The sequence below is a fragment of the Lepus europaeus genome, chromosome X (assembly GCF_033115175.1).
Source record: "Lepus europaeus isolate LE1 chromosome X, mLepTim1.pri, whole genome shotgun sequence".
NCBI lineage: Eukaryota > Metazoa > Chordata > Mammalia > Lagomorpha > Leporidae > Lepus > Lepus europaeus.
Window position 1 is genome coordinate 35591148 of NC_084850.1, and position 72089 is coordinate 35663236.

Consider the following 72089-nt stretch of genomic DNA (forward strand, 5'->3'; position numbering starts at 1 on the left):
ATCCAATTTCTTTTTTCCCTGTTTTCTGTTTTACAAGTTTTATTTCTATAAGAAATATGTATTTCACATATATAAATTAAGGATCATAGTGGCTCATCCTGCACAACTCCCCCTCCTGCCCATCCTCCAACCATTATTCCTCCTTTCTTTCTTATTCTTTAATTTAATTTTTAAATTTTATTTAAGTTAAAATTTCATATATTTCATATATACAGATTTAGGAACATAGAGACACTTCTCCCCTACCCTCCCTCCTGCCCAAATCCCAACCTCTTCTTCCCCTCCCTCTCGCATTCTCACTCTTAATTTTTACAAAAACCTATTTTCAGTATACATAATGATTGTATAGTTCACTCTAAGTAAAAGAGTACAACAAATAATATGAAGAGAAAAAAACACTGTCCCTCAATGGAAGAGACAAGGGCTGTAAAAAAATCAAGTCTTAAAATGTCTATTTCAATCCAATACATTACATTTCAGGTACTCTGTTACCTTGGAAGAGGGAAATCATATGATACTCGTTTTTTTAGAACTGGCTTATTTCACTAAGTATATTCGTTTCCAGTTGCATCCATCTTATTGCAAAAGAAAGAATTTCATTTTTGTCTTACAACTGAGTAGTACTCCAGTGTATATATATCATAATTTCTTTATTCAGTAAACAGTTGATGAACATCTGGGTTGATTCCTTATCTTAGTTATTGTGAATTGTGCTGCAATGAACACAGGGATATAGATAACACTTTCATATGTGATTTCTTTTGGTTTGGGTAAATTCCCAGGAATGGGATGGCTGGATCATATGGTAGGTCTATATTCAGATTTCTGAGGTATTTCCACACTGTGTTCCACAGTGGCTGCACCAGTTTACATTCCCACAAACAGCAGACCAGGGTACCTTTTCCTCATATCCTCGCCAGCATTTATCATTTGGTGATTTCTGATAAGAGCCATTTTAACTGGAGTAAGGTGAACGTCATTGTGGTTTTTGAGTTGCATTTCCCTGATACCTAGTGATCCTGAGCATACCAGGAATAAATCCCACTTGGTCTGGGTGGATGATCTTTCTGATGTGTTGTTGCATTCTATTGGCCAGAATTTTATTGAGTATTTTTGCATCTATGTTCATCAGGGATGTTGGTCTGTAATTCTCTTTCAATGTTGCATCTTTTTCCGGCTTAGGAATTAAGGTGATGCTGGCTTCATAGAAAGAATTTGGGAGGATTCCCTCTTTTTCGATTGTTCTGAATAGTTTGAGAAGAATTGGAGTTAATTCTTCTTTAAATGTCTGGTAGAATTCTGCAGTGAATCCATCTGGTCCTGGGCTTTTCTTTGTTTGGAGGGCCTTTATTACTGTTTCAATTTCTCTCTCTGTTATGGGTCTGTTTAGATTTTCTATGTCTTCCTGGCTCAATTTAGGTAGATTGTATGTGTCCAGGAATCTGTCCATTTCTGACAGATTTCCCTGTTTGCTGGCATACAAGTCCTTGTAGTAATTTCTGATGATTCTTTTTATTTCTGTGGTGCCTGTTGTTATGTTTCCATTTTCATCTCTGATCCTATTGATTTGCGTTTTTTCTCTTCTTTTTTTAGTTAGTTGGTCCAATGGGGTGTCAATTTTGTTTATTTTTTCAAAAAACCAGCTCCTCATTTGACTGACTTTTTGTAATTTTTTTTGGATTCAATCCTGTTGATTTCTTCTTTGATTTTAATTATTTCTCTTCTCCTACTGGGTTTGGGTCTGGTTTGCTGCTGATTTTCTAGATCCTTGAGATGACTTGAAAGCTCATCTATTTGGTGCCTTTCCAATTTCTTGATGTAGGCACCTATTGATATAAACTTTCCTCTTAACACTGCTTTTGTTGTATCCCATAGGTTTTGGTATGTTGTGCTGTTATCCTCATTTACTTCCAGAAAATTTTTGATTTCTCTTTTAATTTTTTCTGTGACCCATTGTTCATTCAGGAGCATGTTGTTCAGTCTCCATGTGTTTGCACGTGCTCTAGGGATTCCTGAGTTGCTAATTTCCAGCTTCATTCCTTTGTGGTCTGAGAAGCTGCATGGTATGATTCTAATTCTTTTGAATTTGCTGGGACCTGCTCTATGGCCTAGTATGTGGTCAATCCTAGAGAAGGTTCCATGTACTGCAGAGAAGAATGTAAATGCTTTCTGTGTAGGATGAAAAGTTCTGTAGATATCTGTTAGATCCATTTGGGCTATAGTGTCATTTAAATATTCTGTCTCCTTGTTGATCTTCTGTCCTGTTGATCTGTCTATCTCTGAGAGTGGAGTATTGAAGTCGCCCAGGACTATTGTATTGGGGTCTAAGTCTCCCTTTAATTTCCTTAACAAGTCTTTTAAATAAACTGGTGCCCTGTAATTAGGTGCATATACATTGATAATCGTTATATCTTCCTATTGAATGGATCCCTTAATCATTATATAGTGCCCTTCTTTGTCTCTCCTAACAGTTTTTGTGGTAAAGTTTATGTTGTCCGATATTAGGATGGCTACGCCTGCTCTTTTTTCATTTCTTTTGGCATGGTATATCTTTTTCCAGCCTTTCACTTTCAGTCTGTATGCATCATTGTTGGAAAGATGTGTTTCTTGTAATCAGTAAAAAGATGGGTTTTGTTCCTTAACCCAATCAGCCAATTGGTGTCTTTTAACTGGACAGTTCAGGCCATTAACGTTCAATGTGACTATTGATAAGTAGTAACTTTTTCCTGCCATTTGCCACAGATATTTTCTAATATATGCTTTGATTTTCCTGTGATCTTTTGCTGTGAGGTTTCCTTCCTTTACCTTCTTTCATACTGATGACCATGTTTCTGTGTTTCTGTGTGTAACACATCTTTAAGCATCTTTTGCAGGGCAGGAAGAGTGGCAACAAATTCTTTCAATTTCTGTTTGCTGTGAAAGGTCTTTATTTCACCTTCATTCACAAATGAGAGCTTTGCAGGATATAATATTCTGGCCTGCAGTTTTTCTCTCTTAGTACCTGGACTATATCTCGCCATTTCCTCCTAGCTTGTAGGGTTTCTGATGAGAAGTCTGCTGTGAGTCTAATTGGAGATCCTCTGAGAGTAATCTGACGTTTCTCTCTTGCACATTTTAGGATCTTTTCTTTATGTTTCACTGTGGTGAGTTTAATTACAATGTGTCGTGGTGAGGATCTCTTTGGGTCACGTTTACTAGAGGTTCTATGAGCTCCCTGTACTAGGATGCCTCTGTCCTTCTCCAAACCTGGGAAATTTTCTGCTAGTGTCTCACTAAAAAGGCCTTCTAATCCTTTCTCCCTCTCCATGCCTTCAGGAACTCCTAGAACCCAAATGTTAGGTTTTTTAATAGTATCCTGTAGATTCCCGACAATATTTTTTAGATTTCTAATTTCCTCTTCTTTTCTTTGGTTTGCCTGTTTCCTTTCCTGTTCTCTGTCTTCTAAGTCCGATATTCTCTCTTCTGCTTCACCCATTCTGTTTTTAAGGCTCTCTAATGTGTTTGTCATTTGATCTATTGAGTTCTTCATTTCATTATGATTTCTCGTCACTATCACAGTTTCTTGTTCTACTAGTTGTTTCATTTCATTTTGATTCCTCCTTAATATTTCATTTTCACGAGAGAGATTTTCTATCTTGTCCATTAAGGATTTCTGTAGTTCAAGAATTTGTTTTTGAGAACTTCTTAATGTTCTTATCAATTTTTTGAGATCCGCTTCTTGCATTTCTTCTATCTCATCATCTTCATAATGTTGAATTGGGGTCTCTTGTTCATTTGGGGGCATCATAGTGTCTTCCTTGTTCTTGTTACCACGGTTTCTGTGTTTGTTTGGCATATTGTAGTTTTTCTTTGATTTCTTCACTGTGGTGTTTTTTCTTATTATACTATGACTCTAGATTAAGTGAACTGTCTGTTTTTGATGGATCCTTAGAGGCTGTGATGGGTGAGGCCATAGAGCTCTGGTTCTTCAGGGTTAAGGGTGTGCCTAGGGTGACTCACCCATATTGTTCTCTCACTCGCTCTCTCTCTCTCTCTCTCTCTTTTTCTTTTTTTGACTCAATTGGGAAGTAATTCCATACAGTTGCGTGGAATTGAGGGTAGTTGATGTATGAAATCTGGCCCCTGTGGGTATTCGTCTGCCTACCCCTGGGACCACACAAAGAGTTTTTGCAGCCCTTAGTGTGGCCTCAAATTTCTCCACCGTCTCTCACCAGATTGCCAAGGTTACCGAGTTTGCATACTCGGTGAGTTCTCTCGCCCGCCCCCCCTCAGATTTTCACAGTCTCAGTTCGTTAGCTCCACACTTTCACCAGGTCCTTACCTCTTGTTATTTTTCCCCACCAGAGTCAGGGTTTTTTGCTTGGCTAATGGCGGGTGCCACTTTACATATGTAAAATGGCTCCTGCTCTTTGTCTTGCTCAGCTTTGTGAGGTGAGTGGAGAGAGAGGCTAATGTCCATGCCAGTTCCCCTTATTTATTCATTGTTTTCTCTCCTCTAGTCAGCCTGGTGAACATTCCCCAGTGGGGCTTCAGGCCTCATTCCCTCTAGGTTCTTTCCACCTTTCCCCGCCAATGTCTCGGGTTACTGATGTTTTTGTCTCACCTCCCCTGCCAGCACTGGCGTGCAGACTCTGCGGCTCGGCTTCTGCGGCTCGGCTTCCACGTGGTGGGTGACCTTGCTCTCCCTGTAGGTCCTCCATGTCACATCCACTAGATCTGGAAGAGTTTCCTCTGCAGTTATTTCCTGAGCCTTTTCCTGAGGCTACAGTAACTCCACTTTTATTAAAGTATCTTTTCCTGGACTATTGGTGTGCGCCCTCACTATTCTGCCATCTTGGCTCTGCCCTGAGCTCTATCATTTCTCAATAGATCTTTTTTTATAAAGGTCAAGGGCATGGTGTTGTGCCATAGCAGATTAAGCCACTACCTGCCATGCTAGCATCCCATATGTCCCAGCTGCTCCACTTCTGATCCAGCTCCGTGCCAAAGTTCCTGAAAAAGGTAGGAGAAGATGGTCCATGTGCTTGTGTCTCTGCCACCCATATAAGAGACCCAAAAGAAGCTCCTGGCTCCTACTTACAGCCTGGCCCAGCACTGGCTGTTGCAGCAATTTGGGGGATGAACCAGTGGATGGAAGATCTCTCTCTCTCTCTCTCTCTCTCTCTCTCTCTCTTTCAAAGAAATAAATAAATCTTTTTTAAAAATGTTTTAAGGGGTTAAGCCACTATGGAAGTCTGTCTGGAGATTCCTCAGAAACCTGAACATAACCCTACCATACAACCCAGCCATCCCACTCCTTGGAATTTACCCAAAGGAAATTAATTTGGCAAATAAAAAAGCCATCTGCACATTAATGTTTATTGCAGCTCAATTCACAATAGCTAAGACCTGGAACCAACCCAAATGCCCATCAACAGTAGACTGGATAAAGAAATTATGGGACATGTACTCCATAGAATACTATACAGCAGTAAGAAACAACGAAACCCGGTCATTTGCAACAAGATGGAGCAATCTGGAAATCATCATGCTGAGTGAATTAAGCCAGTCCCAAAGAGACAAATATCATTTGTTTTCCCTGATCAGTGACAACTGAGCGCCAAAGGGGAAACCTGTTAATTGAAATGGACACTATAAGCAACAATGAACTGATCAGCTCCTGTCCTGACTTTAGATGTACAATGTAATACTTTATCCTTTTTAGTATTTGTGGTTGTTGTTGTTGTTCTAGTACTAGTGGTTGAACTCTGTAATTAACACACAATTATTCTTAGGTGTTTAAATTTTAACTGAAAAGTGATCCCTGTTAAATCTAAGAGTGGAAAAAGAGAGGGAGGAGATGAACAATTTGGAACATGCTCAATCGGACTGGCCGCAAATGGTGGAGTTAGAAATATGCCAGGGGATTCCAACACAATCCCATCAAGATGGCATGTACCAATGCCATCGCACTAGTCCAAGTGATCAATTTCAGCTCACAATTGATAGCTCTGATAGGTCTAAGAGTCAAAGAGATCACACAAACAAGACAAATATCTGCTAATACTAACTGATAGAATCAAAAAGGGAGAGAAAGATCCAACATGGGAAGTGGGATACACAGCAGACTCATAGGATGGCAGATGTCCTAAACAACACTCTGGCCTCAGAATCAGCCCTCAAGGCATTCAGATCTGGCGGAAGAGCCCATGAGAGTATAGCAGGCATGGAAAGCCAAGATATCATGGAAAAAAAAAAAGACCTAAATGAATGATCTCTGTGAGTGAGATCCCAGTGGAAAGAACGGGGCCATCAAAGAAGGAGGTACCCTTCTCCGAAGGGAGGAGAGAACTTCCACTTTGACTATGACCCTATCGGAATAAGATCAAAGTCAGCGAACTCTAAAGGCTTCCATAGCCCTGGCAACTCATGACTAGAGCCTAGGGAGATTACTGACGCCATGAACAGGAGTGTCAAATTGTTAAGTCAGCAACAGGAGTCACTGTGTACTTACACCCCATGTGGGATCTGTCCCTAATGTGTCGTCTAAAGCCAAGTGATGCTATGACTGGTACTGAAACAGTATTTTTATACTTTGCATTTCTGTGTGGGCGCAGACTGATGAGGTCTTTGCTAATTATATACTGAAGTGATCTTCTGTATATAAAGAGAATTGGAAATGAAAAAAAAAAACAACCTGGTGTTAAAATGGAAATGGCATAGAAAATTAATTAATTTGAAAAAAAAATTATGTAGGATCTCTGTCTTTAATGTGCTGTACATTGCTATTTAATGCTATAATTAGTAATCCAATGGTAGTTTTTTCACTTTATGTTACTATATGGGCAAAATGTTGAAATCTTTACCTAATATATACTAAACTGATCTTCTGTATACAAAGAGAATTGTAAATGATTCTTTACATGAATGGAAGGGGAAAGGGAGCGGGAAAGGGGAGGGTTGCAGGCGGGAGGGAAGTTATGGGAGGGGGGGAAGCCATTGTAACCCATAAGCTATACTTTGGAAATTTATATTCATTAAATAAAAGTTTAATAAAAAAAATGTTTTAAGGGGCCAGCACTGGGTACCAGTTTGAGTCCTGGCTGTTCCGCTTCCAATCCAGCTCTCTGCTGTAGCCTGGAAAAGTGGTGGAAGATGGCCTAAGTCCTTGGGCCCCTGCAACCATGTGGGAAACCTGGAGGAAGCTCCTGGCTCCTGGCTTCCAATCAGCCCAGCTCTGGCTCTTGTGGCCATTTGGGGAGTGGACCAGCAAATGGAAGATACCTCTCTCTATCTGCTTCTTCGTAACTAACCTTTTGAATAAATAAATAAATCTTTAAAAAATGTGTTACTATCCAACATGGGAAGCAGGATACACAGCAGACTCATAGAATGGCAGATGTCCTAAACAGCACTCAGGCCTAAGAATCAGCCCTTAAGGCATTCAGATCTGGCTAAAAAATGCCCATGAGAGTATTTTAGGCATGGAAATCCAAGACAGTCTGGCAAAAAAAAAAAAAAGACGTAAATGAAAGATCTCTGTGAGTGAGATCCCAGTAGAAAGAACAGGCCATCAAAGAAGGAGGTACCTTTCTCTGAAGGGAGGAAAGAACTTCCACTTTGACTATGACCTTGTCTAAATAAGATAAGAGTTGGCCAACTCAAGAGGCTTCCATAGCCTTGGCAACTCATGACTAGAGCCTATGGAGATTACTGTCGCTATAAACAAGAGTGTCATTTTGTTAAGTCAACAACAGGAGTCACTGTGCACTTACTCCCCATGTTGGATCACTGTCGTTAATGTGTTGTACAATGTCAATTAAAGCTATAACTAGTACTCAAACAGTATGTTTCACTTTGTGTTTCTGTGTGGGTGCAAACTGTTGAAATCTTTACTTAATATATACTAAATTGATCTTCTGTGTATAAAGAGAATTGAAAATGAATCTTGATGTGAATGGAATGGGAGGGGGAGTGGGAGATGGGATGGTTGTGGGTGGGATGGAGGTTATTAAGGGGGGAAAAACCACTGTAATCCAAAAGCTGTACTTTGGAAATTTATATTAAATAAAAGTTAAAATAAATAAAGTTTTAAGTGTCATGATTTCATTAAAAGACATGAAAGCTCAGAGTTCCCAGTTCACAGCTGAGGCAAATAAGATGCTATCCACAAAGCACAAGAGGAAAGCCTAAGGAATTAAATGTTTTAGGGAATGACAGATTTGAAAGTTTCCACATATTCTCAGTACTCTATAAGGTTGCACGTATGACCATAACAGAGAAGGCCCTAAGCTCTTACTGTCTATCATGCAGACCCAGAACTATGCATTCTTACCCTTCCATATGTGTACAACTGGAAGACAAAAATCAAAATCTCCCTAGAATGAGTGCCAAAGTCTAGTTCTCTGTTTCTTTCCTATAGCATCTTGTTCTAGTTTAGCAGATACATAATTACCATTCTAAGAATACTATTTTCTTTTACACTTTAAGTTTTTGAACTGTCTCTTGTTCTTTTGACTTGATTCCTTTACAATCATTTAGTTTCTGTCTTTAATTTTGATACCTTTTTCAAAGGACTATTGATCATCAGTTGTCCACTGCAAAACTGAACTTCTAAGTGCTGAATGGAACCTCTGTGGATGGGCAGGGCATTTCAACTGGTAGGACTCAGAGCAAATATGTAGTTTTCTGCCCTTTTTGCATGGTGCCCTAAATGTCAACACCAACAAACTTCAGTTTCTCCAGATAAAATTTGTTGAATCAATTTCTTATGGAGGAATTGAGTAGGCCTAACTGCTGGCATTCTAATGCTGGAAGAAGTGGGTTTGTAGTATCTCAGTCAAGAAGCAGATTTTCAGTTATTTTAAATGCTTTGAGATTTATGCTTCAGTGCTCTAGTCTGGGCCTGGTATGCCAGAGCTCATAGCTTCTCTGCCTCAGTTCCTGTAAAGATTATGTACTTTATCCCTTTTAGAATTTTTTGTTCTAGTTAATACTATTGGTTGAACTCTGTAATCAACACACATTTATTCTTAGGTGTTGAAATTTAACTGAAAAGTGATTCCTTGTTAAATATAATATAAGAGTGGGAATAAGAGAGGGTGGAGATGTACAATTTGGGACATGCTCAAGCTGACTTGCCCCAAATGGTGGAGTTAGAAATGTGCCAGGGCATTCCAATACAATCCCATCAAGATTTCATGTACCAATGCCATCTCACTAGTCCAAGTGATCAATTTCAATTCACAATTGATCACACTGATAGGTCTAAGAGTCAAAGGGATCACACAAACAAGACTAGTGTCTGCGAATACTAACTGATAGAATAAAAAAGGGAGAGAACCATCCAGCATGGGAAGTTATCGGTTAGTGATGTGGCCTTGTTTCATCAAATATGAAGAAAGAGAAAAAAAGACTAAAATTAGTAGACCAGTCAAGATGCCCAATATCTATCTAGAAGGGAAGAGAAGGGGAGGGGAAGGGAGGGGATACTAGAAGGGAAGGCAAGGGAAGGGAATATTAGAAGGTATACTAAAATGGGGCGGTGGGGAGAAGGAAATAGTAAAGAAATAATACAGGGACAGTGCTGTTGGCTTAGCAGGTGAAGCCACTGCCTGCGGTGCTGACATCCCATATGGCTCCAAGTTCTAGTCCAAGCTGTTCCTCTTCCGATCCAGTTCTCTGCTATGACTTGGGGAAGCAGTGGAAGATGGCCCAACTGTTAACACCACAGCACACTCATGGGAGACCCAGAAGAAGCTCCTGGCTCCTGGCTTTGCATCATCCCAGCTCCAGCTCTTACAGCCATTTGGGGAATGAACCAATGGATGGAAGACCTCTCTTTCTCTCTACCTCTGCCTCTGCCTCTGCCTCTGGCTCTCTGTAACTTGGCAATTCAAATAAATAAATCTTTAAAGAAATAATACAATATTATTTCCTGGAAAAGAAGGAAGTGAATCTCTAGATATAGGGCCCATTAAGTGCCAGCACAATGAATAACAAAATACCCCATTAAGGCTTGTCATTAAATTTTGAAATCAGCAATGAAGTTAGTTATATAAGCTTCCAGTGGCTAGAAAATACAAAAGGATGCATATTGAGATCCTACTGGAATCAGAATCACATTTGATTTCTCAGTAGCAACATTACAAGTTAAAAACTGAAGACTATTTTTCTAACTTAGAAATATATGTCTAGTCAAACAACAACAATTCTAGAAAAGGGAAAATATATTTTAAGATAAATAAATTTTCAAGAATTTATCTCTAATGCATCTTTTCTTAGGAAACTTTATTTACTTACTTATGAGAGGGAAGGGGGAAGGGAGAAAAGGAGAGGCAGAGAAGGGGAGGGGAGAGGATGAGAGGGAGAGAGGGAGAGAGAGAGAAAGAGAGAAAGAGGAGAAAGAGAGAAAGAGAGAGCTCTCCAAATGCCCACAGTTGCTAGGGCTGGGGTGAAATGAAGCCAGGAGCTAAAGATTCAATCCAAATCTCACACATGTACGGCAGGAATCAAATTGCTGGAGTCATCACCACTGCCTCCCAAGGTTTGCATTAATAGCAAGATTGAACCAAAAGCCAGAGTCAAGTACTGAACCCAGGTACTCCAATGCGGAAGTTGCTTATCTTAGCCATTAAATGTCCACCCCATCAGGGAACTTCTTAAAGAAAAATATTAAATCCATGAAACAGGTAAACAGAACATATAAGAGCTGAAAAGAAAAGTCCTAGGATAATTGTGCATTATGCCTAGAGCAATAATAATCTAACAGTAGAAATAGTATGTGCAAGCGGCGATGCTGTGGCATACTGGGTAAAGCCTCCACCTGCAGTGCCAGCATCCCATATGGGTGCCAATTCGAGTCTTGGCTGCTCCAATTCTGATCCAGCTCTCTGCTGTGGCCTGGGAAGCAGTAGAAGATGTCCCAAGTCTTTGGGCCCTTGCACCTGCCTGGGAGACGCACAAGAAGCTCCTGGCTCCTGGCTCCTGGCTCCTGGCTTCAGATCAGCGCAGCTCCAGCTGTTGCAGTCATCTGGGGAGTGAACTATCGGATGGAAGACCTCTCTCTCTTTCTTTGCCTCTGCCTCTCTTGTAACTCTGCCTTTCAGATAAATAACAATTTTTTTAAAAAAAAAATATTATATGCAGAAAAATGTGTAAAAAATATTGAAATCCATTTGAGAGTCATTAAAAAGTTCCTGGAAAATGTGTATTACGAAAAAAAACTGAACAGATTTAAAAATTCTTTTGAATTAAATAGAAATCACTTTTCCTATGAACTTTTTGAAGTACCTTATATGGTATAGATTATTGCTCCTAGGACTATGATGAACAAAACTTTGTAAGATTAAATCAAGCGTAACGGAAAATGATGTGATCAAGAGATGTGGTAAGCATGAGATGTATGAAGCCACTACTCAAATAACACAGATTGTTTTACACCAGAAACGAAATACAGAAATAACATGCTCAAGCTGACTTGCCCCAAACAATAGAGTTAGAAACATACCAGGGGATTCCGATTCAATCTCATTAAGGTTGCATGTACCAAGGCCATCTCACTAGTCCATTTGATCATTTTCTGTTCACAATTGATCATAATGATAGGACTAAGAATCAAAGGGATCACATAAACAAGACTAGTGTCTGAAAATACTAACCGATAGAACAAAAAAGGGAGAGAACGATCCAACATGGGAAGCGGGATACACAGCAGACTCATAGAATGGCAGATGTCCTAACAACACTCTGGCCTCAGAATCAGCCCTTAAGACATTCAGATATGGCTGAAGAGCCCATGAGAGTATTTCATGCATGGAAAGACAAGACACTCTGGCAAAAAAAAAAAAAATGAACTAAATGAAAGATTTCCGCGAGTGAGATCCCAGTGGAAAGAACAAGACATCAAAGAAGGAGGTACCTTTCTCTGAAGGGAGGAGAGAACTTCCACTGTGACTACGACCTTGTCTAAATATGATAAGAGTCTGTGAAATCAAAAGGCTTCCATAGCCTTGGCAACTCATGATAAGAGGCCAGGGTGATTACTGATGCCATAAACAAGAGTGTCAATTTGTTAGAGGAGCTAAGAAAGGTGCTGTCTAAGCTACAATGAAGTTTTCTGATTGAGAGGCAAATGGAACCTGATAGAAGGGGCTTGATAATAATCTGGTGGGCTTTAGGCCTTATAAGTTAAGAGGCCCAGACCTATCTATCTCTTCACATGGGGTACATCCTAAGGGAGGTGTGAACCTGCTAGGGGAAGGCACTCTATTGACTTTCATTAATTGGCTGGCATGGGAGGAGAGCTGGTCGGGTAAAGGCAGGTGGCATCTCTAACAAGAAATTTACAGTTCTGCCTGCAATGTTGCTGACCCTACTTGGCCGTCCCCTAAGCTGCAGTGGTCACTTTGGAAGTTGGGCTGAGTGAAGGGCTTTTCAGCTTAGAGCCAATAAGATCTGTGGCTCTGACCTGGGCATCCTTCGACTCCAGGGCAGGTCCATTTCCAGTGATCCAACTCTTGGCAGAGCTGCCAGAGCTCTTCACAAGCTGACTTCTGCTGAAGCCCAGGCTTACCACATTGAAAGCCACTGCAGTGGACTGGCCTGTTGGGTCTCCTTGAGGGCAGATCACTGTACAGATCAGCCATTAATAGGCCTGCCACCCATTGCTTCTGATGCCTAGCTTTCTTTTCCTCCTGGTTTGTGTTAAAGCAGACCAGAGGATGCAAGTCAAGGGAGTGCCCGTGTCCCATCTCTAATCTTCGGTGGCCTGAACTACAAGTCTATAGTCACAGGCATGTTCTGTAGTAGTTTTTCTAAGGTAGACAATGCCCATGAGGAAAATTATATTCTCACTTTAAAACTTTCTTTCCCTTTTGTCTGAAAGGGAGGTGTTTTCTACTTACTGTTTACTTCGCTGATGGCGAAGTAAATCTAGCTATGAGATTATAATTTAAGCTCTTATTTTGGCTATGCTATTACGGAAAAATGTTATCCATCCTTTTATAAGGTCTTAAGATTAAATTGTGTGTCCTACAGATTCCTTCATAATAGAATTAGTTTCCTACCTTGAAGAGAATAGAGAAATGAAAGAACAAGTTCGGCTTAGAATAGAGAAATGAGGGAGCAAGTCCTAGATCGCTTGCTGACAATAGCAATATCACATAAATACTTAGCAAACAGTTTCAACCATTAGATAACAACTTAAGAAAGCATTTACCAGAAGGTCCAATGCCTTCTATAAATTTTAAGAATCATGTATTTGGAAACACCTCATTCCTTTGTAATCATAACCTCTACTCTACCACCAATGGCTTTACTCCCAACCTGTGTGTACTAATGGTCCTCTTCCCCACTTAATGCTGTGTAATTGTTTCGACCTGGTAAATGCCACTCTTAGGAACATTGGTTACTATCCTCACCCTGTCTTTTATGACCTTGTCTAAATATGATCAGAGTCGGCGAACTTGGAAGGCTTCTATAGCCTTGGCAACTCATGACAAGAGCCTAGGGTGGTTACTGGTGCCATAAACTAGAGTGTCAATTTGTTGGGTCAACAACAGGAGTCACTGTGTACTTGCTCCTCATGTGGGATCTCTGTCCTTAATGTGATATACATTTTGATTTAATGCTATAACTGGTACTGAAACAGTATGTTTCACTTTGTGTTTCTATGTGGGTGCAAACTGTTGAAATCTTTACTTAATATATACTAAACTGATCTTCTATATATAAAGAGAATTGAAAATGAATATTGATGTGAATGGAAGGGGAGAGGGAGTGGGAGAGGGGAGGGTTGTGGGTGGGAGGGAAGTTATGGGAGGGGGAAGCCATTGTAATCCATAAGCTGTACATTGGAAATTTATATTCATTTAATAAAAGTAAAAAAAAGAAAAGAAAAAAAAAGAGTGTTGATTTGTTAAGTCAACAACAGGAGTCACTGTGCACTTACTCCTCATGTAGGATCTCTGTCCTTAATATGCTGTACACTGTGATTTAATGCTATAACTAGTACTCCAACAGTATTTTTCACTTTGTGTTTCTGTGTGGGTGCAAACTGTTGAAATCTTTACTTAATATGTACTAAACTGATCTTCTGTATATAAAGAAAATTGAAAATGAATCTTGATGTGAAAGGAAGGGGAGAGGGAGCGGGAGAGGGGAGGGTTGCGGGTGGGAGGGAAGTTAAGGGGGGGGGAAGCCATTGTAATCCATATGCTGTACTTTGGAAATTTATATTCATTAAGTAAAAGTTTTTAAAAAAGAATTACAGATAAAGCTATAATAAATGTCTTCATGCATAAAAAATGGTTATTTTAAAGGACTTTCTATGGACATTGTATTAAAATAAACTCTATAGTTGAAGAAATATAATCATACAGACATATTATTAGGGTCACTCATAGAGCTATGGAATAGTCTGATGCAAACACAAAGCCTTGGATCACAATCTTCATCAGCATCAGTGTAAAATCTCTCTATTTCTAGCACTTAGTCTCTGCCAGATACTCTTCCAGGAATCTTCCAAACATTACTAAACACATTTAGTAGTTCTCATGATAACCCTGCGGGTAGCTACTATTATCATTTCTGTTTTACAGATATGACAAGGATCAGAAGGTAAAGCTATTTGCCCAAAGTCATGCAGCTAAGTTTTAGAATCAGAATTTCAAGTTCAGGCAGAACTCTAACTCTTAACACTACACCTATAATGCCCAATTCCTTAGCATCTATCTATTGTTCAGCTTTCCCAGATGCTTCTGATAATGTTATTCTTTTTCCTAATTTTTAAAATATATTTATTTGAGAGACAGAGAGAGCTCCCATCTACTAATTCACCCCCTAAATGCCCACAATGCCCAGGACAGGGCTAGGCAAAAGCCAGGAGCTTGGAACTCAGTGCAGGTCTCCCATCTGGGTAGACGGAACCCCAATTACTTGAGTCATCACCACTGCCTCACAGCACCTGTATAAGTAGGAAGCTATACTTAGGAGCTGAAGGCAGGTATCAAACCCAAGTACCCTGATGTATGATGCAGGATCTTAACTGTCACTTTAACTGCTAAGCCAAATGCCCACACCTGTCAATGCTCGTTGAAACTGGCAGCTCTTGCTGCCATCAGAACAAGCAGTATCTCCATTGCTCTCACTGCACTTTATCTGAGCAAAGTGGGAAGGAGATTCCCACTTACTGTGGTAGTTACAGGATTTTTTAAAGCTTCCTGACTCTTTCATATTCCTAGTTCTGTGTATTCTAACTGTAGGCATAACCACTGAACAATGTGGTAATATTCTGAGAAATAAGTTATTAGGCAATGTTGTCATTGTGCAAACATCATAGAGTATATTTGCACAAACCTTAATGGTATAGCCTATCTAGGCTATGTGGTAAATAGCATATATATATTTCAAATACTTCATGGAAAATTAAATTAAAAGATAAGTTGATTTTGGTGCAAAAAATACTAAAATCCATCTATGAGGTGTCATCAAAATGTTCCTGGAAGATGTGTACTATGAAAAAAACTATGCACGGATTCAAAAATTCTTTTGAATTAAATTAAAATTATTTTTTCTAAGAACTTTCTTAAGTAATCTTGTATGGTATAGATTATTGTTCCTTGATGAATAAAACATTGTAAGATTAAATCAAGTGCAAGAGAAAAATAATGTGCTAAAAGATGTGGTAAGCATGAGATGTATGAAGCTGCTACCCAAATAACACAGATTGTTTTCCAGTAAACTTTCTTTATAAGTAGGATTACATTATAAAATTATGATTAAAAGTATAGTATAGTAAATACATTGACCAGTAACATAGTTGCTTTTATCATTATTAAGTATTATATATTGTATATAATTGTATATACTATTCTCTTTTCTAAAAATATTTATTTAAAAATCCGAGTTACAGAGAGAGAGGGAAGACAGTGAGAGAGAGAGAGAGAATGTTCCATCCACTGGTTCATTCCAAAAACAGCCGCAATGGCCAATGCTGGGCCAGTTTGAAGCCAGAAGCTTCTTCAAGGTCTCCCACATGTATAGCAAGGGCCTAAATACTTGGGTCATTTTCCACTGCTTTCCCAGCTGCATTTGCAGGGAGCTGGACTGGTAGTGGGGCAGCTGGAACAGATGCCAGTGTCACAAACCTCAGCTTTACTCACTACACAACAATGCTGGCCTTGTATGTACTATTATTCTATATGATCGGCAGCATAATGGTTTTGTTTACACCAGCATCAAAACAGACACATAGTAATGCATTGAACTATGATATTACAGCAGCTACAATCTCACTAGGTGGAAGGAATTTTCAGCTCCATTGTAATCTTATGGGACCACCATCCTATATGTGGTCCCTCATTGACTAAATCATTACATGGTACATTATATAAAAGGTATACACTTTATATACATTATATATGTTATATAAAAGGTGTATATATATATATTACTATATAAAAGGCACAGTACTATATATTGATCATTATTATACCACATCCCAGCATTTAATATATAGCATAGAACCCTACAAGATTTTATCCTTTTTATAGACCCTTAACTGAACATTCAAAAAGGCCTGTTCTGTTGTTCCACTAACCACTATGTTGTTCTACCAACCCGTCAGACAGTGGTACCAGTGCAGGCAATACAAGCAGAGAAAACAAATTCTTATCTATAATAAATAACTATTCTGATGAAGAAGAATTACTGTCCTCATGAGATTACAAAAGAGCCAAGTAACTGACTTAACACCAGGTGTCTGGCTGGTCTCCCTGAAGACTAGTGCTATGTCATGTGATGCTGGTGAATTAGGATCTTCGCTGTGACAAATGCTAAGTCTGCTTTAGTGAAAGGAAACTTCCCATTGGGACTATTTCCTTCAACACTGTTCTTCAAAGCCACAGTTATAAACACATAATGCCAACATAGTTCGCTGACCCATCTGTGAATCAAGTCTAAACCATTTCCTCATCTATTGATAGCAGCAGGCCCACTAGTATGATGCATTATAAGTCTAGATTAATAGGTATCTTCTCCTACACTTTATCTATGCCTACTGGAATTGCTTGAGCCCAATAATAAGGATACTGTAAAAGATTGTTGTAGCCCATACCCAACATTACAACTTGGTATGTCATATGACATCCACAGGAATTCATACTATAGAGTCACTTGGTGCCTCTAGTGGACACACCTTAAGGTGACCTCTAATGAGGCATGCCCTTATATAATTCCCTTCCATTAAGTATAGGCAGAATCTTCAACTTGCTTCTAGGCAACAGAATATGGCAAAATTAATGATGCCATCACTCTCATGATCACATTGCATTATATCACACTCCAGTTTGGCAGACTAAAGTGAAAGCTTCTCCTACTGATATATAAGAACTAAACTACAACACCATAAAAAGATCCTTGAGAGGGAAGTGCAGCAAGGAACTATGTGTAATTGCTAGGAATAAGAGAGGCCCTTGGTCAACAAACAGCAAGAAACAAGGACCTTGGTCGTACAGCTACAAGGAATTGAATTCTTCCAACAATTATGTGCTGCAAAGAGGATCTAAAACTTCAGAAAGAGGGGCTGGTGACGTGGCTCACTTGGTTAATACTCCGCCTGCGGCACCAGCATCCCATATGGGCACAGGGTTCTAGTCCCGGTTGCTCCTCTTCCAGTCCAGCTCTCTGCTGTGGCCCAGGAGGGCCATGGAGGATGACCCAAGTGCTTGGGCCCCTGTACCCGCATAGGAGACCAGGAGGAAGCACCTGGTTCCTGGCTTTGGATCTGCGCAGTGCTGGCAGTTGTGGCCATTTGGAGGGGGTGAACCTACAGAAGGAAGACCTTTCTCTCTGTCTCTCTCTCTCACCGTCTGGAAATCCACCTGTCAAATAAAAAACTTCAGAAAGAAATTAGCCTAGCCAACATATTGTTTTCAGCCTTCTAAGGCCCTGTGCAGATGACTCCGCTAAGTCTAGACTTCTGGCACATAAACTCTGAAATAATAGAGATAATAAATATATGTTGTTTTAAACTGCTAATGTGATAATATCATAATTCAGCAGTAGATAATGAATATGGCACCCCAGAATCAGGTACTCTTTCTCTACTAGCACACTAGACAATGTGTATAAAAGAACAATTCTTCGATTAAACTAGACAGGTGCAAAAGCCTATTTGCCATTTCTTGGATGATGACAGACAATTTTAATACCAGGCAGAACAGGGTTAGAATTTCTGGCCTAGCAAATAAAAAAGCCATCTGCACATTAATGTTTATTGCAGCTCAATTCACAATAGCTAAGACCTGGAACCAACCCAAATGCCCATTAACAGTAGACTGGATAAAGAAATTATGGGACATGTACTCCATAGAATACTATACAGCAGTAAGAAACAACGAAACCCGGTCATTTGCAACAAGATGGAGCAATCTGGAAAACATCATGCTGAGTGAATTAAGCCAGTCCCAAACAGACAAATATCATTTGTTTTCCCTGATCGGTGACAACTGAGCACCAAAGGGGAAACCTGTTAAGTGAAATGGACACTATAAGAAACAATGACCTGATCAGCTCTTGTCCTGACTCTAGATGTACAATGTAATACTTTATCCTTTTTAGTATTTGTTGTTGTTGTTGTTGTTGTTCTAGTACTAGTGGTTAATCTCTGTAATTAACACACAATTATTCTTAGGTGTTTAAATTTTAACTGAAAAGTGATCCCTGTTAAATTTAAGAGTGGAAAAAGAGAGGGAGGAGATATACAATTTGGGACATGATCAATCGGACTTGCCCCAAATGGTGGAGTTAGAAATTCTAACACAATCCCATCAAGGTGGCATGTACCAATGCCATCGCACTAGTCCAAGTGATCAATTTCAGCTCACAATTGATGGCTCTGATAGGTCTAAGAGTCAAAGGGATCACACAAACAAGACAAGGGTCTGCTAATACTAACTGATAGAATCAAAAAGGGAGCGAAAGATCCAACATGGGAAAAGGGATACACAGCAGACTCATAGAATGGCGGACATCCTAAACAACACTCTGGCCTCAGAATCAGCCCTTAAGGCTTTCGGATCTGGCTGAAGAGCCCATGAGAGAATTGTAGGCATGGAAAGCCAAGATACCATGGGAAAAAAAAGACCTAAATGAAAGATCTCTGTGAGTGAGATCCCAGTGGAAAGAACGGGGCCATCAAAGAAGGAGGTACCTTTCTCCGAGGGGAGGAGAAAACTTCCACTTTGACTATGACCCTATCGGAATAAGATCAAAGTCAGCGAACTCTAAAGGCTTCCATAGCCCTGACAACTCATGACTAGAGCCTAGGGAGATTACTGACGCCATGAGCAGGAGTGTCAAATTGTTAAGTCAGCAGCAGGACTCACTGTGTACTTACACCCCATGTGGGATCTGTCCTTAATGTGTTGTCTAATGTGAAGTGATGCTATAACTAGTACTGAAACAGTATTTTTACACTTTGTGTTTCTGCGTGGGTACAAACTGATGAGGTCTTTACTAATTATATACTAAATTGATCTTCTGATATAAAGATAATTGGAAATGAAAAAAACAACCTGGTGTTAAATTGGAAATGGCATAGAAAATTAATTAATTTTTAAAAAATATTATGTAGGATCTCTGTCTTTAATGTGATGTACATTTTGATTTAATGCTATAACTAGTATTCCAATGGTAGTTTTTTCACTTTGTGTTGCTATATGGGGCAAACTGTTGAAATCTTTACCTAATATATACTAAACTGATCTTCTGTATATAAAGAGAATTAAAAATGAATCTTGATGTGAATGGAAGGGGAGAGTGAGCCGGAAAGGGGAGGGTTGCGGGTGGGAGGGAAGTTATGGGAGGGGGGAAGCCATTGTAACACATAAGCTGTACTTTGGAAATTTATATTCATTAAATAAAAGTTAAAAAAAAAGAATTTCTGCCCTGAATTGGGTCATGGAAATCCTGGCTATTCCCCCTCCTTAGCCCCCTCCTTAGCTTCCACACTCATACTGCTTCTCCTAAACCATGTTCCATTAATGTCTTCATTTATTTTGTCTCTAAAAAATAAAAGCCATTCAGCTCCAGATGATTGTGAAACAGGCCTTCCAGTCTATCCATTGGGGGAACATATCCAACCCTCAAGACCATATTTTCCAAGGCCACCTTCGAACACCATAAGGACAGACAGAAAAAGAAGAATATCTATAACCAGCTCTATGCCCATATGACAAAGAAAAAGAGAAGATGGACCTTCACATGTGCTATCCCAATATGATTATGGGCTACTTCTCTTGAGGGGGGAATGCCAATGTAGCTAGGTAGACATTGACCTATATGCAAAAGAGGGGCCAAAGAAAATGGTATTTTATTTTTTAGAAAAACAGGTAGTGGAATGAGGTAAGAGATATAGAAGTTAACCTTGGAAGTAGACCACCATTTGCATATCAAAAGTCTTGTCATTGTTTGATAACATTGTGGGATAGGTCCTAATACCATCCCAGGAGAATCTTAGGGGAATCTTATGTGCCCTACACCATGGGGGCTAATAGGTCCATTATGAAATTCTTGGAGGAATTTCAGGAATTCCACACCCAAAAAGCCCTCTACCTGGCCATATTTCAGAGAGAGAGTAGGGAGGGAAAATGCAAGTCCCATATCCATACCCACATCCATATCCATAAAAACCCCAGCCTGAAAATATCCTGGGTTCTCAGTCCTTTACTAAGATGACTACCTGGTCTGTCAGAGAGGTATTCTCTTCATTAAACTTAGCAAGCATGCTCCTACTATATAGGTCTACTAAAAATAAAAATAAAATATAAAACCTTAGAGATACACAAGGTAAGTTTCTTAGAGATTTTCCAGAAACTTAATCTAGTACTTTTAGATCTGATTGATCATAGAGCCCAGAGGGGATACCCACTTGCAACATGATCTTGATCTGCTATGGAGTCCTCTCTTGTGCTGGGTCTCACTTTAAAATAACAGCCCTCTAGGTTATTCAATAAATGCACCGGAACAATATTCTTTTTTTAAAAAAATTTATTTATTTATTTATTTATTTAATTTAAAGTCAGAGTAACACAGAGAGAGGAGAGGCAGAGAGAAAGAGAGAGAGATATTCCATCCAATGGTTCACTCCCCAATTGGCTGCAACAGCCGGAGCTGCACCGATCCGAAGCCAGGAGCCAGGAGCTTCCTCCGGGTCTCCCACATGAGTGCAGGAGCCCAAGGACTTGGGCCATCTTGTACTGCTTTCCCAGGCCATAGCAGAGAGCTGGATCGGAAGTAGAGCAGCCAGGACTTGAACCAGTGCCTATATGGGATGCCGATGCTTCAGGCCAGGGTGTTAACCCATTGCACCACAGCGCTGGCCCCCAGAACAATATTCTTATGTGCAGTTTATGTTGTATCCAAAATCCAAAATGATCTACTACTGCTATGCCTCTTTCTTAGTGGTAGGGTTGCAAAATAGATTATTGTGTCCTTTAGCTTAGAGTGTATATTCTTCTCTAGACCCCAAAACTCATAGAAATTCATGATGCAAATACATTCCTCAATACAGAATATTTTAAAAAGTTCATGGACATGGAATTAAAAGATGTATTTATTTTGGTATAACAATTTTGGAATCTATGCATAGTTTTTTCATAGTATGCCTTTTGAATGAACTTTGTGAAGTACCTCTGTATGCATGAATTTCAAAAATGTTAATGAAAAATATTTTAAGTCCATTTTCCATGAACTTTTTGAAGTATCCGTGTATATTGGGCTTATATGACATTTTATCAAGGCTCAAGATGTTCAATTTTATCAACAATCTTGTAGAAATTAGGAGAGTTAAAATAACCCTGAGTAAGACAGTGAAGATTTCCTTGCTATATAAAAGTAAAATGCCTTTTAATTGCTTTATCAATGTATAATTTACATATAAATATGGAGACTATAGCTTTGACAATTGTATATACTCATGTAACCATTAAAAACAAAATATGCAAAATTTCCATCACCTCAAAAAGTTTCCCTGAGTCCCTTCTACTTAACCACTTATGCCCGCCCAGAGGCAAGCGTTTTCCGATTCCTTCTCCATAGATTTTCATTGTTTGTTCTTGGTAGTCATATAAATTAAGTCATATGGTACATATTTTCTTGGCATATTTGTGTTCTTGGATGCAAATAATTCAAATGTTTTTTATTTTGTTAGCTGCTTTTGATTATCCATGTTAATGAACATTTAAAAATTACTGGTTTGTACTTCTCTGTACAAGTTGTACAGAGATCAGGTTCTGGTTATTTATCTGGAGGCAATGAGGATGGAGGGCTGGATCTTAAGAAAAAACATCATCTCAGAAGGAACTTGCTTCAGGTGAAATCATTACTTAGTCTCCATAAAAATGTAAGCTATTCTTCTCTGGCAATAAAACGGGGCTACTTCTGCATGCAAGAAAAGTGCTGAGAAATTGGGGAGTTCATAATTCTTCAATTTCTCCACCAAAATAAAAACTCAAATCTCCATGTTTTACTCTTTCCAGTCTTATTTTGACCTAATGAACTTAACAGGGCTGTACATTTAGTCTGCTTCACAACACTGACACCTTTATCAGATTCTGAGCTTGATTTTTGGTACAGTCTGTGCTGCAGCTGCAGGAGATAAGAATCTCCTTTACAGCTTCCATAGTGACAGAGTTTATACTTCAATCAAAATCAAGCATTCTGGCTGGCGCCGTGGCTTAACAGGCTAATCCTCTGCCTTGCGGCGCCGGCACACCGGGTTCTAGTCCTGGTCGGGGCACCGATCCTGTCCCTGTTGCCCCTCTTCCAGGCCAGCAGTGCGCCGGCCGCAGTGCGCCTACCGCGGCGGCCATTGGAGGGTGAACCAACGGCAAAAAGGAAGACCTTTCTCTCTGTCTCCCTCTACTGTCCACTCTGCCTGTCAAAAAAAAAAAAAATCTGGCCGGCGCCGTGGCTTAACAGACTAATCCTCCTCCTTGCGGCGCCGGCACACTGGGTTCTAGTCCCAATTGGGGCGCTGGATTCTATCCCGGTTGCCCCTCTTCCAGGCCAGCTCTCTGCTATGGCCCGGGAAGGCAGTGGAGGATGGCCCAAGTCCATGGGCCCTGCACCTGCAGGAGAAGCACCTGGCTCCTGGCTTCAGATCAGCGAGATGCGCTGGCCGCAGCAGCCATTGGAGGCTGAACCAACAGCAAAAAGGAAGACCTTTCTCTCTGTCTCTCTCTCTCACTATCCACTCTGCCTGTCAAAAAAAAAAAAATCAAGCATTCTACTCCAAAATCTCTGCAAGTAAAATTCCTTGTATATCAAATGGGAACCACAGCCACTAGGCCCCCTCCTTCATATCTTACTCTCTATCTACATGTCATATCAATTAAAATAGCACATACCACAGGTGAGAGCTCAATTAATTGGAATTCCACTTGATGCCAGAGGTTATTACCATATAGCTTACCATTAGCAAGAGGGTCCTTATTGCTTTTAGACAGGTGAACAGCAGCATTTTATGGAACCCCACTTCTAATATCAACTGTCTTATCCAGAATCCTCTAGAAAACAAAGCCTAACCTTTCTCTCTGTCTCTCTCTCTGTCCACTCTGCCTGTCAAAAAAAAAAAAAAAAAGGCCAGCGCTGCGGCTCACTAGGCTAATCCTCCGCCTTGCGGCGCCAGCACACCGGATTCTAGTCCCAGTCGGGACACTGATCCTGTCCCGGGTGCCCCTCTTCCAGGCCAGCTCTCTGCTGTGGCCAGGGAGTGCAGTGGAGGATGGCCCAGGTCCTTGGGCCCTGCACCTGCATGGGAGACCAGGAGAAGCACCTGGCTCCTGCCATCAGATCAGCGCGGTGCGCCGGCCGCAGCCCGCCTACCGTGGCAGCCATTGGAGGGTGAACCAATGGCAAAAGGAAGACCTTTCTCTCTGTCTCTCTCTCACTGTCCACTCTGCCTGTCAAAAAAAAAAAAAAGAAAACAAAGCCTAAGGTAAGAGTTGAAGAACTAACCACTTAGGTATTGTTCAAGCCCAGGGAAATAGTATGAGGAGAAAAGATAAGTAAAGCAGGGAAAGATTTAAAGCAAAGTGATGCAATGCAATACCTCATTAGATGTTAGTTCACAAAATTGCAGGTCATTTGTCAGGTATGTTTGCTCAGCATATGGGACTTTTTCCACAATTATTCAAAGGAAAACACACATATACACAAATTTAAGAGAACTATATGAAGGAAAAGTAAGAGAAACTTCTCTGCCTGGCTGCCTAATGCTTCTTCATTTCCAGTGGTCAAAATTCATATCTGAATTCATATCTTCCATAGATATGAATTATCTTCACTTCCAGGTAGCATCATTTGGTCCCTTAATATCTTCACAAAAAGCCAAATTCTATATGTTTTTGAGCCTATATAGCATGAGACTAGACATTACCTCTCATGAGATGTCATTTTATCCAAGTGTAGAAGTGGAATGACAACTTGACATTGATAGGCTCAGTGTGTAGAACATGAAGGCCATTCAAGTGCAGGGCTTCAAGTTACACTGCCATGTAGCTCTGGAAGTTCAGAAGGGATGTGAAAAAAATAGAATAGCAGCAGCACAATTTGAAAAGTGGACAGCATCTTGGAAAAGGATATAAGAAAGCACATAAGTTTGTGGCCAATAAGTAAGGCAAAAGCATAGTTTGTACCAGGGCAGTAGTAGGGATGGAGAAAAGAGGGCACATTAGAATACATCTTGAGGATAGAGCCAACAGACATTCTAATGAACTGGATGTGAGGTGTCAGAGAAAGGGAAGTTTGTGGATGATCTCTGTACTTTGTTATTTGAATATCTATGTAGAAAATTAAATAATTTCAGAGATATGGTATATGGGAGAGAAATACATTTGGTAAGTAGAGAATCAACATTTAGTTTAATACTGTTCAAATGTTTGATCAAAAACATCTCATGTTTGTGGTTTACATTTTTTCTACCTGAAGCATTAAACTTAATATCACAAGACAATTACACACCCTAATTCAGACAAAAGCCAGTCCTACAAATAGATAGGACCAATTATCACTTTTTTTTGACAGGCAGAGTGGACAGTGAGAGAGAGAGAGAGACAGAGAGAAAGGTCTTCCTTTGCCTTTGGTTCACCCTCCAATGGCTGCCATGGCCGGCGTGCTGCGGCCGGCGCATCACGCTGATCCAAAGGCAGGAGCCAGGTGCTTCTCCTGGTCTCCCATGGGGTGCAGGGCCCAAGCACTTGGGCCATCCTCCACTGCATTCCTGGGCCATAGCAGAGAGCTGGCCTGGAAAAGGGGCAACCAGGACAGAATCCGGCACCCCGACCAGGACTAGAACCCGGTGTGCCAGCACCACTAGGCAGAGGATTAGCCTGTTGAGCCACGGCGCCGGCCCACTTATTATTTTTTTTTTGACAGATAGACAGTGAGAGAGAGACAGAGAGAAAGGCCTTCCTTCTGTTGGTTCACCCCCTAAATGGCTGCAACAGCCGGCACTGCACTGATCCAAAGCCAGGAGCCAGGTGCTTCTCCTGGTCTCCCACGCGGGTGCAGGTGCCCAAGCACTTGGGCCACAGCAGAGAGCTGGACTGGAAGAGGACTAGAACCCGGCGCCCATATGGGATGCCAGCACCGCAGGAGGAGGATTAGCCAAGCGAACCACAGTGCCGGCCCCCAATTATCACTTATATAGTGTTGTGCATGGAACAGTCTACCTCAAGTGATTTCTCCCTATGAACCAGATACTCATAATCTGTTTTGATTTTTTATTGCTGTCTAACAAACCATCCTAAACTTAGTGGCTTAAGACAACATTTATGATCATCACCAATGTACAATAGAGACAAAGTTTGGCAAAGTGGACTGATCTTTGTTTCAGACTGTGTCAGTTTAGCTCTCTCAACTATGAGTGATGTCCAAGATAGCTCATATGTATGAACTGGAAAGTTATTGTTGGCTGTCAGCTGGGAATTCAGTCAGGGCTGAAGGGCAGGAGTCTCAGTTCTTCATAGGGACTCCTTTAGGCCTTCCTCACAGAATATTAATGGGTTCCAAAAATAAACACTTCCAAATACAGGAAGGGAAAGATGCCAGTTTCTTTAGGCATAGGCCCAGAAATGGATACAGTGTCATTGCTACCATATTTTATTGGTCAAATATCCACAGTACTCAGGTTCAAGGAAAGGGGACTAGACATTACCTCTCAATTAGAGGAGTGTCAAAAAAGTACAGGGTAATGTTTGAAATGACACAGCTTAGAATCCAGATTGTGAATTGTGGCATCTTTGGTTTTATGGGTGGAGGCACTTAAATCACAAACTGTTTGCTTAAATAATTTTGTCAGATGATTAATTGATATCCATCAGGTCTCTGAGAGAATGAAAGCCAGCATAGAAATAATATAGCAACCATTTGGTTTGATATTTACCATGTGCCAGACATTATTCTGAACATGATGCTTTATATGCATTATTTCAGTGAATCCTCCCAATAATCCCACAAAGAAGCTTATGATTAACTCTATGTTACACACAAGGAAATTAAGGAATAGAGGGTTAAATAACTGTTCCAAAGTTATAAAACCAGGAAGTAATTCAGCTTGGATTCCAGCCCAGAACTGTGTGCCTTGCGGTGCTGGCACACCGGGTTCTAGTCCTGGTTGGGGCACCAGATTCTGTCCCGGTTGCCCCTCTTCCAGGCCAGCTCTCTGCTATGGCCCGGGAATGCAGTGGAGGATGGCCCAAGTGCTTGGGCCCTGCACCCCATGGGAGACCAGGAGAAGCACCTGGCTCCTGCCATCGGATCAGTATGGTGCGCTGGCCGCAGCGCACCAACCGAGGCGGCCATTGGAGGGTGAACCAATGGCAAAGGAAGACGTTTCTCTCTGTCTCTCTCTCTCACTGTCCACTCTGCCTGTCAAAAAAAATATAAAAGAAGAAGAAAAGGGTGGAGATAGATTTGGCAAAGACAGGTGGGCTACCAGGACACAGCCCTGAGCAAGGACCAAAGGTTCGTCAAAACATATGTAAAACAAAGCAGTTGGGATTTTATAGCACAAAGGTTCCTGTTCTGAGAAAACAGAAAGGAAACATTCATTGAGGATCACAGTTATTCTTTGGTATCCAAGGGGGATTGGTTATAGGATTGCCCCCAAGGATACCAAAATCCATGGATACCTAAGTCCCTTATATAAAACACTAGGCTAATCCTCCACCTTGCAGCGCCAGCACACCGGGTTCTAGTCCCGGTTGGGGCACCAGATTCTGTCCCGGTTGCCCCTCTTCCAGGCCAGCTCTCTGCTATGGCCCAGGAGTGCAGTGGAGGATGGCCCAAGTGCTTGGGCCCTGCACCCCATGGGAGACCAGGAGAAGCACCTGGCTCCTGCCTTTGGATTAGTGTGGTGCGCCGGCCGCATTGTGCCAGCCGCGGCGGCCATTGGAGGGTGAACCAATGGCAAAGGAAGACCTTTCTCTCTGTCTCTCTCTCTTCTCTCTCTCACTGTCCACTCTGCCTGTCAAAAAAAAAAGCATAGTAATTTGCATATAACACCACATACTTTAAACCATCCCTAAATTACTTATAATACCTAATACAATATAAATGTTGGGCAAATAGTTGTACTGTATTGCTTATGCAATAATGACAAGGAAAAATGTCTGCATATATTCAGTGTGGATACAATGTTTTCCAAATATTTCCATCTATGGTTGGTTAAATCCATAGTTGTGGAAACTATGGACATGGATATCTGACTGTACCTTCTACTTGTCAGGCATTAGGCTAAGTGCTTTATATGCTTTAATTTCATATAATTCTCTGAAAATCATGTGGTTATTTTTTGTTATTACTGACAATGGACAGCTGAGGAAATTGAGGTTTTGATTAAGTAATTTAGTCAAAGTCACACAGGTTGTAAGAGGCCATACAGGGATTCTACTCGAATCTAACTCCAAACTCCTACTCTTAAAGAATTTTTTTATATTTATTTATTTTTACTTATTTGAAAGGCAGAGAGAGAGGAGAAAGAGAGGAAGAGAAAGAGAGAGGGAAATCTTCCATCTGCTGTTTCACTCCCTAAATGCACACCACAGCCAGAACTGGACCAGGCAAAAACCAGAAGCCAAGAATTCCTTCCAAGTCTCCCATATGGGTGGCAAAGACCCATGTACTTGAGACACCAGCTGCTGCCTCCCAGGGGCAATTGGAAGTGAAGGCAATAACCTACGGCACCACAATATCATATTGCTCTTAACTAGCCACCACCTCTGGGCCAGTGCTGTGACACAATGGATTAAAGCCCTGGCCTGAAGCGCTGGAATCCCATATGGGCACCGGTTCTAGTCTTGGCTATTCCTCTTCCGATCTAGCTCTCTGCTATAGCCTGGGATAGCAGTAGAAGATGGCCCAAGTCCTTGGGCCACTGAACCTGCGTGGGAGACCCGGAAGAAGCTCCTGGATCCTGGGTTGGGATCAGCACAGTTCCGGATGTTGCAGCCATCTGGGGAGTAAACCAACGGATGGAAGACCTCTCTCTGTCTCTGCCTCTCTCTCCAACTCGGCCTTTCAAATAAATATTAAAAAAAAAACTAGGCACCACCTCAAGCTAGTTGCTCCTTTTAGAATGTCTCATTTTGTGCATACTTCCTTTTATCCAATAACTCATTAATAACCAGGAATATTGGCTCAAAAGGCACAAGATAGCTAAGAAAACATATCTCCAATTATTCTCCTCTTTATTCTCACTTAATTAATAGATAACTATTGAAGAGAGATTAAAATAATTGACTTCCTGATGACAATGAGCAATTAAATTCTTAGTTCTTTTCACAAGTATAATCACTAAAAGGAGATTAATATAGATGGATCCCTCTCTTCATAATTCCCTTTTGCAACCAATTACCCACTGCAGACTTTTGACTCTTACATGATACAATCTGGAAGCAAGTATATATCCTGGCCCAGTCAAGCAAACATTTCCAAGAAATGAACGCATTGTTAATTGCAAAATAACTAGCTGTCCAGAAAAGAGGGTGAGAAGTGGAAGGGGGACTAGATGTCAGAATGTTAGGTCACTCAAATACTTCATAGAAGTATGCACACAGGGCTGGCATTGTGGTGTAGCTGGTAAAGCCAACACCTATTATGCCAGCATCACATAAGGCAACCAATTTGAGTCCAGATGCTCTACTTCAGATACAGATCCCTGCTAATGTGCCTGGGAAAGCAAAGGAAGATGGTCCAAGTCCTTTGGCCCCTATACCCACGTGGGAGACCCAGAAGAAATTCTGGGTCCTAGCCATTGTGGCCACTTGGGGAGTAAACCAGTAGATGGAAGATTCTCTCTCTCTCTCACTCTCTCTCTCTCTCTCTTTCTCGCTCTCTCTCAAATAAATATTTATTTTAAAAAGTTATGCACAAATGGAATGGGAGAGGGAGCGGGAGTTGGGAGGGTTGCAGGCAGGAGGGAAGTTATGGGGGGGGGGGGAGCCATTGTAATCCATAAGCTGTACTTTGGAAATTTATATTTGCTAAATAAAAGTTAAAAAAAAAAGTTATGCACAAAAAGATTAGATTCAAGCATACCTAGCTTCTTCTTTTCAGATTTCTTTTTTTTTACATACTTGGTTTTTTGTTTTTGTTTTGTTTTGTTTTGTTTTGTTTTGTTTTTTTGACAGGCAGAGTGGACAGTGAGAGAGACAGAAAGAAAGATCTTCCTTTTGCCGTTGGTTCACCTTCCAATGGCCGCCGCGGCTGGCGCGCTGCGGCCGGCGCACCGTGCTGATCCGATGGCAGGAGCCAGGTGCTTCTCCTGGTCTCCCATGGGGTGCAGGGCCCAAGCACTTGGGCCATCCTCCACTGTACTCCCGGGCCACAACAAAGAGCTGGCCTGGAAGAGGGGCAACCGGGACAGAATCTGGTGCCCCAACCAGGACTAGAACCCGGTGTGCCGGCGCCACAAGGTGGAGGATTAGCCTAGTGAGCCGCGGCACCGGCTAGACTTGGTTTTTTTTTTTTTTTTTACTTTTATTTAATAAATATAAATTTCCAAAGTACAGCTTTTGAATTACAGTGGCTTTTTCCCCACATAACCTCCCTCCCACCCACAACCATTACATCTCCCACTCCCTCTCCCATCCCATTCTTCATCAAGATTGATTTTCAATTATCTTTATATACAGAAGATCAATTTAGTATATATTAAGTAAAGATTTCAACAGTTTGCACCCACACAGAAACACAAAGTAATAAGTACTGTTTGAAGACTAGTTATACCATTAATTCATATAGTACAACATATTAAGGACAGAGATCCTACATGGGGAGTAAGTGCACAGTGACTCCTGTTGTTGATTTAACAATTGACACTCTTATTTTTGACATCAGTAATCACCTGAGGCTCTTGTCATGAGCTGCCAAGGCTATGGAAGCCTTTTGAGTTGGCCAATTTTGATCTTATTTAGACAAGGTCATAGTCAAAGTGGAAGTTCTCTCCTCCCTTCAGAGAAAGGTACCTTCTTCTTTGATGGCCCGTTCTTTCCACTGGGATCTCACTCACAGAGATCTTTCATTTAGGTCTTTTTTTTTGCCAGAGTGTCTTGGCTTTCCATGTTTGAAATACTCTCATGAGCTTTTTACTCAGATTTCTTAATCCTGGTAACCTAGTCCCTTGGTCTTCAGCTCCAATCCTTTATTTGGGAGAACACAAAGTCTCTGGTCTAGAGAGCTATAAAGACCTAAGACTAGAAAATCATCACTCAGGCCAGTAATGGGGTCCTAACCTAGGTTTCCAGACTGATATCCCATGTTAAATTTGACTTTTCATCCCACTAATATTGTAACAGTCCTGAAAATGTAAAAGGCCCAGCTTCTCACTTGAGGGCTCTACCTTCCCTTGCTCTGCTAACAATGGGGAAACAAATCCTACAGTCCTGTTAATAATATGGCCCAACAATCCCTCGGGGACCTCCCATCCTTGCCTGACGTGGACCTCAATATGCTTCTACTCATATACTTCCCTCCTAAATGGCTCTCCTATTCAGCTTGCCACACTTTCACTTGCCAAACCTAGATATCAACCCATTAATCACTTGTCCTAGAGGCAAGACGGTGCCTGGGACAGTCCACAACAGCTCTGCCACTCATAGTTATCATAGGCGCTAAGGGAGGAAGCTACCACTTTTTTTTTTTTGATTTTAATGAATCCACTTCCTTTATTGCAGTAAGCTCTGTACAAAGCAGCAACTGCAATATTCCAGGTTAAAACATTAGAGAAGCATTTGTGACAGTTATGGTACAGTATCATCAAAATATTCCATTTCAAACTTAATAGGTAATCATCCACCAGAGCTCACATCTTTAAGTTATTTCCATAGTTTTAAAAAAAAGTCAGAAAGCATATAAAAAGAATGTAAAAGGAAACCTAAAATACGAATGAAATAATGTAACAAATAAATATCTGATTTAATTAACTGTTAATCAGCTTAATGCCACCATTCTCTCTAAAGCCACGGAATTCTTAGACCTGTAGGGATAACAAACCACCAATGCCACTGCCTAATTATTTCCACGTTCTCACCAATGATTATGACTAAAAAAGGCATTAAAATAATCAGAATTCAGCATAAATAAAACGAAATAGAATAGCTTCAAACTTCTAGCTTCTGAAAGGATTACTGAAGCTTCTCAGAGCGCTACAGCAACATTGAAATTCTGATGTGGCGACGAGCGTTCAGTGAAAGAAGGGCTTCCTTTTGTACGTAAAAGCTCCGTACATTATTTCACAGACACTATCACCCTCCCCACCTTATGCATATTTAATAGATTTTATGTACTTTATACAGACATGTATGATGCACGACATTTGGTTCCTGCAGTACAGGGGACAATGCTTTCCTGATTGGGAAAAATCTGACAAACAGAAAAAGAAAGAAGTGTACCTACGCACATTTCAAATAGCAGCACTCGGTCCATGCCCCACCATCCACTGTGGAACTCACACACGGCATTGTTCACTGAATGATGTGACATGTGGCATGTCTTCTGTCCCACCCAGAACACTGCAAATATGCAATCAAAGGACAATGCCGTGAGCCTAACGTAGCAAAGATTTTTAGGATTACTTGGTTTTCTTAATGTCCTGAATTCAGGTTATCAGACCTCCGATATATGCGGCAAAAATACCGCAGCCTGGAAAATAAAATTGCTGTTAAGATTCATGAAAACCCGCACAATTCTCCAAGACTGAAACACTGTTACCCAGGACCCAAGTCAAGCATCCTCTCAATTCAGTTTCTCTTTTCTGACTGGGTACCCGTGTGACGTGAGAGAATGCCCGCACATGATCTCCTTGGCCCCCACGGCCTCTCTGTCAGTCTGTTTTAGTTTGTTTCCAAAACAGTGACACAGTGAAATGAATCTTGCTCACCGGCAAGAGACATTTCATTGTATATACACATACGCCTGTGTGTGCACACACAGTGACACAGACACAGTCTGATGTATAGACGTGAATCCCTTGAAAATGTTTTTTAGGAAATCCTTCCTTGGGTAAAAACAAAAAAGTTCACATTGATAACTGTATATAAAGCTTCTAGTAGCAGTACAGAAGCACTGTCAAAAATGTACTAGTAGACAATGATGTCAAAACAGACATATCAAAAGCACAAACTGGCAGTTTTTCTTAACAGAAGAGTTTTGAAGTATTCAGAATGGATTAGATTTTAATGTTCAGAATAATCTGTTCAAACCTGAGTATATTAAGACTAAGCATACTTGACGAATGAATGAATTAAGCCTAAAGACATTTCACTAAGAAACCAGTGGTCCTTTTAACCATTTGGTGAAACATCATTTTAATGATGTAAAAAGGATGGTACAGTATAGTGAAATTCGTAGTGTTCATTAAATGTCACTGCTTTGTCTCAGTTTCCTCCAGAAAAATGTTAGCATTTCTTCAAAAAAGTCCCTCAGATTTGAGTGGAATTCCCAGGACAGATGTCTCCTCAATCCAATTACACATGCGCTGGAGGGTCTGTGTCCCAGCTCTGACCTAGGGTTTCTCAGCGTCGTATGCAGGACTAGATTCCTCTTCCACCTTCTCTAAGGGTTCAAGAAGTCAAAGACAGAACTAACAGCCAATCAGGGATTTAAAGGATTGGGGGCCTTTTCTGCTAACTCTGTATTTACTTAGGCAAACCGGTTTAACCCTGGGGTCAACTTTTTGGTTACTGTTCCCCCATTTTTCATGACCTGCCCTAATTCTCACCTTGACTGTCTAAGAGATACTTTTACACAAGTATTAGAAAACATACAGTACTCAACACTAACTGGGCAATGAAGATTGGAAGCAGTGTCCCATGACGATGGCAGAGACTGGAAATAAAATAGTGGAAGGCAAAGTCTGACATTCTATAAATTTATAAAAGAGCATATGTGGATGAAATTTGGTTAATTTCAGAAGGCACCTCAAGGCTAAAGGCTTTTTGTACTCCTTTCATCAATCCAAAAATAACACACTTTATTGCTAATCAAGTAGCAAAGGAAAACTTGACTGTTGTGAACTTGAGCCCAAGAAGAAAGAATCACCATTCATTCAGATTGACATATGGAAGTGACCAGAACCGAAGTCTCCATTCACTCGTCGATGGAGCCACTTTCCTGTGTGCTTTCAAAGTAATGAAACAGGGAAAGAAAAGTCACAGCTGGCCACTGTGATGGTAACGTGTCACTTCACTGGGCGCGCCAGGACCACGGTGCAGGCCGTCCGCTGTATGGAACACTTAGGAGTAGAAGGTGAGGACACTCTGATGATTGCCACAGACGAGGAGGATGGGCGGCAGGTCCTTAGACAGGGCTTAAATATACAGTCCAAGAACGATCACACAGGTCAGCAGTGCAGCCCACCAGTTAATGACAAACATCACTATGCAACAGAGCACTGCTCCGAGAAGGGATATCCACATGTTGTAGTATTTGAAGGCTGGGCGCCATGGAAGCTACCACTTTCTAACTGATGGCAACAGCCTAATAAGAACTCAGAAAATATTTACTTTTTAGGCACAAACTTCTACCTGTCCAGCATCAGCCCCAGGGGCATTGACTGCACACAGGACTTCCGTGGGAGCATTGCATCACTGTCTGCAGGGACTTCTGTTTAAAGATTTGTTAATTTATTTGAAAGGCAGAGTTACACAGAGGCAGAACCTGAGAGAGAGAGAGAGAGATGGGGGGGGGGGGTTTACTGCCCAGATGACCATCACAGCCAGAGCTGTGCCAATCCAAAGCCAGGAGCCACAAGGTTCTTCCAGGTCTCCCACATGGGTGCAGGGGTCCAAGGATTTGGCCCATCTCTTACTGCTTTCCCAGGCTGTGGCAGAGAGCTGGATCAAAAGTGGAGCAGGCAGGACTTGAACCAGTGCCAATATGGAATGCCGGCACTGCAGGCTGTGGCTTTGCTATGCTACAGTGCTGGCCCATGCAGAGACTTTCAAGAATCTAGACCCTGGAACCATCATTGCGGTATAGCGGGCAAAGCCACCACCTGCAAAGCTGGCATCCCATATTGGCAGTGGTTTGGGTCCCAGCTGCTCCACTTTCCATCCAGCTTCCTGCTAATGTTCCTGAGAAAGCAGCAGAAGATGGCCCAAGTCCTTGGGCCTCTGCACTCACAGGGGAGACCTGGAAGAAGCTCCTGGCTCCTAGCTTCAGACAGGAATAGCTCTGGTCATTTCAGCCATGTGGGGAATGAACCAATGCATAGAATACCTCTCTCTCTCTCTCTCTCTCTCTTTCTCTAAAACTCTACCTTTCAAATAAATAAATCTTGAAAGAAAAACTGGACTCTGCCTCTAAAACTCTAAGACATCCAGGTAGGAGAATAGGGAAAAGCAATGTTTTAATTTTCTATGTTGGAGACTGCTAAAGATCTTATTCTAGATCCAAACATGGAGCTCCACAGAGTAATATGTTTCATCTTGGCCTATTTCGGTACACATTGCCTGTGGCATGTAGCAGTAGAGGCAGCATAGTTTACCTTATCTGGATTCTTTATAACTGATAATTCCATGTCTTCTTCACTGGATAAACTATAACCTGGAAGTTTAGACATTGATTCTCCAAGAGGATAAAATTGCCCATTGGTCTGGATCTCCTCAAAGCAAGTATTCTCCTCGAATTCAGAAAAAAACCTGCAAGTTCCAGTTTTGCTCCAGGTTTATCCAACAGTTTAGTGTCTGAATGGCAATGTGAAGAGACAAATATCCACACTTCCTCATTTCCAACCTGCTTGACCATCCTGAGGGGATGCTATATATATATTTGAAGTAAAGAAATTACAGAGGTTAGGGGAATACTTCAAAGTTTGTATACACACACACACACACACACCAAAGCATAACCTTTCAAACACAATTCAGCCAAGTGTGAAATTATTATACCTGACTTTGCCAGCCTGGCTGCCTCATGGACCTAGTTTTTGCAAAACAGAATGTTTACCTATACTCTAGACATGGACAAGGCATTCACGGTTCTAGAGGTATTTTTCAAAACCTGGAGTGTTAAGCAGAAGGCAACAACCATTTGAATTTGACCTTAAGTTAAAGGGTTCTTCAAATACGGGCTACTGTACCAAGACAAACACAACTTGGGGAATAGGGTGAGACCTCACCACAAATACTGAACCTAATTAAAATCCCATAAGCCCTGACAATCATTAAAACCTGGGGACCAAAAAATATATATATAAAGTAGCTCAAGAGCTGAAATTTCTGGGGTCTTAATACCATAACAACAGGGTTAGATCGAAGATGGCAGAATAGGAAGGGAGCACATTGATAGTTCAGCAAGACACACAGGTTAATAAAAGTGGAGATACTGCAGGGTCAAGGAAGAGTAGGGGAAGAAACAGCAGACGAAACTCTTCCGGAACTAGTGATTCACAGTGGACCTGCGTGGAGAGCGTGGAAGCCCAAGTTCGGGACACCAGCGGCAGACTCAACACACCAGCGCTGGAACGCGAGGTGAGCCAAACCTCAATAGCCCGAGACACCAGTGGGCAAGTGGAAAGAGGAGACTAGAGGGAACGAGGCTTGAAACTCCGTGGGGAAAAATTCTCTGGGCTAACTAGAAGAGAGAGAGGAAAAAAAAAAGTGACCGATACGGACACAAGTTTCTCTCTCTCCACTCACCTCTCAAAGGCGAGCAAGACTAAGAGCAGGCGCCATTTTGGACATACGTCATAAGCAGGGCGACCTCAGGTCTGCGCCGGCCCTGAGCCTAGCAGAAAAACCTGACTCTGGGGGGAGGGGTGAAATAACAGGAGATTAGCATCTAACTTGGCAACCCAGTGGGAGACTGCAGGAGAATTGGAGCCCACACTGAGGGCAGCAGAGATTCCCTGTGTGGTCCTTGGGAAAGAGCTTCTGATCTCTGGCTCCTGTGGGTATATCATTCGCCTGCTAACTACCTCCAATGACGTTCAGCTGTGCGGAATTACTTCCCTTTTGAATCAAAAAAAAAAAAAAAAACACAAAGAAAGAGAGATTTACCACGCCTAACCTGGGAGTGTCATCTTTGACACACCCTCAACCCTGAGGAACCAAACACAGCTCTCAGGCCACACTTATCTCAAGCCTCTAAGGCTCCACTGAAAGCAGACAGTCCACTTAATATAGAGCCATAGTGTAACAAGAAAAAACACCACAGTGAAGAAACCAAATATCTCCAACATGCCATACAACAAACGCAAAAACCGAGGTAACAGGAACAAGGAAGACACTATGACGCCCCCAAATGAAAAAGACACCCCAATCCGAGATTATGAAGATGATGAGATCGAAGCAATGCAAGAAGCAGATCTCAAAAAATTGATAAGAACATTAAGAAGTTCTCAAAAACAAATTCTTGAACTACAGAAATCCTTAATGGACAAGATCAAAAATCTCTCTCGTGAAAATGAAATATTAAGGAGGAATCAAAATGAAATGAAACAACTAGTAGAACATGAAACTGTGAATAGTGACAAAAAACCACAATGAAACGAAGAACTCAATAGATCAAATGACAAACACAATAGAGAGCCTTAAAAACAGAATGGGCAAAGCAGAAGAGAGAATATCAGACTTAGAAGACAGAGAACAGGAAAGGAAACAGGCAAACCAAGGAAAAGAAGAAGAAATTAGAAATCTAAAAAATATTGTTGGGAATCTACAGGATACTATTAAAAAACCCAACATTCGGGTTTTAGGAGTTCCTGAAGGCATGGAGAGGGAGAAAGGATTAGAAGGCATTTTCAGTGAGATACTAGCAGAAAATTTCCCAGGTTTGGAGAAGGACAGAGGCATCTTAGTACAGGAAGCTTATAGAACCCCTAATAAATATGACCAAAAGAGATCCTCACCACGACATGTTGTAACCAAACTCACCACAGTGAAACATAAAGAAAAGATTCTAAAAGCTGCAAGAGAGAAACGTCAGATTACTCTCAGAGGATCTCCAATTAGACTCACAGCAGACTTCTCATCAGAAACCCTACAAGCTAGAAGGGAATGGCGAGACATAGCCCAGATACTAAGAGAGAAAAACTGCCAGCCCAGAATACCATATCCTGCAAAGCTCTCATTTGTGAATGAAGGTGAAATTAAGACTTTTCATAGCAAACAGAAACTGAAAGAATTTGTTGCCACTCATCCTGCCCTGCAAAAGATGCTTAAAGATGTGTTACACACAGAAACACAGAAACATGGTCACCAATATGAAAGAAGGTAAAGGAAGGAAACCTCACAGCAAAAGATCACAGGAAGCTCAATTTCTCTTTGACATAGAATTAAACTCTGATGCTCTCTTAAAGCAATGTGTTAAAGTAATCTAAAAACAAAAAGCAATTCAAATCAATTGGCAATCTACAAAAAGAGTTAATGATTTTAAAAGCTATTATTAAAATTGCTATATGGGTCTATTATGCTATGTTATATGTGCGTACATATTGTATGTCCACATAGGAAATTTTATTAAGAGTTTTATTTTAAATGGCTTATAGATAAGATTGTCCATAAATTTAAGCTGCTAAAATCAATCAAAGATACATTTTAATTTGTGTGACCTGAATCTGTGTATCATATGTTTTAAACATGTTGGTAGAAAGAAACTAAAAACATTTTAGATGGTTGTGCTTAAGTTTACTGGTTAAACAAACTACACCATGTTAGATATTTAAGAGGTGTTTTCAAATACATGATTCTTAAAATTTATAGAAGGCATTGGCCCTTCTGGTAAATGTTTTCTTAAGTTGTTATCTAATGGTTGAAACGGTTTGCTAAGTATTCATGTAATATTGCTATTGTCAGCAAGCGACCCAGGACTTGCTCCCTCATTTCTCTATTCTAAGCCCAACTTGTTCTTTCATTTCTCTATTCTCTTCAAGGTAGGAAACTAATTCTATTATGAAGGAATCTGTAGGCTGCACAATTTAATCTTTAGACCTTATAAAAGAGATGGCTAACATTTTTCTGTAATAGCATAGCCAAAATAAGAACTTAAATAATAATCTCATAGCTAGATTTACTTCGCCATCAGCGAAGTATACAGTAAGTAGAAAAAACCTCCCTTTCAGACAAAAGGGAAAGAAAGTTTTAAAGTGAGAATATAATTTTCCTCATGGGCATTGTCTACCTTAGAAAAACTACTACAGAACATGCCTATGACTATAGACTTGTAGTTCAGGCCACCGAAGATTAGAGATGGGATACGGGCACTCCCTTGACTTGCATCCTCTGGTCTGCTTTAACACAAACCAGAAAGAAATGAAAGCTAGGCATCAGAAGCAATGGGTGGCAGGCCTATTAATGGCTGATCTGTACAGTGATCTGCCCTCAAGGAGACCCAACAGGCCAGTCCACTGCAGTGGCTTTCAATGTGGTAAGCCTGGGCTTCAGCAGAAGTCAGCTTGTGAAGAGCCCTGGCAGCTCTGCCAAGAGTTGGATCACTGGAAATGGACCTGCCCTGGAGTCGAAGGATGCCCAGGTCAGAGCCACAGATCTTATTGGCTCTAAGCTGAAAAGCCCTTCACTCAGCCCAACTTCCAAAGTGACCACTGCAGCTGAGGGGATGGTCAAGTAGGGTCAGCAACATTGCAGGCAGAACTGTAAATTTCTTGTTAGAGATGCCACCTGCCTTTACCTGGCCAGCTCTCCTCCCAGACCAGCCAAGTAATGAGAGTCAACAGAGTGCCTTCCCCTAGGAGGTTCACACCTCCCTTAGGATATACCCCATGTGAAGAGATAGATAGGTCTGGGCCTCTGAATTTACAAGGCCTAAAGCCCACCAGATTATTATCAAGCCCCTTCTATCAGGTTCCATTTGCCTCTCAATCAGAAAACTTCATTGTAGCTTAGACAGCACCTTTCTTAGCTCCTCTAATAATGACTCTGTCCTTTGTTCTAGACCATATCTAGCACACTTGGTCCTCATTCCTTTGTAATCATAACCTCTACTCTACCACCAATGGCTCTACTCCCAACCTGTGTGTACTGATGGTCCTCTTCCCCACTTAATGCTGTATAATTGTTCAAACCTGGTAAATGCCACTCTTAGGATCATTGGTTACTATCCTCACTCTGTCTTTTATGACCTTGTCTAAATATGATCAGAGTCGGCAAACTTGGAAGGCTTCCATAGCCTTGGTAACTCATGACGAGAGCCTAGGGTGGTTACTGGCGCCATAAACTAGAGTGTCAATTTGTTGGGTCAACAACAGGAGCCACTGTGCACTTGCTCCTCATGTGGGATCTCTGTCCTTAATGTGCTGTACATTTTGATTTAATGCTATCACTAGTACTCAAACAGTATGTTTCACTTTGTGTTTCTATGTGGGTGCAAACTGTTGAAATCTTTATACTAAATTGATCTTCTGTATATAAAAAGAATTGAAAATGAATCTTGATGCAAATGGAAGGGGAGAGGGGAGGGTTGCGGGTGGGAGGGAAGTTATGGGAGGGGGAAGCCATTGTAATCCATAAGCTGTACACTGGAAATTTATATTCATTAAATAAGTTAAAAAAATAAAAAATTAAAAAAATACCATAACAACAGCTGACTGTTATTCAGTGTTTTCCTGTGTAGAAAGCATGTTATATGGAAAAATGTTCCAATCAAGAATATTATATCCAATAAAGCTATTATTTAAAAGTGAAAAAGCATGTTATATGAATTCTCTCCTTTGAGCTTCACACCTATCCTAGAGATAAGTACAAGAGTAGTATTTTCTGAGTATAGAGAGCTCTAAGAGCAGGAGAAAAGGAGAGGACTCAATGGGTAGAACAGAGAAGGGCTAAATTTCCTGAACCTAGGTACACAAATATATGGAAGGCAAATTCTGAAAGTATCTGGGATCTGCAGGGCACTCAAAATCCAGAGATGGTAGAAACTCTGCTGGGGGCTATGTTTCCCTCTGGGCTTAGTTTTCCTCTCTATTTTTTAACCTCTGTCAACCTTCTTGGCAACTTGAGAAGCTTTAGTCAGAGGCCAGTCCTTACTAGATTCCATCTGCTCTGCCTCCACTTGGGACTTGGGTCATTCAGTTACCACCTCTGGGTAACATTTTATCCTTACTTTTGGCTTTTTGACAACCTCCTTCATCTGATTAAACTTTAAAAAACAATCATGGAGAGGATTTCTAAGATGGCAGAATAGGGAATGAGGTACTACACTAGGCTAGGGATAGACAATTAAAAAAAAAAGTGTAGGAAGTTCCCTCATAGGAGAATTAGAGAGAAAACTGCAATGGAAATTCTATGGAAGGAAGAGGAATGCTGTGGACCTTTATGGAACATGCAGACATGCATCATGAACATAGGCACAACACATGTTTCCAGCAACCAAGAGCCAGAGAGAGCAGCAGCTTGGAGTTGGAGGTGAGGTCAGACTGCAACAGCCCATGGTGACACAGCCAGAGGGAGAACATAGTGTGAGTTCTGCCTGGAGCCGTATGGGCTAGAGGGTGGCTACAGACCAAGTAGAAGTAAAAGGGACACATTTCTTTCACCCCATCCTCCCAACAACGATGCCTGGCACACAGCTGAGAGGGATTGGGCAAAAAACAGCTGCCGCAGAAGCCCTTGTGCACACACACATGAACTAGTTGAGACAGGACACCATCTTCTCAGCAATAATGGCAGCAGTGGTGGGGAGAGGGCAACATTCAAACAGTGCCTCTTCTGTACGTGTGTGATCCAGAGAACTAACTGAGGGAAAAATCCACAGTCCACAATGACTTTGAGCCTGGCTGAGAGGATTGACAGAGGACTTAGCAATCACATAAGACTGTGAGGTGCCCCCAGCCTCCCAACATACCACAGGCTCTGGGGTTCAAAACACCTAGGTGGAGTACTCCACAGACAACAGGCTCATGGAACAAGTGCCTCTCTGTGGCCAGACAGGTTGGTGGGGCAGAGCAGACCCTCTGCACCCAGAGGCTGTGAGATCCTTGTGTGCTGAGACTGTGGGGACTCCATGGCAGCATGAGAGGAAACAGGGCATAGTTGGTTCCCTGGACAATCATTGTGTGCGGCTCCACACACTCAGAGCTCCCAGGTGGCCTGGGGTGGGTCGTTGCACTGGGATCTGTGCTCAGAGTGATGATCGCACAGATCATTTGTGCAGTTCACATAATGTTGCAGGTGAGTTTTGCACCCACTGGGGCTAACACATGGGCATTGATCACCTTGGAGGAGAGGAGGTGAGGGTATGATCACAAAAACAGCAATGACCATTCCCCCACTTCTATTAAAAAGAGGAGATCTATCACACCCAACTTGAGTGTTACCATGGACACTTGTCCCACCCTGTAGCACCAACCACACTCAGAACACACCTCTGGGTATTCACTGGAAGTGCAGACATTCCAATAAGCAATGCAGATATAGTTCAAAGATAAAAGCCATCAGAAGAAAAAAATCAAGTGTCTCCACAAATGCATAAAAATAAAGGCAAAAATTCAAGAAAATAGAATAAGGAAGACAATAAGACCCTCCAGAGGAACACAACAGCATTTCAATATTAGAATGTGAAAGCTGCGTTTGAATGGCTGTGAGTCAAGCCTGGTGGGGAAGCCGACAGAAACGGACTCTAGGTTGCCAGGTGTGGCTCGTCAGCACCTGGGCAGGGCTGAGGCGCTATGATACCATGAGGCAGAGGTATTTAAGAGATTATGGCATCTGAAACCTATGATGTTAAAAATGGAACTTTTGTACTAATAGTGAGGATCATTCCACTGATATTCCTATAAAAAGGATCTCTTAGTTTCACCAATAAGAACATGAAGGAGGTTAAGAAATCTCCCAAACATTTGGCTGCTTACATAAACAGAACAGTTGGACAAGCTGTGAAAACCCCAGATAAACTACATAAGGTGATCTATCACAGAAAGAAAGTTCATCATCCCTTTCCAAATCCTTGTTACAGAAAAAAAAAATAGTCCCCTAGCACTGGGGGCTGTGACACAGCAAATAAAGAAAATGAACTGGCTTGTGCAGGTCACCTGCCTGAAAAATTACACCATGATAGTCGCACATATTTGGTTAATTCCAGTGACCCTGGCTCTTCACAGACAGAAAGCCCATCACCAAAATATAGTAGTTTTTTTTTTCTGAGGTTTCTCAGGACCATGAAACAATGGCCCAAGTTTTATTCAGCAGGAATTTGCAATTGAATGAAGCTTTAACTTTCTGAAGAAAGAGAAGTATAAGTGAACTTGTAGCTTATTTGGTGAGGATACAAGATCTTGGAGTTGTACTAGATTGCCTAGCTGTACTCACCAATAGTTTACAGAAAGAAAAACATTATATCTCACATGACTGTTGTGTGGACTTGTTGCTTCTAGTAAAGTCATTACTTAAAAGCAGATTTGAAGAATATGTAATAGTTAGTTTAAACTGGCTTCAAGCAGTCATAAAAAGGTGGTGGTCAGAACTGTAATCCAAATCAGAAATGATGGAAATATTCAGATTTTAAAACAATTAAGTGGGAAAACCATCTTACTTTGGTTCCAGGATATACTGGTAATATAGCTAAGGATGTAGATACTTCTTTATTACAGTTGCATTGAGAGATTTCATTTACTAAACAGCATTTGGTTATTTGACACATCCTGGGACTATAAGATTTCCAAAAATAGGTCTCTCCTGAGAACTGTGAACTGTGGAAGAAATCAAAATCATTTTTTCTTTTAAAAAGCCATATAATGAAACCCTAACAATCTACTTCACATTAAAGTGGAATAGTATCCAAAAGGATACTATGAGGTGAAAGTACACTATGAAGATTGTTCGCCTTTGCTATATTTGAGATCTGTATGGTTATTTATAACATTGTTTAAAACTACTGGGTCAGGCCGGCACTGTGGCACAGTGGGTTAATGCCCTGGCCTGAAGTGCTGGCATCCCATATGGGTACCAGTTCGAGACCCGGCTGCTCCACTTCCAATCCATCTCTCTACTATGGCCTGGGAAAGCAGTTCAAGATGGCCCGAGTCCTTGGGCCCCCTAACCCACATGGGAGACCCAGAGGAAGTGCCTGCCTCCTGGCTTTGGATTGGCACAGCTCCGGCCATTTTGACCATCTGAGGAGTGAACCATCAGATGGAAGACCCCTCTCTCTCTCTCTCTCTCTTTCTCTGCCTCTCCTCTCTCTGTGTAACTCTAATTTTCAAATAAATAAATAAATCTTTTTAAAAAAGAATTTAAAAAAAAAAACTACTGGGTCTTAATGCAATCATGGATAAGAATACAATTTATACTCTGCAAAAGTAAGACAAGAGTTATTACCAGAAACTACAAAGACCAATTGTGATTTTTTTAAGATCACGTTTTATTAAAAAAAAAACACTTAAATGTGTGCAGCTATTTTCTTATGTTGACAGAATTTGAGCTCTGGCTTTTATGGGCATTTGGGCAGTGAAACAGCAGATGGAGGATTCTAAATAAGTAAATAAAAGAGTTTGAAAGTGAAAACATTAAAGCAAATAATCAGTATTAAAAATGTTCACACTGAGATGCTGTGTATGCTAAATGCCTTAATTATTAACTAAGCCAATATATTATGATACCAACATCTGTTTTAAAAAATTGAAACCAACCATGCTTCTGGCATGATAAAATCCTGGAATTAAATCAGGGGTTTACATTCACATAGAATGTTATTGTTCAGATATATTCCACACAATTTTTAAAACTTGGGAATATTTTTAGTATCTGGTTTTTTGCCAGAATCATCATGCCATGTATGTATGTGTTATCCCTATATAAAAAAGTGAATATGTGTTTGTATGAATGTTTAACTGGAAATGTCCATGGAATTAGCTAATTTATATTCAATTTTTATTGTGTATATATATATATATTTCTAATATTTTTCATTTCTGTGTCATTTAAACTTTCTTCACTTGAGTAAATTCACTAAATATTTCTAAAAAAAAGTTAGAATGTGAAGATGAAGAGGTTGATAAAATGCCAGAAACAGAATTCAAAAGATTAATCTTAGGATTACTCAAAAGCTAATTACTCAAAAGCTATCAGAAAAAAATCCATGAATTAAAGAAATCCATACATAACATGAATAAAATTTTTCACACAAAATTGAGTTTTTAAAGAGAAATCAAAGTGAATTGTTAGAAATGATGAATTCAACAGAACAAACAAAAAATGTAGTAAAAACCTTCTTGGTGATAGAAAACAAAGAATAGCCAAGCTAGAAGACAAAACTTTGGAAATCTTTCAGTCAAAGAAGAAGGAGAAGGAGAAGGAGAAGGAGAAGGAGAAGGAGAAGGAGAAGGAGAAGGAGAAGGAGAAGGAGAAGGAGAAGGAGAAGGAGGAGACAAGCTTTCAACAGTAAAACGTAAAAAAGATTCTAAAACATGCATAAGAGAAACGCCAGATTACTTCCAGAGGATTGCCAATTAGACTCACAGCTGACTTCTCATCAGAAACTCTACAGGCTACGAAAGAATTGGAAGATATAGGCCAAGTCTTAAGTGAAAAAAAACTGTCAACCTAGTATACTGTACCCTACAAAGCTCACATTTAAGAATGAAGGTGAAATAAAGATCTTCCTTTACAAACAAAAATTGAAAGAATTTGTCACCACTTATCCAGCCTTACAAAGATGTTTAAGGATGTGTTACACACAGAAACACAGAAAGATAGCTGTCATTATGAAAGAATGTGAAGGCAGAAAATCTCCCAGTAAAAGTACAAAGGACATCCAAGGAAAAGAATAGGAATATTGATGGAAAAATGGCAGGACCAAGTCATTACTTATCAATAGTCACCTTGAAAGTAAATGGCCTCAACTCTGCACTTAAAAGATACAGACTGGTGGAATGGATTAAAGCACAAGACTCATCTATTTGCTGCCTACAAGAAACACATTTCACCAACAAAGATACATGCAAGACTGAAAGTGAGAAGATGGAACAAGATATTTCACCCTAAAGGAAAGCAAAGATGAGCAGGTATAGCCATTCTAATATCTGACAAAATAGAATTTAAAACAAAAACTATTAAAAGATACGAAGAAGGAAGGGCACTATGCAATGATTAAATGATCCATTCAACAGGAAGATCTGACTATAATAAATGTATATGCACCCAATTACAGGGTGCCCCAGCTACTTAAAATATTCATGGATCTCTCTGCCTCTGCCTCTCTGTACTTATATGTCATGGATCTCTCTGCCTCTGCCTCTCTGTATTTATATGACCAATTTTACACTTAAACCTATCTATATGTTGACTTTAACATTTAATATGATCACTTTAACAATTAAGATGGCACTTATACCACCGATTTTAATGGGTTTGGAGTCCCATGACAAGTTTTTAGGCTATACCCTTAGAAGTAAGTATGTAGAACTGTATGCAGAACTATATAGCTTTACAGTTATAGACTACCTCCTCCCTCTCTTATTCCCCCTCTTATTTTTTACTGGGATCTTTTTCAATTGACTTTTTATACACATGGTTAACTCTATGTTATATAAAGAATTCAACATATAGTATGAAGAAGAGAAAAGAAAAAGAAAGAAAATAAAGGGAAAAAAGTAAATAAAAAATTAAAGTAACAATAAAAAACTGTCCCTCGATAGTCAGGACAAGGACTATTCAAGTCATTGTTTCTAAAAGTGTCAATTTCCTTTTATAGCTTTCATTTTAGGAGTACTATTAATTCTCACAGATCAGGGAGAATATATGACATTTGTCTCTTTGGGACTCTGTTATTTCACTGTTTAAGTCCTTTACTGCTCTCTTAACTGGGTTGTTTGTTTTGTTATTATGGAGTTTCTTGATCTCTTTGTAGATTCTGGTAATTAATCTTTTATCGGTTCGGTAGTTTGCAAATAATTTCTCCCATTCTGTCAGTTGCTTCTTCACTTTACTGTTTCTTTTCCTGTACAGAAGCTTCTCAATCATTACATAATGTCCTTCTTTGTCTCTTTTAACAGTTTTTGTCTTAAATTCTATTTTGGCTGATAGTAGAATAGTTATATCTGCCCTTTATTACTTTCCATTAGCATGGAATATCATTTTCCATCTTTTCTCTTTCAGTCTGCGTTCAGTTGTTTTATTGTTCTAACTTTGGTTTTGGTTTGTTGTTGTTGTTTTTTAGGTCCTTGAGGTGCATTGATAGCTCATTTATTTTATATCTTTCCAATTTCTTGATTTAGGCTCCAATTGCTATAAACTTTCCTCTGTGCAGTCCTTGGTGTAAGCAGATTCCCCAGCAATGTCCCTCACAAGGTAACCAGGAAGCCCTGAGCATGTGGAGCCTCCCAAAGTGACTTCCCAAAGTCCCAGCCATACCCTGAGCCTTCCCACACAGCCTCAGTGTTTTCACAGTCCCAACAGCACAAGCCTCCCACAGTCATGAGCACTTAGCCCCCTGTCAGTTCTCCCAGCCAGACTCAAAAGTCTCCACTTGGCTGGTTGCTGGGTGGGGACACGAGCTGGCACAGCTGATACCTATATCCAAAATGGTGCCCGCTCTCTACTGACTTATTACAGGACACTGTTGCAGGGTGATCAGGGAGAGACAAACATGCCCCCCCTTTTTTTCTCCTCTAGTTTGGCAGGTACACTATCTCCCACAGGGCTCCACGCTGGGTTCCCTCCACACTTTTCTTGAAACTTTATCACCATTGGCTTGGGAAGCTGCAGTCTGGTCTCACCTAACTCTCCAAAGCTGGTGCAGAGGCTCTTGCCTATTGCGGCCCTGATTTGTGCATGTCCACAGCCTCCATGTACATCTGCTGTGTCCCTCCAACCAGTGTGGAGTTTCCTTTGTTGTTTTACCCCTCACTCTCAAAGCAATATTGAACAACAAAAAAAAATAAAGCTAGAGACATCACAATACCAGATTTCAAGATATATTACAGAGCTATTATAACCAAAACAAGATGGTGCCACCATAAAAACAGACATAGCACAACAGAACAGATTAGAAACCCCAGAAATAATTCCACACATCTACAGCCGAAAAAACTGAATTTCCACCTGCAGAAGTTTTAATAAGATCCCTACCCCTCACCTTATACAAAATTCAATTCAAAATAAATCAAAGATCTAAATGTAAGACATGAAACTGCTGAAATAAAACAGGGGAAACACTCCAAAGACATTACAAAGACAATGATTTTTTTATAAGATCCCAAAAGCCCAAGCAATAAAAGCAAATATACACAAATGGGTAAAATTAAGGAGCTTCGGCACAGCAAAGCAAAAAATCTATACAGTAAAGGGATAGCTGACAGAATTGAGAAAATATTTTCAAATTCTATACCTGGTAAAGGATTAATACCCAGAATATATAAGAAACTCAAAAATCAACATTAATAAAGCAATCAATTTTAAAAATGGGCAAAGGATCTGAATAGACATTCTTCAAAAGAAAAAATTCATGTAGCAAAAAAATACATGAGGAAATACCCAACATCACCAGCCATCAGGACAATGATAATTAAAACTACAATTAGATATTATTTTACTCCAATTATAATGGCTATTATCAAAAAGACAAAAATGACAAATGCTAGCAAGGATATGGAGAAAAGGGAACATTTATACATTGTGTTATGAGAATGCAACATATTACAGCCATCATGGAGAACATTAAGGAGGCTCATCAGAAAACTAAAAATAGATCTACCATATGATCTAGCTATCCCACTTCTAGGTATGTATCTGAAAGGAATTGAGTCAGCATATAAAAGAGATGTCTACAATCTCATGTTTATTCTATTACTAATCACAGTAGCCAGCATGGGATCAACCTAGGTGCCCATCAATGGATGAACTGACATAGAAAATGTGTTATTTTTTCAAACACAAGAGGATATTATTATTCCACCGTAAAAATAATGAGATCCTGAAATTTGCAGCACAAAGTATATAAGTGGAAGTCATTATGTTAAGTGAAATAAGTCAGATACAGAAAGACAAATATTGTGTGGTTTCTCTCACACATGGAAGGGAAGTTTTTAAAATGTATGTGTGTGTATATATATATATATAGTATATTCATATTTATTTGCGAGGAATATTTATACATATAGATATAGTTGCTAGGAATCTAAAATAGTTATTACCAGAGGCTGGAAAAGGGGGGGGGGGAGAAAGATGAAGATATTTGATAATGGGTGCCACAATGGAATTGGATGAAAGTAATGGATTCTGATGTTCTGCAGAACAATAGGGTAACTATAGATGCGGAGCCAAGATGGCGGAAGAGTGAGGATGCACACAGCAGTTTGGGAAAAGAAATTTTAACAAGGGTGGAGTTACTGTACCCTTAAGAAGAGACTCAGAGGAAAAAACTGCAGAGGAAACTCTTCCGATTCTAGTGGATGTGACACGGAGGACCTACGAGGAGCCTAAGGTGGCCCACTGCCGCGCCGCACTGCGCCGCGCCACGCCGCGCCCTGCCGAGCCCTGCCGAGCCCTGCCAAGCCACACAGAGCCGCCCTGAGCCGCACCTAGCAGCGCCCAGCTGCCGAGCCACACAGAGCCGCACTGAGACGCACCTAACAGCACCCAGCTGCGCCATGCCGACCCGACCCGACCTGCACTGAGCCGCGCCACGGACACGGGGGCCACTACAGTTGGGAAAACAGCGAACCCAGCTAAAGAAGCCCACCCACAGAATTTGAGCCCCGGCGCTGGAAGCACAGGTAACCCGAGACATTGGCTGCGAAGGTTAGACGGTGGTCCGAGCTCACGCGGGGGGGAGGGGGAACTACACCAGGCTGACTGAAAGAGAAAAAAAAAGGGGGGGGGGAACCAGCTGGGACACTAGCCTCTCTGCACTCTCCTTACAAACCCCAGAAAGACAAAGAGCAGGGACCACTTTACATAAGAAAAATTCTTTAGCCCAGGCAACATTGAAGAACCAAACAGCTCTTTGGCCACACCTCCAAGATGCCAAACAAAGGTAGAAACCAAAGCAACAAGTGCAAGGAAGTCACTCTCATGCCCCCAAATGAAAAAGGCACCCCAATCCAAGATTATGAAGATGATGAGATAGAAGAAATGCAAGAAGCGGATCTCAAAAAATTGGTAAGATAATTAAGAAGCTCTCAAAAACACATTCTTGAACTACAGAAATCCTTAATGGACAAGATAGAAAACCTCTCTCGCGAAAACGAAATATTAAGGAGGAATCAAAACAAAATGAAACAATTAGTAGAACAAGAAACAGAGATAGTGACGAGAAACCATAATGAAATGAAGCATTCAATAGATCAAATGACAAACACATTAGAAAGCCTTAAAAACAGAATGGGTGAAGCAGAAGAGAGAATATCGGACTTGGAACACAGAGAACAGCAAAGGAAACAGGCAAACCAAAGAAAAGAAGAGGAAATTAGGAATCTAAAAAATATTGTTGGGAATCTACAGGATACTATTAAAAATCCCAACATTCGGGTCCTAGGAGTTCCTGAAGGCATGGAGAGGGAGAAAGGATTAGAAGGCATTTTCAGTGAGATACTAGCAGAAAATTTCCCAGGTTTGGAGAAGGACAGAGACATCATAGTACAGGAAGCTCATAGAACCCCTAATAAACATGACCAAAAGAGATCCTCACCACGACACGTTGTAATCAAACTCACCACAGTGAAACATAAAGAAAAGATCGTAAAATGTGCAAGAGAGAAACGCCAGATTACTCTCAGGGGATCTCCAATTAGACTCACAGCTGACTTCTCATCAGAAACCCTACAAGCTAGGAGAGAATGGGGAGATATAGCCCAGGTACTAAGAGAGAAAAACTGCCAACCCAGAATATTATATCCTGCAAACCTCTCATTTGTGAATGCAGGTGAAATAAAGACCTTTCACAGCAAACAGAAATTGAAAGAATTTGTCGCCACTCGTCCAGCCCTGCAAAAGATGCTTAAAGATGTGTTACATACAGAAACACAGAAACACGGTAACCAATATGAAAGAAGGTAAAGGAAGGAAACCTCACACCAAAAGATCACAGGAATCTCAAACCATAGATTAGAAAGTATCTTTGGAAAATGGCAGGGCAAAGTTACTCCTTCTCAATAGTCACATTGAATGTTAATGGCTTGAACTGTCCAATTAAAAGACACCGATTGGCTGATTGGGTTAAGGAACAAAACCCATCTTTTTGCTGCTTACAAGAAACCCATCTATCCAACAATGATCCATACAGGCTGAAAGTGAAAGGCTGGAAAAAGATATACCATGCCAACAGAAATGAAAAAAGAGTGGGCGTAGCCATCTTAATATCGGACAACATAAACTTTACCACAAAAACTGTTAGGAGAGACAAAGAGGGGCACTATTTAATGATTAAGGGATCCATTCAACAGGAAGATATAACGATTATCAATGTATATGCACCTAATTACAGGGCACCAGCTTATTTAAAAGACTTGTTAAGGGACTTAAAGGGAGACTTAGACCCCAATACAATAGTACTGGGGGACTTCAATACTCCACTCTCAGAGATAGACAGATCATCAGGACAGAAGATCAACAAGGAGACAGTAGATTTAAATGACACTATAGCCCAAATGGATCTAACAGATATCTACAGAACATTTCATCACACATCTAAGGACTTAACATTCTTCTCAGCAGTACATGGAACCTTCTCTAGGATAGACCACATACTAGGCCATAAAGCAAGTCTCAGCAAATTCAAAAGAATTAGAATCATACCATGCAGCTTCTCAGACCACAAAGGAATGAAATTGGAAATTAGCAACTCGGGAATCCCTAGAGCACATGCAAACACATGGAGATTGAACAACATGCTCCTGAATGAACAATGGGTCATAGAAGAAATTAAAAGAGAAATCAAAAATTTTCTGGAAGTAAATGAGGATAACAGCACAACATACCAAAACCTATGGGATACAACAAAAGCAGTGTTAAGAGGAAAGTTTATATCAATAGGTGCCTACATCAAGAAATTGGAAAGGCACCAAATAGATGAGCTTTCAAGTCATCTCAAGGATCTAGAAAATCTGCAGCAAACCAAACCCAAACCCAGTAGGAGAAGAGAAATAATTAAAATCAAAGAAGAAATCAACAGGATTGAATCCAAAAAAAAACATTACAAAAAATCAGCCAAACGAGGAGCTGGTTTTTTGAAAAAATAAACAAAATTGACACCCCATTGGCCCAACTCACTAAAAAAAGAAGAGAAAAGACCCAAATCAATAGGATCAGAGATGAAAAGGGAAATGTAACAACAGACGCCGCAGAAATAAAAAGAATCATCAGAAATTACTACAAGGACTTGTATGCCAGCAAACAGGGAAATCTATCAGAAATGGACAGATTCTTGGACACATACAACCTACCTAAATTGAGCCAGGAAGACATAGAAAACCTAAACAGACCAATAACTGACACAGAAATTGAAACAGTAATAAAGGCCCTCCCAACAAAGAAAAGCCCAGGGCCAGATGGATTCACTGCTGAGTTCTACCAGACATTTAGAGAAGAACTAACTCCAATTCTTCTCAAACTATTCAGAGCAATCGAAAAAGAGGGAATCCTCCCAAATTCTTACTATGAAGCCACCATCACCTTAATTCCTAAGCCAGAAAGAGATGCAACATTGAAAGAGAATTACAGACCAATATCCCTGATGAACATAGATGCAAAAATCCTCAATAAAATTCTGGCCAATAGAATGCAACAACACATCAGAAAGATCATCCACTCAGACCAAGTGGGATTCATCCCCGGTATGCAGGGATGGTTCAACATTCGCAAAACAATCAACGCAATACACTACATTAACAGACTGCAGAAGAAAAACCATATGATTCTCTCAATAGACGCAGAGAAAGCATTTGATAAAATACAACACCCTTTCATGATGAAAACTCTAAGCAAACTGGGTATGGAAGGAACATTCCTGAATACAATCAAAGCAATATATGAAAAGCCCACGGCCAACATCTTATTGAATGGGGAAAAGTTGGAAGCATTTCCGCTGAGATCTGGTACCAGACAGGGATGCCCTCTCTCACCACTGCTATTCAATATAGTTCTGGAAGTTTTAGCCAGAGCTATTAGGCAAGAAAAAGAAATTAAAGGGATACAAATCGGGAAGGAAGAACTCAAACTATCCCTCTTTGCAGATGATATGATTCTTTATTTAGGGGACCCAAAGAACTCTACTAAGAGACTGCTGGAACTCATCGAAGAGTTTGGCAAAGTAGCAGGATATAAAATCAATGCACAAAAACCAACAGCCTTTGTATACACAGGCAATGCCACGGCTGAGGAAGAACTTCTAAAATCAATCCCATTCACAATAGCTACAAAAACAATCAAATACCTTGGAATAAACTTAACCAAAGACGTTAAAGATCTCTATGATGAAAACTACAAAACCTTACAGAAAGCAATAGAAGAGGATATCAAAAAATGGAGAAATCTTCCATGCTCATGGATTGGAAGAATCAATATCATCAAAATGTCTATTCTCCCAAAAGCAATTTATACATTCAATGCAATACCCATCAAGATCCCGAAGACCTTCTTCTCAGATCTGGAAAAAATGATGCTGAAATTCATATGGAGACACAGAAGACCTCGAATAGCCAAAGCAATCCTGTACAATAAAAACAAAGCTGGAGGCATCACAATACCTGATTTCAGGACATAATACAGGGCAGTTGTTATCAAAACAGCATGGTACTGGTACAGAAACAGATGGATAGACCAATGGAACAGAATAGAAACACCAGAAATTAATCCAAACATCTACAGCCAACTTATATTTGACCAAAGATCCAAATCTAATCCCTGGAATAAGGACAGTCTATTCAATAAATGGTGCTGGGAAAATTGGATTTCCACGTGCAGAAGCTTGAAGCAAGACCCATACCTATCAGCTTACACAAAAATTCACTCAACATGGATTAAAGACCTAAATCTACGACCCGAAACCATCAAATTATTAGAGAGCATTGGAGAAACCCTGCAAGATATAGGTACTGGCAAAGACTTCTTGGAAAATACTCCAGCAGCACAGGCAGTCAAAACCAAAATTAACATTTGGGATTGCATCAAATTGAGAAGTTTCTGTACTTCAAAAGAAACAGTCAGGAAAGTGAAGAGGCAACCAACAGAATGGGAAAAAATATTTGCAAACTATACTACAGATAAAGGGTTGATAACCAGAATCCACAAAGAAATCCAGAAAATCCACAACAACAAAACAAACAACCCACTTAAGAGATGGGCCAAGGACCTCAATAGACATTTTTCGAAAGAGGAAATCCAAATGGCCAACAGACACATGAAAAAATGTTCAAGATCACTAGCAATCAGAGAAATGCAAATCAAAACCACAATGAGGTTTCACCTCACCCCGGTGAGAATGGCTCACATTCAGAAATCTACCAACAACAGATGCTGGAGAGGATGTGGGGAAAAAGGGACACTAACCCACTGTTGGTGGGAATGCAAACTGGTTAAGCCACTATGGAAGTCAGTCTGGAGATTCCTCTGAAACCTGAATATAACGCTACCATACAACCCAGCCATCCCACTCCTTGGAATTCACCCAAAGGAAATTAATTCGGCAAATAAAAAAAGCCATCTGCACATTAATGTTTATTGCAGCTCAATTCACAATAGCTAAGACCTGGAACCAACCCAAATGCCCATCAACAGTAGACTGGATAAAGAAATTATGGGACATGTACTCCATAGAATACTATACAGCAGTAAGAAACAACGAAACCCGGTCATTTGCAACAAGATGGAGGAATCTGGAAAACATCATGCTGAGTGAATTAAGCCAGTCCCAAAGAGAAAAATATCATTTGTTTTCCCTGATCGGTGACAACTAACTGTGTACCAAAGGGGAAACCTGTTAATTGAAATGGACACTATAAGAAACAATGAACTGATCAGCTCGTGTCCTGACTTTAGATGTACAATGTAATACTTTATCCTTTTTAGTATTTGTTGTTGTTATTATTGTTCTAGTACTAGTGGTTGAACTCTGTAATAAACACACAATTATTCTTAGGTGTTTAAATTTTAACTGAAAAGTGATCCCTGTTAAATTTAAGAGTGGAAATAGAGAGGGAGGAGATGTACAATTTGGAAGATGCTCAATCTGACTTGCCACAAATGGTGGAGTTAGAAATGTGCCAGGGGATTCCAACACAATCCCATCAAGGTGGCATGTACCAATGCCATCGCACTAGTCCAAGTGATCAATTTCAGCTCACAATTGATGGCTCTGATAGGTCTAAGAGTCAAAGGGATCACACAAACAAGACAAGTGTCTGCTAATACTAACTGATAGAATCAAAAAGGGAGAGAAAGATCCAACATGGGAAGTGGGATACACAGCAGACTTGTAGAATGGCAGATGTCCTAAGCAACACTCTGGCCTCAGAATCAACCCTCAAGGCATTCGGATCTGGCTGAAGAGCCCATGAGAGTATAGTAGGCATGGAAAGCCAAGATATCATGGAAAAAAAAAAGAGACCTAACTGAAAGGTCTCTGTGAGTGAGATCCCAGTGGAAAGAACGGGGCCATCAAAGAAGGAGGTACCTTTCTCCGAAGGGAGGAGAGAACTTCCACTTTGACTACGACCCTATCGGAATAAGATTAAAGTCAGCGAACTCTAAAGGCTTCCATAGCCATGGCAACTCATGACTAGAGCCTAGGGAGATTACTGACGCCATGAACAGGAGTGTCAAATTGTTAAGTCAGCAACAGGAGTCACTGTGTACTTACATCCCATGTGGGAACTGCCCTTAATGTGTTGTCTAATGTGAAGTGATGCTATAACTAGTACTGAAACAGTATTTTTATACTTTGTGTTTCTGTGTGGGTACAAACTGATGAGGTCTTCACTAATTATATACTGAATTGATCTTCTGTATATAAAGAGAATTGGAAATGAAAAAAACAACCTGGTGTTAAATTGGAAATGGCATAGAAAATTAATTAATTTTAAAAAAAAAACTATTATGTAGTATCTCTGTCTTTAATGTGCTGTACATTGTTATTTAATGCTATAATTAGTACTCCAATGGTAGTTTTTTCACTTTGTGTTGCTATATGGGCAAACTGTTGAAATCTTTACCTAATATGTACTAAACTGATCTTCTATATATAAAGAGAATTGAAAATGAATCTTTATATGAATGGAAGGGGAAAGGGAGCGGGAGGGGGGAGGGTTGTGGGTAGGAGGGAAGTTATGGGAGGGGGGAAGCCATTGTAACCCATAAGCTGTACTTTGGAAATTTATATTCATTAAATAAAAGTTAAAAAAATAAAAAAATAGGGTAACTATAGTTTACAATAAGAGAAATAGAAGGACTAATAATCTGAAATGATTGGCTTATGCTATGTATATGTGTTAAAATATTGCAGTGCATCCCATAAAAATATATAAGCATTTCATGCTAATCCAAAGTTCTTTTAAAATTTAAAAGTGGCACAACCAGAAATGATGTGCCTTCTGGTTGATAAAATAGATTATACACAGCACCACCTATGAAGTATTTTTGCCAAATACAGAAAGGAACATGAAACACATCAATCCTCTAGTAAATAGCTACATTCTCAAGTTCATATGAACTAAAACAGAGGAACAAGTAAAATAACTCCACAAGGAAGTAATTAGTGTAATGCAAAAAGTGAGGCATTTTACTGGACAAGTAACCCAGTTTCTCCAATAGTGTGGGAAGAAAGAAAAGAGGTGAATTGCTGCAGAATTTTATTTTTCTTAAGATTTATTTATTTATTTTGTTTTATTTCTTTAAAAGATTTATTTATTTATTGAATGACAGAGTTACAGAGAGGGAGAGTCAGAGAGAGAGAGAGAGAGAGACTCCATCTGCTGGTTCACTACCCAAATGGCCGCAATGGCAGGAGTTGGGCCGATCTGAAGCCAAGAGCCAGGAGCACTTGGGCCATCTTCTATTGCTTTCCCAGGCCACAGAAGAAAGCTGGTTCAGAAGTGGAGGAGCAGGAACTTGAATTAGCACCCACATGGGATGCTGGCACTGCAGGAGGTTGCTTAACTCGCTATGCTATAACATTGACCCCTATTTATTTATTTTCAAAGAGTTACATAAAGAGAGAGAAATGGACAGAGAGATCTTCCATCTGCTGGTTCACTTCCAAGATGGCCACAATGGCTAGAGCTGGGCCAGGCCAAAGCCAGGAGCTTCATCCAGATCTCCCACATGGGGTGCAGGGGTCCAAGCACTTGGGCCTTCTGCTGCTGTTTTCCCAAGCCACCAGCATGGATCTGGATCAAAAGTGGGCAGCAGGGACATTCACTAGTGCCCATATGGGATTCCAGCATCACATGCAGTATCTTTACTTGCTTTGCCATAATGTTGGCCCTGTAGAATTTTTAAATGTAAGGAAAAAAGCCACAAAATGTGTGTAACTCTTGTTTAAATCTTGATCCAAACTAAAAATTTTTAAGGAAAACAAGGACATTTGAATATGGACTGGATGTTAGATCATATTAATGAGTTATGGTTAGCTTTGCTAGAAATGATAATGTCATTGTGGTTATATAAAAATAAGTCATGGGGCTGGTGTTGTAGTACAGTTGGCTAAGTTGCCACCTGCAAAACTGGCATCCCATGTTGGAACACTGGATTGAGTCTGGGCTGCTCCACTTCTGATCCAGCTTTCTGTTAATGTGCCTGGGAAAGTAGTGGATAATGGCCCAACTACTTAGGCCCCTGCCACTCCTGTGGAATACTCAGATGGAGCTGTAAGATTCTGGCTTCAGTTTGGACCAGCCCCAGCCATTACAGCCATCTGGGGCATGAACCAGTAAATGTAAGATCAATTTCTCACTGCATGTGTATGTGTGTGTGTGTGTGTGTCACTGTGCCTTTCAAATAAATAAATATTTTTAAATACATCATCAATTATGTAAATTATGTGTATACAAACATATGTGTATATACCCACTATATATGCATATACATATACATACACATATATAAATATCCTTAAAAATGCATTTATTTTAAGAGTGGGAAGGTTAGACAGTAATTTAAAGAGCAGTTGTTTATTTAGCTTAGTTACTAGAGCACATTAATGGTATGACTACAGAAATAGACACAGAAGTAACATAAACCTTTTATTTCAGGCCATATATTAAGTCTTTAATCTATTTCAAGTTAACTTTTGTATATGGTGTAAGATAAGGGTCAAATTTCATTCCTTGCCATGTAGATGTCCTGTTTCCCCAACATCATTTACTGAAGAGACTTTCCTTTCCCCATTAGTTGTTCTTGGTGCCCTTGTCAAAGATTAGTTGAGCACATCAGTGAACTTTAAAAAGTTCATGGAAAATGTGTATTACGAAAAAATATGCATGGACTTCAAAATTTTTAACACCAGAATAAACTTATCTTTTCAGTCAGTTCTGTGAATTTTTTGAAGTATCCTCATATATGTGTAGATTTATTTCTGGGTCTCTCTATTCTGTTCCATTGATATACATATCTGTTTTTATGCCAGTACCATACTATTTTGATGATGATACCTTTTTAATATATTTGCTTTTTTAATATTTATTTATTTGAAAGTTGAAGTTACACAGAGAGAGAAGGAGAGGCAAAGAAAGAGAGAGAGAGAGAGAGAGGTCTTCCATCTGCTGGTTCACTCCCCAATTGGCCGCGACAGCCAAAGCTGTGCCGATCTGAAGCCAGGAGCTAGGAGCTTCCTCCAGGTCTCCTACTTGGGTACAGGGGCCCAAGGACTTGGGCCATCTTCTACTGCTTTCCCAGGCCACAGCAGAGAGCTGGATAAGAAGTCGAGCATCCAGGACTCAAACTTACACCCATATGGGATGCCAGTACTGCAGCTGACAGCTTTACCTGCCACGCCAAAGCACCAGCCCCAATATACATTTATTTATTAATTGATTAATTAATTAATTTATTTATTGACAGGCAAAGTTAGAGAAAGAGAGACAGAGAGAAAGCTCTTCCTTTTCCATTGGTTCACCCCCTCAAATGGCTGCTACAGCCAGGGCGCTGCGCCAATCGGAAGCCAGGAGCCAGGTGCTTCCTCCTGGTCTCTCATGTGGGTGCAGGGCCCAAGCACTTGAGCCATCCTCCACTGCCTTCCCAGGCCACAGCAGAGAGCTGGACTGGAAGAGAAGCAACCGGGACAGAATCCGGTGCCCCAACTGGGACTAGAACCTGGGATGCTGGTGCCACAGGCAGAGGATTAGCCAAGTAAGCCAGGGCACCAGCCCCAATATACTTTCAAATCAGGAATTGTGATGCCTCTGGCTTTGTTCTCCCTCATGATTCTTTAGCTATTCATGGTCTTCTGTGATTTCATAGGAATTTTAAGATTGTTTTCTGTGAATTATGCCATGGAACTTTTTAAAATATTTATTTGAAAGGCAAAGCAAGAGAGAAAGAGAGAGAGAGAGACAGAGAAAGAATCTTCCACCTACTGCTTCTCTCCCCAGATGGTCACAGCAGCCATATCTGAGCAAGGTTGAAGCCAGAAGCCAGGAATTCCATCCTCATCTCTCATATGGTTGGCAGAAGCTGAAATACTTGGACCATCATCCTGCCTTCCCAGGTGTGTTAGCCAGAAGTACCCAGGCTTTAAACCAGCACTCCAATATGGATGCCAACATTGTAAGCAGCAGCTTAACACACTGTGCCACGACTCCAGCCCCCATTGGAATTCTGATAAAGATTGCACTGAATCTATGGATCTCTTTGGATAATATAGATATTTTAACAATATTAATTTTTTCAATCCATGAACATGGGATAGGTTTACATTTATTTGTGTCTTCTTCAATTTTTTTCACAGTTTTCAGTATATATAAATTCAGTGTAAATAAATGTAACCATCTTGGTTAAATTGGTTAAATTTATTCCTAAGTAATTCTTTTCTTTTGATACTATAATGAAATTGGGCTTTTGTCTTATAACATACACAAAAATTAACTCAACATTGATTAAAGACTTAAATATAAGGTCTAAAGCTATAAAGAGAGAAGAAAGCAAAGGGGAAAACTTCTTAGAAATGATTTTTTTTTTGCACATGACACCAAAAACACAGATGACAAAAGCAAAAATAAACATGTGAAACTACAACAAAGGCTTCAGCACAGAGAATTAAACAGTCAACAAAAAGGGTCAGTATTGTGGTATACTAGGCTAAATCTCCACATGCGGTGCCAGCATCCCATATGGGCACCAATTCATGTCCCAGCAGCTCCTCTTCCAATACAGCTTTCTGCTATGGCCTGGGAAAGCAAGAGAAGATGGTCCAAGTGCTTGGGCCCCTGCACTTGCATAGGAGACCCAGAAGAATCTCCTGGCTCCTGGCTTCTGATCAGCACAACTGGCCATTGCAGCCATTCATTTGGGGAGTGAACCAGCTGATGGAAGACCTTTCTCTCTGTGTCTCCCTCTTCCTATCTGTAACTCTATCTCTCAAAATAAAAATAAAAATCTTTTTTAAAAAAAACAGCAAAATATAAAAGCAAGCTACAGAATGGGAAAAATATTTGCAAACCATGTATCTGAAAATGGTTAATATTCAAAATATATGAGGAATAAAGGACAGATATGTGACATAGCAATTAAGATGTCACTTGGGACACCCTCATGCTATATCATAGTGCCTGGATTCAATTCTCAGCTCTGCTTCTTATTCCAGTTTCCTGATAATGCACACCCTGGGTGGCAGCAGGTGATGGCTCAAGTTGGGTCCCTGCCACCTACATTGGAGAAGTGAATTGTGTTCCTAACCCAACCCTCACTGTAGTGGGTATTTGGGGAGTGAATGAGCAGATAGGAGCTCTCTCTTTGTCTTTCTCTGACTCTTTCTCTGGATATCAAATAAAAATAAAATAAATTATATATATACATATACACACATATAATCTTATACAACTCAACAGGAAAAAACTTGTAAAATCTGCAAATGAGCAAATACCTGAATAAACAATTTTCCACAGAAAACTTACAGATAGACAACAAATACATGAAAGAGTGCTCAACAGCACTAATCATCAGAGAAAGGCAAATCAAAATCACAATGAGAGCTCACCTCATACCTGTTAGGATGGGTGTTTTAAAAAAGATAAGAGATAAGAAGTGTTGGACAGTTTGTGGAGTAAAGGGAACCCATGTGTAGTTGGTGGGAATGTAAATTGGTATAGCCATCATCAAAAACAATATAGAGATCCCTTAAAATTAAAAATGAATTACCACACAATACAGCAATCCCATTTCTTGATGTATATCTGGAGAAGATGAAATCAATATCTCTGTTGTATATACTCCTATGCTCATTGCAGCATTTTTCACAATAGTCGAGTTATAGAGGAGCTGACATTGTGGCATAGTGAACTAAGGTGCTGTCTGCAAAGGTCAGCATCCCAAATCAGAGTGCCAGTTTGAGCCCAGGCTGCTTCACTTATTATCCAGTTCCCTGCTAATGTGCCTAGAAAAGCAGTGGAAGATGGCCCAAGTTCTGGGGCTCTGGCTTCCCACGAAGGAGACTCACACAGAGCTTTGGGATCTTGGCTTCCTTCTGGATCAGCCCTGGCCACAGAAGACATTTGGGGAGTGATTCAGCAGATGGAAGATATCTCTCTCTCTCTCTCTCTCTCTCTCTCTCAAGTAAATAAATCTTACAAGAAAAGATATGGAAACACTCTTAAGTGACCATCTATTGGTGATGGACAAAGAAAATGTGATGTAAATATGGATACACACACAACGTAATATTATTCAGCCATAAATAGGGGAATATCCTGCCATTTGTAACAACATGGATGAATCTGGAGGACATTATGCTTAATGAAATAAGCCACAGGGGCCGGTGCCATGGCGCACTAGGTTAATCCTCCGCCTGTGGCGCCAGCATTCCATATGAGCACCAGTTCTAGTCCTGGTTGCTCCTCTTCCAATCCAGCTCTCTGCTATGGCCTGGGAAAGCAGTAGAATATGGCCCAAGTGCTTGGGCCCCTGCACCGCATGGGAGACCAGGAAGAAGCACCTGGCTCTTGGCTTCAGATTGGCACAGCTCCAACCGTTGCAGCCATTTGGGGAGTGAATCAAAGGAAGGAAGACCTCTCTCTCTCTCTCTCTCTCTCTCTCTCTCTCTGTAATTCTGTCAAATAAATAAATAAAACCTTTTTAAAAAAAGAAGCCACGTACAGAAAGACAAATACTGCATTATCTCACTCAAATGTGGAATTTCAGAAGTGAAACTCAAAGATGCAGAGAGTAGAATGGTGGTTACTAGGGACTGGGTGGTAGAGGAAATGGAGAGATGCTGATCAAACTTTTAGTCATAAGATGAACAAGTTCTGAGGATCTAAGATACTACACAGGCGGTGTTGGCTGTGTCAGTTTGATTGTGGTAATCCTCACATGTGTGTATGTATTTCAAATCATTATGCTATACATCTTGAATATACTCAGTTTTTATTTGTCAATTAAATATTTAAAGGTTTTTTTGTATTGGATTAAAGAAAATGAGAGACAACAAATATCCTGCTTACAAATCCATCATTTGGAAAGCCCACAAAATTAGTTAACCACTAATGCTGCCAGAGGGTTATAAAGCCTTGCCTTACAAGGCTGGAAATCGATAAGGCTTCTGATTCAGAAGCTTCCTTTCCAGAAGCTGGTGAGGACTTAAAAATAGATTTGAGGTTCCAAGTACAGCTATAGAGTGCTTTATGAGGCTGGTGATGAAAGCCTGATGGTTTTCTCTGAAGATTTTAACTTGTGAGTCATCTTTGATAAGAGAGTCTCTATCCTTTAACATGCTTTAACATGCACTCTTAGCCTGTTCAAAATGGTGAGAGAAAGCTTATTAAGTCGGTTTTATGGTATTTAGTAGTGAATTATGTAAAATATTTTGTTTTTAATTTGTGACTTATTTGCAAGGAAATGTTTATATGTTTCATTTCAACTTAAGTCAGCTGAGTACTCAAGATGAGTACAAAAAGTGATTGCAGAGATTCAGAATTGGACACTGCTTTTCAAGAGTGGCAAATTGCTAATCTAAAGAGTGAGGAAGTGATAGTTCTTGCGTGTTTCTGTATATTAGCGAATTGTTGGTTGTTGATTATCATATAAGAATTGATTAAATGCATAGAAGGTAGAAGGCCATTTTGTAACAATATTACATATAACTTGATCCAAGTGTTTAATAATTGAGGCTGTCAAAAAAACTGAGCCTGTACCTGAGTAAGTATCTAGAAACAACCACTAATTTACAGGAAATATAGGAAACAGAGAAACATATCAAACACTATGGGAATGCATTCAGCAAAATCCAGGTGAAGGAAAACTCTACTTGACAAACCATCCAGTTTCTAATAAAAGAGGAAAATCTATAAATTAAAGACTAGGCATATCGACAGATTATAGTTTATGAACCTTATTTTCATCATGATTCAAAACCACAAATAGAAAAAATCATATTTATGAGACATCTGGAAATCTGCAAATGACTAAATATCTTATTATATTAAAGAATTACTTCTAACTTATACATAATGAGAATATTACGCTTTTAGAGTCTTTTCTTTTAGAAATATACATAGTCATAATTTCATCTGTAATATACATAGTCATAATTACAGATGAAATTATACAATATCTTTTATTTTCTTCAAAATAATACAGAAATGGGGATGGGCATTTGGTGCAGTGGTTAAGATAATACCTGAAATGCCAACACTCCATATCAGAGTACCTGAGTTCAAGTCCTGTCTCTGCTTCTAGTATCTTGCATAGCCTGGGAGGCAGCAGATGATGCCCCAAGTACTTGGGTACCCAGCACCACAAGGAACAGCTGGATTATACTCCAGTCTCCTGGCTTCAACCTGCCCCAGCCCCAGCTATTTTGGGCACTTTGGGAGTGAACAAATGAGTAAAATATCTGTCCATCTGTTTCTGTCCCTTTCTCTCTCTCCCTCTCTACCTTTCAAATAAATAATACATAAATTTATTTTTTAAAGATTTATTTATTTATTTATTTGAAAGGCTAAGTTACAGAGAGGCAGAGGCAGAAAGAGTGAGGTCTTCCATCCACTGGTTCACTCTCTAGATGGCTGTAATGATCAGAGATACGCCGATCCAAAACCAGGAGCCAGGAGCATCGACCAGGTCTCCAATGCGGGTTCAGGAGCCAAAGGACTTGGGCCATCTTCTACTGCTTTCCCAAGCCATAGGAGAAAGCTTGATTGGAAGTGGAGCAGCTAGGACTCAAACCAGCACCCATATGGAATGCCATCACTGCAGGCAAGTGGTTTTACCCGCTATACCACAGCACTGGCCCCATAAATAAATCTAAAAACCAAACAATACAGAAATGTATCTGTTTTCACTATCCCTATTCAATACTGTATTTGGTACTGCTAAATTTAAAAGGATCTAAATAAATAGTTATGCTGTGTTCATGAGTTTAAAAATTCAACTTCTTAATGTGTCAATTCTCTACAAATTAATCTATACTTTAAACATAATTCAAAACTCCCAAAAATAATTTTGCAGATATCAAGCTAATTAAAAACATATAAAAAGCAAAATAGAAAGAGAAGCCAAATTTGAATAATAAGAAAAGCTGAAAGGCTTGTGCTATATGATTTCAAGACCTTCTATAGAGCAACAGTAATAAAAAGAGGTGCCATGATAGACACAAAATCAATGAAACAGGATAGAACCCAGAAAAGGGGCAATCCAACAGAGAAAGAATAGTCATTTCAACAAATGATATTGCAGCAATTGGATATTTATACTCAAAAAAGCAAAGCAAAATATTGACCAAAGCCTCACATATTACACAAAGTGAACAAAAACTAAACCATAGAAAATATAGGAGAAAGTCTTCTTGAGCTGGGGTTCCATAAAGAATCTGGAGTCATGATATGAATACCATGATTCATAAAGGAAAAATTGATTAACTAGACTTCATGAATATTTTTAAATTCTGCTCTTGAAAAGATATTGGTGAGAAAATTAAAATACAATCTAGAAATTTGAACAATGCATTTTTCAAGCCACATATCTAATAAAAGATTTTTATGTACAATATAAGCCTTTCAAAACAAGACTAGGGCCTGGTGCCGTGGCTCACTTGGCTAATCCCCCACCTGTGGCGCCAGCATCCCATATGGGCACCGGGTTCTAGTCCCAGTTGCTCCTCTTACAGTCCAGCTCTCTGTTGTGGCCTGCGAAGGCAGTGGAGGATGGCCCAAGTGCCTGGGTCCCTGCACGCGCATGGGAGACCAGGAGGAGGCACCTGGCTCCTGGCTTCAGATCCGCTCAGAGCCGGCCGTGGCGGCCATTTGGGGAGGTGAACCAACGGAAGGAAGACCTTTCTCTCTCTCTCTCTCTCTCTCTCTCTCTCTCTAACTCTACCTGTCAAATAAATAAATAAATAATTTTTTAAAAAAATCAAGAGTAGTGTCTGCTAATACTAACTGATAGAATTAAAAAGGAGAGAACAATCCAACATGGGAAGCAGGATACACAGCAGACTCATAGAATAGCAGATGTCCTAAACAGCACTCTGGCCTCAGAATCAGCCCTTAAGGCATTCGGATCTGGCTAAAAAAAAGCCCATGAGAGTATTTCAGGCATGGAAAGCCAAGACACTCTGGCAAAAAATGAATTAAATGAAAGATCTCTGTGAGTGAGATCCCAGTGGAAAGAACAGGCCATCAAAGAAGGAGATACCTTTCTCTGAAGGGAGGAGAGAACTTCCACTTTGACTATGGCCTTGTCTAAATAAGATTGGAGTTTGTGAACTCGAGAGGCTTCCATAGCCTTGGCAGCTCATGACAAGAGCCTCGGGTAATCACTGATGTCATAAATAAGAGTGTCAATTGTTAAATCAACAACAGGAGTCACTGTGCACTTGCTCACCATGTAAGACCTCTGTCCTTAATGTGTTGTACTATGAGAATTAATGGTAAAACTAGTCTTCAAACAGTACTTTATACTTTGTGTTTCTGTGTGGGTGCAAACTGTTGAAATCTTTACTTAGTATATACTAAGTTGATCTTCTATATATAAAGATAATTAAAATGAATCTTATAATTGAAAATGAATCTTGATGTGAATGGAATGGGAGAGGGAGTGGGAGGTGGGAGGGTTGTGGGTGGGAGGGAAGTTATGGGGGGAAAGCCACTGTAATCCATAAGCTGTAATTTGGAAATTTATATTTGTTAAATAAAAGTTTAAAAATGAATCTTAATAGAAAATGGGATGAGAGAGGGGGTAGGAAATGGGATGGTTTGTGGGTGGAATGGTGGGTATGGGAGGAAGAACCTCTATAATCCAAAAGTTGTATTTTCAAAATTTATATTTATTAAATAAAAGTTTTCTATAAAAAAAGAATTGTTGGTGGAAAATAGTGGGAATATATACCTAAAAGATTGACCATAGGTTAATAATGGTTGAACCTGGGTGATAAGAACATGAGGATTCTTTATACTATTCTGCTTTTGTACCATGCTAAAATATTCTATAACCTACCAAAAAAACTGAGATTTGATAAATTTGACCATACACCTTTGTGACAGAATATCACCTTATCTGAAGGTGAAAATTAGTTTCCTTATATACATAAAACATTGCTGGGCAAAAGAAACTTGGTAGCTATAGAAGCAGTTTTATGTATTTATAAGAAATAATTTTCATATATTATAGATAAGCATTATTTAATAAAAAAAAACTTTGTTTATAAAACATAATGGTTTATAAAATATAAAGCCGTACCTCAAAGCAATTAAATTAGAAGCCCTGGGATTTGGGAATTGGACATGGGCATATTTCAAAGTCAGGTTTGAAAACAAAATTTAAAAAATAAGCAAAGACAGGCTTGACAATGACTGCACTAGGAGAACAGTGATTAAATTCAAGGCTCACAGGCTGGCGCCGTGGCTCACTAGGCTAATCCTCCACCTGCGATGCCGGCACCCCGGGTTCTAGTCCCAGTTGGGGCACCAGATTCTGTACCAGTTGCTCCTCTTCCACTCCAGCTCTCTGCTGTGGCCCAGGAAGGCAGTGGAGGATGGCCCAGGTCCTTGAGCCCTGTACCCACATGGTAGACCAGGAGGAAGCACCTGGATCCTGGCTTTGGATCAGCGCAATGCGCCAGCCATAGCAGCCACTTGGGGGGTGAACCAACAGAAGAAGCAAGACCTTTCCCTCTCTCTCTCTCACTGTCTAACTCTGCCTGCCAAAAAAAAAAAAATTCAAGGCTCACAAGATTAGCAGATCTGCAGAGGAGGAAGTTAGGTAGGCTTGAATCTAACCATCCTACTCACAGCCCTAGTACAGATAGCTTTCCCACCCTGCCTTGTCCTTTGGCAGAAAACTTCTTCCTAGGATACTGAGTGGACATGGAGGTACCCAAGCAACTCTGTGCATGTGTGTGTGTGCGTGTGTGTCTGTGTGTTTCCCAGGAACACATAAAAGTGTAACAGATAACAAGTAGGTCACTGAATCAACTTTAGAAATTCTAGGAACATAAGCCAGTAAGCAGTAGTGAAGTACAATTTGTTTGATGATGTCATCCTACAAACTTTTATAATTGGGGTTGCTTTGCAGAGAAAAAGGGGAGGAAAATATAACTTAAGTTCATTGGGGAAAAAAGGTCAGAAGGTCTCCAACTGAAAGTCTATAAATCATAAAGAAGAAACAATTTTCACTTTTGTGGTGATCAGTTGTTATACATTAACATTCTTTTTAAGACAGAGCTATTTGGGCTGATTTCTCTATGCTGATTAACTTAATTTCACTGAATAAAGCTAACATTTGTGTATCATTTGATTAGAACTAGTGTTTGTGGAAAATTAGGATGACAAGTTAAGAGCAGTTGGCCTTGGAGTCTAAGTAATCTATTGCCTCCATTTTTGTTTTTCTTTGACAGATGAGATTTTGCTAAACTTGACCCCATGTATTTCAGAGTCTGTGAAACTCCTAAAATGTTATGCGAAATTCTGTGTATATGTGCATTTTTTCTGAGAAGTGTCTTAGTCCATTTGTGCTGCTGTAACAAAATGGCTAATTTATAAACAATATAAATTTGTCTCACAGTTCTGGAGGCTGAAAAATCCAGGATCAAGGTACCAGAAGGTTTGGTATTTGGTGAAGTCCACGTCCTCATAGATGCACCACTCAGATGTTATCACACAGTAGGCAGAATGGAAGAGCACAAACGAGCCTAAACTAGTTTCTTTCAGCCATTTTATGAAGCATTAATCAGTCATGAGGACACTGATCTCATGACTAAATTCCCAAAAGTCCCTTCCGCTTAATGTCACCACAGAGTGAATTAAGTTCCAGTACCTGAAGCCTGGGAGATATACCACAGCAAACAGGTTCATAACTTCCATAAGTCTCAATAACATCAATCACTGCCCTGAAAAAAGGCAACACACACACACACATACGCACAACAACAACAACTCTGTCTTTAAGAATGTTTTGGCTTTTGATCCCATCCTGGCAAGCACCATAGTTGTTTCTACACATGATAAATAGTTGACCTGACCTCACCACAGTTACTTTTCATTTTTTGGCACTTGCTTTTGTAATCTGCCCCATCTTGATGTTCATTTATCTGACTATAAGACCTTTCACTGTGTGCACAAAGTTACATCTTAAATTCTATGCCGTTTTCACCAACTGGCATTCTCTCACCTCCTTACCACATTCCCAGGTCCTTGCTGATAGGCCTTCCAAGTTTAACCTATTCACAAATGACTCCTACCTAAAGCTTCAAATATGTGTCCCTAATTATTATTGACCTTAGCTCTACCTCTAGACCAAAACAGCTGATGAGCATAGAATGATAAAGAAAGCAATATACTGGGGATAAATGCTCCATGTAGGGAAGCAAAAGAAGATGAAATTGGGCTGGATTAAGTTAGAATTGGGTTACAAAGGTCCTTGAAGTAAAACTGACAAGATGAATATTCCCCCTATGAAAAAATGGGGAACCACTGGAGATTTTATGACTGGAAAACCAGCATGACTAAAACAAGTCTTTAGGGCAGTATTTGTGGAAAAGTGTTGTGTGTAATGTAAATTGCTATTACATGAAAAAGAAGTTCTGTGGTCAATTAAGTGTTGGAGATTTGGGGCTAAAGAACATTAAATTTTTTATTGCAGGGCTTCTCAGACCTTTTAACATGGTAATGAACATTGTGAATCTTCTTGAGAGACTTGAATGTTCCTTGGTCCTTAAACTCACATTAGCACAAATCCTCTTTTTAATGAGGAGCATGTATCAGAACTAATGTTCCCCTAAGCACAATTTTGGAAATAGGACTTTAGGAAGATTAATCTGGCAATGGTATGCAAGAGAGTTTGAAATGAGACGAAACTGCACTGGGAGACTTGTAGCAGCAAAGCAGACATGGTGGAATACAGCTTACAGTGCCCTTGGCAGTGAGAATTTAGTTGAACGCGTGATTCAAGAAGCTCTGTAAAGAATAACAGTGAGGATTGTGGTTAAACCTCTGGTAAAAGGCAGAAACTATGCCTCATACCTCTGCTACACTGTAGCAGAGGGCTTTGCATATGAAAAAAGCATGCAGTCTTGGGTTGATGCTGTGTCATAGCAGGTAAAGTCACCATCTGCAGTGCCAGCATCCCATATGGGCACCAGTTTGAGTCCTGGCTGCTCCTCTTCTGATACAGCTCCCTGCTTATGGCCTGGGAAAGCAGTAGCATATGGCCCAAGTGCTTGGGCCCCTGCACCCACTTGGGAGACCAAGAAGAAGTTCCTGCATCCTGACTTCAGTCTGGTTCAGTTCTGACTACTATAGCTATCTGGGGAGTGAACCAGTGGATGGAAGACCTCTCTCTCTTTCTTTCTTTCTCTCTCTCTCTCTCCCTTTCAAATAAATAAATCAATCTCAATCTGTTTTTTTAAAAAACATTGTGCAGTCATGGTGCCGGTGCTGTGGCGTAGTGGGTAAAGCTGCCACCTGCAGTGCTGGCATCCCATATGTGCACCAGTTTGAGTCCCAGATGCTCCACTTCTGATCCAGCTCCCTGCTGATATGGAAGCTGACCCAAGTCCTGGGGCCCCTGCACCAAAATAGGAGACCTGTATGAAGTTCCAGGCTCTTGGATTTGGATGGGCCCAGCACTGGCCATTGCAACCATCTGGGAAGTGAACCAGCAGAAAGACCTCTCTATCTCTCTCTGCATCTGTTCTGCCTCTCTGTAACTCTGCCTTTCAAATAAATAACATCTTTAAAAACATTATGCAGTCTTGACTGTTAGTTATGTGTTGCATAACAACATGAATACATTTTGAGAATTGCATTGTTAGATGATTTCATCATATACCATGATAGAACAGTTTTACAGATGTATCAAATTCATACTGTGGCAAGCAATATGACCATCACTCATCATGTCCATTATGTACACTATATGGTATCGCTTATTGCTCTTAGATTAGAATCCTGTACAGGGTGCTATTGTACTAAATAATGTAGGCAACTGTAACACAATGTTAAGTGCTTATATATCTAAACACAAAAAGGCACAGTAAAAATATGATATAAAAGATTCTAAAAATTATACACCTTCAGAGGGCTGGAAGTTCCTCTTGGTTAGTCAATGAGCAACTGGTGAGTGCACGTGAAGGCTAAGGATATTATCACCACATCACTATTGCAGATTTTAAAAACAGTGTAAACAGCTAAACAGCTAAGCTAAATTTATTAGAAAATATTTTCTTTCTTTAATTATTATTAATCTATTATTCACCTGGGGCCAGTGCTGTGGCATAGAGGGTAAAGCCGCTGCCTGTAGTGCCAGCATCCCATATGGGCGCCGGTTCGAGTCCCAGCTGCTCCACTTCCAATCCAGCTCTCTGCTGTGTCCTGGGAAAGCAATAGAAGATGGCCCAAGTCCATGGGCCCTGCACCCACGTGGGAGACCCAGAGGAAGCACCTGGCTCCTGGCTTCGGGATTGGCACAGCTCCAGTCGTTGCAGCCATCTGGGGAGTGAACCAGTGGATGGAAGACTTTCTCTCTCTCTCTCTCTCTCTCTCTCTCTCTGCCTCTCCTTCTCACTATGTAACTCTAACTTTCAAATAAATAAATAAATCTTTTTTAAAAAGACTTTAAAAAATAATAATAAATTCACCTTAGCTTCTGTAACTTGTTTACTTCACATGTTTCTTAAGCTTTTAAAGTTTTTCTCTTGTTAATATCATTTAGCTTGGGGCGTGCATTGTGATGTAGTAGGTTAAGATTCCACCTGCAGCACCAGGAACCCATATAGGCACTATTTCATCTTCTGGCTGCTCCTCTTCCAGTCCAACTCCCTGCTAATGTGCCTGGGAAAGCAGTAGAATATGGCCCAAGTACTTGGGCCCCTGCGCCCATGTGGGAGACCTGGAAGGAGCTCCTGGCTACTGGCTTCATATCAGCCCAGCTCTGGCTGTTGCAGCCATTTAGGGAGTCCCAGCAGATGGAAGACCTTTCTCTCTCTGTCTCTCCCTCTCTCTGTCTGTAACGCTACCTCTCAAATAAATACAATCTTAAAGAAAGAAAGAAAGAAAGAAAAGAAAGAAAGAAAGAAAGAAAGAAAGAAAGAAAGAAAGAAAGAAAGAAAGAAAGAAAGGAACCACTGCTATCAACAAGTTCCCCTACTATGGGACTGAACACTGGAAGTTATAAATAAATAAATAAATAAATACACTTAGTTTAAAACACAAACCCATGGTAGAACTGTACAAAAATATTTGCATTCTGTTTAATCTTATTCTATCAGTGGTTTTCTATTTTTAGGTTTTTTTTAACATTCAAATTTTTTGTCTGTCTCTCCTCTCTCTGTAACTTTGCCTTTCAAATAAATAAAATAAATGTCTTTAAAAAATAAAAATGAAGACACAAACACACACTTTAACCAGGCCTACACAGGGTTGGGATCATCTATAACATTACCTTCCACATCTACATCTTGTCCCACTGAAAGATCCCCAGGAGTGGTACGATGCATGGAGCTGTCATCTCCTATTTTAAAAATGCTGCCTTCTGAAATTCCTCCTTAAGGAATGCTTGAGGCTGTTTTATAGTTAACGTTTTAAAAATAAGAGCACACACTAAAGTAATGACGAAAAGTATAGTAAATACACAAACCAGCAACATAGTTGTTTCTTATCCAGTATTATGTTCCATAATTAAAGTGCTGTACTTTTAAACAACTCCTAGTACAGATTTGTTTACACACACATCACCACAAAAGCATGAGTAATGTATTGTACTATGAGGTTATGACAACTACAACATCACTAGGCAATAGGAATTTTTCAGCTCTGTTATCTTATGAGACCACTATGCCATATGTGGTCCATCATTTGACACATTATCTGTGGCACATTATTATATTTTCAGTTCAATGATTTTATTAAACTGTTTATTTGTGCTTTTTACTTGAAAGAGAGAGGGAAAGAGAAAGAGATATATGCCCCACCTACTAGTTCACTCCCTAAAAGACTTCAACAGCTGGGGCAA

The 72089-nt window shown here is 40.2% G+C and overlaps 1 pseudogene; it reads left to right on the top strand.

Annotated features, from left to right (window-relative positions):
* Positions 1-42202: 42202 nt before the first annotated feature.
* Positions 42203-43099, top strand: LOC133753787 (KATNB1-like protein 1; annotated as a pseudogene).
* The last annotated feature ends 28990 nt before the right edge of the window (positions 43100-72089 follow it).